Source organism: Tinamus guttatus, unplaced genomic scaffold (genome assembly GCF_059628265.1).
Source record: "Tinamus guttatus ecotype Peru unplaced genomic scaffold, ASM5962826v1 Tinamus_guttatus_pri_ptg000056l, whole genome shotgun sequence".
Classification (NCBI taxonomy): domain Eukaryota; kingdom Metazoa; phylum Chordata; class Aves; order Tinamiformes; family Tinamidae; genus Tinamus; species Tinamus guttatus.
This window is the reverse complement of record NW_028288590.1, coordinates 752567-813514: the sequence shown is the minus strand read 5'-3', so window position 1 is coordinate 813514 and position 60948 is coordinate 752567. Positions and strand designations below refer to the sequence as shown.

The 60948-nt window shown below is 37.1% G+C and overlaps 1 protein-coding gene across 1 annotated transcript; it reads left to right on the top strand.

The window, feature by feature from the left end:
• The first annotated feature begins 5588 nt into the window (after positions 1–5588).
• Positions 5589–39591, top strand: ALKAL1 (ALK and LTK ligand 1). Its single transcript, XM_088540174.1, has 5 exons — positions 5589–6012; positions 32140–32193; positions 34744–34824; positions 35909–35985; positions 38918–39591. Exons 1-4 carry the CDS (start codon positions 5673–5675, stop codon positions 35971–35973), a joined length of 540 nt encoding a protein of 179 aa, XP_088396300.1. The 5' UTR covers positions 5589–5672; the 3' UTR covers positions 35974–35985; positions 38918–39591.
• The last annotated feature ends 21357 nt before the right edge of the window (positions 39592–60948 follow it).

Here is a 60948-nt window from a genome sequence, read left to right as displayed (position 1 = left end):
CTCCTTAATTGATGGTTTTAGTTAGAAGATATCTGTTGTCATGAAATCAGAGTGATGCTACTTGTTCTGAAATTTCTGGGATTACCAATGCAATTGCTGATCTACTGCTGATCTACTGATCAGACAGAAAATCAAAGGTACTCCATAAGGGACCACTATGGAAATTTATCCTAGATGTAATATACCATCAGGAATGGTTTTTCATCATTCCCCAGGTTCTGCTCTGAAAGTGAGATTAACCTAGGCTAGTTGACTTCCCTATTTTCTCTCTTAGAGCTCGTTTTTCTAAAAATTTTGAAGCCTCCTCTTTTTCCACTGTGAGTTACTCCTGGCAGCAAACTCCTATCAAAATGTTCTTTCTTTCAAAGATGATTACCTCAGCAGCGGGTGTTGATGAGCTTCAGGCTCTTAGGCCAATCTGCAGTGCAGCAGTGACTCTCCATCTGCGGTGAACCTGCCACTGAACCTTTCCCTCCAAAAATCCCTATGTGCTTGTTCCCTTGATTCAAGGCTGTCTTTGTGAGAGAAAATCAAAGACTTTTTCTGAATCGGGTCCTCTGATTTGAATATAAGGTCCTCTGCTTGATATTGCTCTAGCTGCCAAGCTCTGAAAATGTTAATAAATTGCTAGTGTCGTTGAACAGAAATGCATTATCACTTAGAGGATGGTTCTCATGCTGGTCAGATAGCACTCTTAAAGAAGCATTTGTCTCCTCCAAAGCTATTCTGCTCACCAGCAGGCTTTCTGGTGTCAGTAAGCTCCTGAAGTTTGCTATCATGAAGGGGCCATGGTGAAGATGTTTCCTGTGACAGGCAAAAGATTGGTTCTTGATCTACCATACCTGTTGATTAATTCTTTAACAGCCATAAGGTTAGCAGTAACAAGCTGTCATGTCCTTTGTAACAGGCCTTATCTTCTGCGGTACCTCTGACACAAGTGAGAAACCAAGACTGGGTTCAAAAGAAAAGAACTTGAATTTGCAGGAATATTTGGTACCTCTTTTTGATTTGTTGATGGACTAAGATAAAAGCAGATCACCGCTGCCTGATTCTTTCATGGTCAGGTATGCCTTTCCTAAAAGTAATTCTGGTCAAACCAACACCTTACAATAGGCCAAGCATCTTTTAGAAGTTTCCTAAAACAAACTGTCAATCTTGAGAGTTATGACAATCCCTGTAATTGTTTTCAAGCCATCAATGTCAACAATAGCAAAGGACTGCAAGCAACTCAAAAAGATCTTCTGGTCAGCTTGTGTTTTGCTCAGCCAAGAGTTTCAGGAAAAATAAAAGGAGGAAGAAAGTTTTATTTTGTGGTACCGCCATGGAATCTGTTCCTCCCAGCTTTCTCCCCTCTTTACTCCCTGCTGAACAATTTGCAGGTTAGTTTTAGCTTTTTCCTTGAAAATCTCAGAAGGTGCTTAATGTCTGAGTCCTTCCAAAGCAAAGTGGAGTCAAAGGTTCTTCAAAAATAAATTTTGTTATGTCTTAGTTACAAGGGCTAAAACCCAAACAGGGATGAATTCTGGATAGAATTTCTTAGTGATAAACTCAGTAAATGCCCTTTTAGCTTTGTAATTAAAGCTCTTTAGATATGTTAACAATAAAAAAAAACTCACTTGTATTTTAATTGGAAAGACTATGACTTCCACCTCTCTGTTATGGAATAAACATTTATAATTGGACCTTATATTTTTTCACTTCTTTAGCTGAATAGCATTGCATTGTCAAATAGTTCATTAACATGTCCTATAGCCCAAAAGCTGCTTGTAGAAATGTCATAGAAATAGTCATAGAAATAAAGGACTGCAAAAGATACTCAAGAGATCATCTGACTCAGTCGCTTGCACTGAGGTATGACCAAATTTATTTATGTCAACCTTGACATGCATATCTATGGCTGCTTAAAAACTTTTAAGAAATTCCATGCAACCCAAAAAGCAGATGGAATCTTCTATTAGTTACCAGAAATTGCTCCAGATATCTATAAATTACATCTATAAAATATTTTAAGTATTTTTGCACTTCCTCACTGCTTCTTCAGCAACACCTAGCTCATCAAAGTCAAAAGGAAAATTCCCATAGACTTAAAAAGAACCATTTTTTGAGGCTGTTTTTCTTCTTGATTTTTTTCAGTGACCATGGAAGTCTTTGGCTGACAGATTTATTCTAAAACAGTGAGACACCTACATTTTAAATCTTTGCTTTAGCCTGCCTTTTATTTATGTGAGCATGTTTCCATGCTTTGGAAATGTAGATAATTTTTATATTTCAGTGTAAATCCTAAGATAAAATGGCACTATTAAACCAACTTGCAAATGAACATTTAATGAATTTCAGTTATAGTAACTAAGCTTGACGGGAAAAATTAAAGATTAGTTTTGTTACTGATGACATAGATACAGTTGATTCTGCTTTGGGCAATGGAAAGCACCAGATCATCTCTCAAGTCCCTGTTAGGTCCATGATTCTTTGATTTAACCAGCTTGTTTTTAGTTTCACTCAAACATAGACTTGTGGCTAAGATAGATCAGAAAAAAAGAAAGAACATGCCACAGGAAAAATAAAAAGACGCACTAGTTTAAATAGATGGGCTACGGGTGGCAAATAACCATGCTTACATAGGTTGACTATGAACATGGTTTTAGTTCCTAAATAAGATACTGAGTTCAGTCTTAAGATTAGGGTTTCCTCTTTGATGTAAATCTCATGCTGGGATTCTTTCTTCACATAATGACAGGGAGGGACATTATAGTCAGTGACAAAAGGGACAAATGCAATTGCGACCTGAGAATGCTGAAATTGCCTGGGATTAGTAAAATGGTCATTTTATGTTTACTCTCTAGTTGTCGTTCTTTGAAATACTCTCTGAGAATGCAAATATCTAAACAACTTAAAAGAGACAAGGCTGTGCACAATAATAGAAAATATATATCTATTTAATAGATCTTAAGAATCTTGGGCATAAAAATTCTGAAAAAGCTACTTAAAAGTTGTGATTTAGATGTGCTGGTTTAATTGGTTCTATTCATTATTTTAAAGACTTGATCCAACTCCCACAGCACTGAATGGGAATCACTGCAGTAACTTGAATGCTGGATAGATCTACCTCTTAAACTACTCTGTAGGTACGCCCCCCTCTCTTGTTTCCTTGACTTCTTGTTTATTCTTTAGAAAATGGAGAAAGGAAAGTCTAGGTGCAAAAGGTGACAAGTGAGACAGCTATTATGTCAATTTGATTGAATTTAAAACAGCAATTAAAAACTCTTTATTGCCCTCTGGGTGGACATAATGTCAAACCAAGAAAAGAAGGATGCAGTTCTCAAAAAGTGAAGCAAGCAGAGACAAAGGAGAAGGGCAAAACTGGGTGGCCCAAAATGGTAAAGACACTTACTTGAGTGATACAGAGCTTTAAAGCTCCACATCCTCATAATGTAAGTTAAAGAATGTGCTTGTATGAGCCAAAACCCACTGTTTCTGCCTTAAGAGTGCCATGTAGGCTTCCTTTCTGTGTAACCTGCTTCCAAGGCTAAAAGAAAATGTACATCTTATCCATGGCAAGTTATGAAGATGGGCAGAAGTACTCAAATCAGGGTAGTAACATTTTAGTCATTTCTAGAGAACAATTCAGATCCCTTCTGTGGTGGCAATTTAAGGATGAAATAAATGGAAGGTGGCACAAGACCAGGAGGATGTGGGGAAGGAGCTGCCTTTCCCTCAGCAGAGGTGATAGCACCAGCGAGGTACAGCCCTGTGTGGGATGTGCTCAGAGACAGATTTGGACAACAGAGGTCTGAAGGACAGAGAAAAAGTTCGTAGGGAAATATCATATTAATTTGAACTATGCTGAATAATTTAAACCTCCTCTAACACTGAAATCTGAATATTCACGTTTTCAAGGATATTTCAAATCCTTTCTCCACCACTCTATAAGTGATCATCTCACAGAGTTGTACTTGCAAAATCTGCACAATGTGAAGAATCTGAAGTACGAATTCTGGCATAATGTCTGGGATATATATTATCTATCTACAATTTGTATTGTTCTTCTGTCTGCTCCGAGACTACTTGTGCATCTCTGAAAGTACTGAACTCATCCCTTTTTATGCTTACCTTTTTATGGCTCAGGAAGGCTAATTAACCTGTAGGATTAATGTTTTCATGAGATCACTATCTCTTCTGTTAGCTTTTATTGTAAAAATAAAGAAAAGCAAAACTGTTTTGAAGAAATGTAAACTTTTTTTTGAAAGACCTTTAGTTTATGAATTCACACACCAAAGAGTCTATCACTCTCCCAGTCATTAACACAGATCAGGTTCGGACCCACGGCACACTACAATTTGTTCAGTTTATATAGGCCTCAGACTTTTCTTCTTTATAAAAAATGAAATTAAAGAAAAAAAAGAAAGAAAAAGAGGTAGAGAGAGAAAAAAAAATACTTTTCTTGCTGTTCGGTTACTGTATTCCCAAGGGAATCCCACTAAGTTAAAGCTCATTTTAATCTCTTGAGCTGGCAGCTCTATCAGTAAGCGTTCCCCAATCTGCGGGGAAGTCTAATTTCACAAATAGATCAGCGCCACTTCAAACGCGGCTTTCCGTTGCCATCCACCGGGGGACAGGCGGGGAGGAGGAAGTTTGTCAGAAAAGCCCATCTCTGAGCCCAAGAGTGATTACCAGAGGTGTCTCCATCGACTTGCCACCCACCTAAAGTCGATAGCGCTCAGGCGAGGAGGCCGATGCGGGCTATATAAGCGAAGCGCATGGCCGTGGAGGGCGCGTCCCCCCGCTCCGGCCGCAGCACCGACCGCCCCGCTCCGCGCCCGCGGAGCCGCCGCGGGGACCCCGCGCCGCGGCGGAGGGAGCCGCGCTGCAGCCCGCCTGCCCCGGGCAGCCCCGGCCGCTGCCGCACGGTAAGGGGGAAGCAAAGAGGGAAGCAGGGAGCGAGGGAGAGCCTGAAGCCGTCGGACAGAGCCCGCTCCCCAGACGCTCCCATTAACTCCCTTGCCAGAGAGGAGCTGCAAGAGGCGAAAAGAGGCAGCTCGTCAATAACCGATTTTTCCCTCCCGCCCCTTAATCCTAACTGTTTGCTATAATTAGAAGAGCTTTGAGCTTTACTGAGGGGAATTAGGCACTGCCTTCGAAGCCTCAGCCTCTCGTCGTTGTTTCTGCCCTTTAAACTCGGTCCCCGACGTAACTCGCCGATACCTCCCTCTCGCAGCATCTCACGCCGCAAGCCACCGGCCCCCCCTGCACGTGTGCGGCCGGCCGCGGAGCGAGGAGGGGGGCGCAGAGGAGGCGCGGAGCGGCCCCGCGTCTCGGCTCCGCGGCCGCCCCTCGGCGCAGCCCCGCGCAGAGCCCAGCAAATCCCCCGCAAAGCCCGTGATATGCCCGGCCGCGCTAAGCCCCTTCCTCTAATCTGTGTCTATAAACGCGCCCTCCCGCAGACGGGGGCGGGGAGGCGCGCTGGGTCCACCCGGCCGTCGGGGGCCCGCGGAGCCGCGGCCTCACCCCGGCACCCGCGTCGCTGCGCCCGCCGCGCCCGGCGCTCGCCCGCGGGAGCGGAGGGCGGGCGCGCACCGCCTCCGCGCCCGCGGGGGAGCCCCCGGCGGCGGCATGCGGCGCGCGGGAAGCAGCTAACGCCGCTTTGCTCTCTGCCTCCTCGCAGAGCCGCGGAGATGCGAGGCGCCAGGAGCCGCCGGGCGCTGCCCGCCATCGTCCTGCTGCTGCTCGCCGCGGGGCCCCCTCCTCCGCCGGGCGTCCGGGGCGCGGAGCTGCCGCCGGCGGCGGCGGGCAGCGAGCGGGGGCAGCTCCTCGACCTCCTCCTGCAAGCGCTGGGCGACGATGACAGCGGCCGCCCGCTGCCGCCGCCCCGCCCGCCGCGGCGGGAGCGCCTCATCTCGCGGCGGGTCAGCGGCGGCGGCGGCGCCCCCCCGGCCGACCCCCGCGCCGCGCCCCGGGACCCCGCGGCCGCCGCCCCGCCGCCGCCCAGGCTCTTCGCCGCCGCCCGGCACGGAGGTAAGGGAGCCGTCCGTGGGCGCGCGGGCGCGGACCCGACGGCATCCCCGGGAAGGGGGCACGGCGTGAGGCGTCCCCGAGGCCACGGGCTGCGCCGCCGCCGCGGCAGCCCCGGAGCCACGGTGCCCCGACGGGAGCGAGTTGCGCGCAGACAGTCGCGGGGGGCCTCCCGGCCCGTCCTTCCCGCCCCGGCCTTGGCGCTGCCCCCGCGGGAGCTCAGCCCCGGGGGAGATCGAGGGGAGACGGGAGCATCGGGTCACTCGGGCTTCCCTGCCCCTCACTTGGAAGTTGGTTGTGGCAAAAACTGACGAGTCCCTCTGAGCGCAGTTCTTAACTTTGCAGCACAGCCAGTTCTCAGGATGCTCCATTTCTCTTCCCAAACTTAAAACTGTTGTGTCTGTTCTCCTGTCTTAAACAAAGAGAAAAACGCCTGTTCCACATGTCAGGACTTTCTGCTTTAAACTTTCTCTGCTGCTTGACCAGTTCTTGTGCTTTGCAGGTTTCCTGGGGAGGGCACAGGCTCTAGTTTCTATAGTCAGCCTGTGGGATTTGTTGTATCACCTGGGGAAAAGCTGGGACAGAGAGCAAAGGTCAGGCCTGGCAATGACAGGGACAGTCTGAGGTCAGGGCAGCTGTCTGGTGATGATCACAGACCAGTGAGAGACCGGTCACCTCTGGGGCAGCTTGTTTTGATACAGAGCCACGTAGAACATTTTCTGCCACACAGTAAAGGAGTTCACTTAGGTTAGGCTGGTTATGCTTCTCCAGGATGAAAATCGAACAGTGAGTGTCTCTTAGCTGTAGCCCACTAGCCTTCTCTTTCACTGCCTGTCAGAGACCCTGCAGGAGAAGTCAAGATCAGGGAAACCAATGAAGTTTGGTTTCTCAGTGATTTTTCCATAGAGGAATTGTCCAGAGAGCTCCATTGAGGATTCTCTGATGTCCAGCAATAGACAAAGCTGCGTTGCAGGCCTTTCCCAGACTGTACTGGTAGAATTGCCCTTCTTTGTCCCGTGTCCGATTTTTAAGGAAAATTAAATTTGCCATTTCTGAAAAGCTTGAAGTTGTGTGACAAGTTTAGAAGTTAGTAGGAAAGAACTGATTGGTAGGACAGGCAGCATGATACAGTCTGAGGAAAGGGGACTGAATGAACTCAACTCAAGCCAAAAGTAATTAAATGTTTGGCCTTGGATGCTTCTGCTGACTGTGGTTGTCCCCAAGTAGTGAGTTCTCCATCAGTGAGTATCCCACTGAACTGTCATGTTTTCCTGCTTCTTCAGTAAGTCTCAGCTGGCAGTTAAGGAAAAGGCAGATTTTTGCATGCTGAATAAAAAAAAGCTACTGCAGGATATCAATAGTGATTACTTACAGTGACTTGAAGTCTTTATGTGCTGTGAATGAGCTCCCAATGTATGCTTTTCAAGAAAAATTGCAAAAAGGTCTTTTCAAGGAAGAACGCAAAATGTCTTCTTTTCAAGAGGACAAAGGAAAGTATAAACTTTTTTAAGGAAAAAGTCTATTATCAACAGTACCAAGGATGCTTGTTTGTAGCTGTAAATGATTGTATTTTACTATGAAATATAAGCATTATGAAATGTTTATGTTTTATGTAACTCTCAGGGGATTTTTTCTTGAATTTGTCAGTCATATATAACAGGACTTTGCTTTCTATTGTTATTTGAATAAATACAGTGCTTGCTAATGGGGTGAAACTGCTAAACATTCTTAAATAGGGGAGTTCTCCACTTGTCACTGGAGCAGATTTTATGTCATATGGGCAGTCACAAATTTAGCTTCCTCTCTGACCTACAAAGGACAGAGCTACAGTTTAAGAAGTAGCCTAGTTTTCACATTCATTTTATTTTTTGATATCAGATAATGAGACTGTGTGTTAGTACCTCTTGTGATGATTTTGTTTTGGAACAGTTAGTAGGCATTTATTACAAGTCCTCAACCTTTTTCTTGTAAGTCCTGTCACCAACATATTAACAACCTTTTACTCCAGCTGGCAGCATCTGAGTGTCAGCCGAAGAGAATGACTAATCCTTACACTGGTAAGAAAGGTGTTTCATTCAGCCAACTACTGAGCCAAGTCTTTAAAAGCAGAGTTACATATTTGGGTTGGTTTTATTGCAGAGAATCAAGCCCAATGCTTTGCTTTAAAGCAGAACTCAGCAGTCTTATTTCTTCTCCTGTTTGAAACACAAGACATCCAGAGCACTGACACATGCACGACAGGGAATGGAAATAGCACCATTTTTATTATTTATTTATTTATTCTTTTTTTTTTTTTTCCTTCTGTCAGGCTACTACTACATACAACTAATGATCTAAATAGCAACTTGCTGTAAGAGAAAGGTTGAAATTTGCTTCCTCTCCTCTTCTGCTTTTGTTGCCCACCTTCACTCTTAGGACTGCTCTGGTCTAACCACGCAGAGCTACTTCCACTCACCCTCCTCCTTACTTTTATTTCTGAATTCCTCATTTTTCTGAGCGAGTTTGGTGTTTGGTTAGTGAAGTGTGCTGGCCTAACATAGGATTAGGTGAATTCTAGGAGCAGCACAAAGCAAGTGCCTGGAGCACATGGCTGGGAATGAGGAGTTGAGTGGAATGGTGCCTCCTCCATATTGAACGGTGACCTGTTCATTTACCTAAAAGCACAGCATTATAGAGCGTCTTCAGTGAATTGGGCAGAGATGTGTGATAGATGTCAGATATCCTCCATGTACCCCTTATGTATAGATATGTAAGTAAGATGTAAAGTTATATAAAGCCAAAGTGGTGGATCTGTGACCACTTTCTGAATACAGGGGCACTGAAGAGTAGGTCCCAGCCTGAAGTGGGAATAACCGTGGTACTCCCCTCTCAGTAGATTGTTAAGGAGAAAGGGGACAGGACAGCATAGACAGCCACTGCCGACAGTGCTGAAATAGAAGGGGTGCTTATCCCTTCCCTGCCCCGTTGGGAGAGTGGAGCTGCTGCAGTTGTAATAGTTTACAGCTGCCTGTATGCTACTCCAAAGGTCCTTCCTCCCTTAGGCATCAGGGATATATTGCATGTTGTGTGCTTCTTATCAGAGATATATAGTGTATCAGGAGATTCGTACCATGTATGTCTCAGGACCACCTATGAAATCAAGATATGGGGTTCACCATCACTTCAGCTTTCTTAATTCTCTCCCTTTTATCCCTACATGCTCAGAAGTCTTCTCTCACACAGATCTTTCTGTGTTTTTCTCCATGACTTTATTAATGAGTGAACACTTCTTCTGAAGACTACTCTCAGAAGAAATAATATCTTTCAACTAACCAAAAGGCAATCTTCATCTTTTTCTAGAATTTCTGTTCAGATGTTACTAAAAATACAAGTTGCTCCCTTGAGTTATTTCTAGTGGGATTACATTTTCTGTCACAACATCCTTTGCTTTGCCTGATTTCCATAAAGTCTCTATACTTGAGTTTTTTTTTTCCATTGAGTGTCTCATAAAGTATTTAAGCCTAGTATTGAGAACTGCTCATCAGTCCTCCTTTTCATAACTACTCCCTGATGTGTGACTGTGGCTTCTTCAATCATTAAGAAATGCCATTAAGAAATGTCCAGACAAAGTCAGTTTTTCATGAAGTGTCCAAACATGTATTTTTACAAAGGTAGGATTCCATATCAGGTTATTTTGGAATATCATGTTGGGGAACAAGAATAGCTTGCTATTCTGAGATTTTCTTTGTTACCTTTAACCAAACACATTCTGCCAAACCACAATAGCTCCCACATAATTAGATTTAAGGAACTCTTGGCAAGTGCATAGTCTGTATTAACCATGCTTTTCTTACATATGCTTTCACCACAGTAGTGAAGAAGTGAGTTATCTAAATTTACACAAAGAAGGGGGCTGAAATTTGTCTTTGTACTGGGAAACAAGCAAGACATTTTAAAACATTTTGATTAATTATTTTTTCATGGATAAAGTAATGAAGATAAATATTGCTCTCTGTCAACCAGTATGTTCTAATTAGCCTCCTGAGCACATTTACTTCAGATTTAAAATAACATATCTGAGAGGAGAATTTGGTCCTCAACGTATTAAATTTTAAGCTTAAACATAAAAGTTGGATTTTATGCCAAAGTTTCATGCACATCTGCAGAAGAAAACTGTAGGTTGTCCCATGACACAGTGCTAATGTAACCATTATTCATAATGAGTTGCCTTTGAAAGACTTGTCTGAGGGTTATTTTAGTTTGTAACTGAAGCAAAAACATGCAAGCTTATGTAAGGCATATGAAAAATAGTTCTTTTTCCTCACTTAAACACTCTTTTGTAAGTACAGTAGTAGTTACTGTTGCAAATCTCTAATTCTCTGAGACCTGTTGTGCTTAATATTAAACTACTCTAGTGACTGTAATTACAGAGCTGGAATTAAAAAAATGAGACCATTGAGGAATGTAAACCTTGTCTCTAGGAAATTAAAATGTATGTTAAGGCATAACACACACAGTACTTTATAATACTTGTCCAATTATTATTCTTCATAATAAAATAGCCTGCATTGCTGGGTATTCAGAAGGTATAAAAGAAAATGAGTTAATCAAAATGACATTCTGAAAAATCACGTGTTTACCAAAATGGATGTTACCTCAGAAATTCTCAAAGTAATGGATGGAGTCATTTTAAAAGACAATTATCTCTGTTACAATAAAAATCAAAGTAATTTTTTTGATTACAGTAATTAATGTTGATTCCATATCTGAAGCTTTTGAACAAATTATTTTTACTGTGAAGTAAAGATGGACAAAGATGAAGTAAAGAAGATGGACAAGCCTTTCCAGAAGAAAACCAGGCAGACTTATTCTGCAGCCTGTCCCTTAACATACTAGATATTCCAAACATCTTAACAGACTCACATTTTAAAATTTATTTTTAGTGAGAAGTACATGATAGGCAGGTAAGATTGTAACTGTGCATATATATCTATATATAAGATCTAGTATTTAAAAGAAAACAAATAATGGAATCAACAAACTGCAACTAAACTATAAATTATTGTCTTCTAGTGAATTATTTTACATTATTACTTGAAGCAAAACATCCATAGGGAATTTGCAGTCATCAATCAATCATCAGTATTTGTCGTTTCAGTCAGTTCTCATATTTGTTGCATAATTACTCTCAATGAACTTTTGTGTGTCCTTTGTTTCTGAAACAAGAACTTTCTTTAAGAACTGGCTATGTCAAATATTTTGTGGCTTAGTTGCCTGTTCTGATTTTTTATTTGTTTTGTGGAGAAATCTTTTTGGCTGGAATAGTAAAATATTCTGGAGGAAATGACAGGTGAGAAAAATGTTTTAGAGTGGAAGTGTTTGGTTGCCATTTGAGTCTTTTTCCTCACCTTTCATTTATGTCATTTGCTTTTTTTTTTTTTTTTTCCAAGGTTACAATGTACCAGCTTTAAGAATAATGTGCATTATTGGAAGCAGTATAAATACCACAGTGCAGTGTGCAGCCCAGGTTTGTGGTTGCTGAGTTGGGGTTAGAAGGCATATGGCTATTTCTCCATACCATGATGGGCAAATCTGAACAATCCCAATGAGTTCAGTGGAATAATTATTATCTCCATTGATATTGAGATTAGTGACAGTTCTAGATGAAAAATACAAAGAAAGCAGGATAGATTTGTATTCTGTAGTGTTTCCTTTGGGTGAAGAGAAGGAACTGCTTTTCATGAATTCTCTTGTGGTCAAAACAGTTTTGCTCTCAGAAAGTCATCCTCCAATTTTCCTTAATAAATTCTCCTGTACAAGTTGATTTTTTTAATGATCCTTTATGTATTTTATTCTCTAATAAACAATAAATAGCTTCATTTCTGACAATGCGCATATATATTTATAATGTTTATAGTTTTTGCAGAAGCTCTTCTGCTGTTTTTTTATGGAATGAGCCTTGATTTTACTTTACTGCCTTTTGTCCAAGGCAGCTGGTTTTTTTTCTTTTTTTTTTTTTCTTTTTCAAAAAACAGGCATTTCCTTCTGGAAAGTGTTACCTCTCTATGTAATTGCCCATAGCTGTAACACATGTCCTTGATTTTATTGCATCTAGTATGCCAGGTTTCTTACTTTCTGATTTAAATAAGCCTCAAAAGCTTCAGAGAATATATGTTCCTTCATCCTGCAGAGCAGTTCAAATGCTGCATCTATCACTGTGTTTAACTCGTTCATGAACATGAGTTTACAACCTGTTACTCTGCAGATACCTTTCTTTCCGTGAGTGCTTGGCTCGTGGGTCTATTTTGCTGTATGGCTTGTAACAGTAACACCATGTGTTAGCGAAACTGCAAGAGCATGGAGCAACCTGATATCTAGCATAAACTGGAAGTCTTTGCTATCATGCTGGGTAATGTCAGGTCTATGGATGAACCATGACAGCTGGTGAGTGGGCAAATGGAAAAAGTATGGCATCTACGCTGAGTTTTAAAATATAGTAAAGTCCGGCCAAATGCAATTGTTACACTGATTCTCCAAAGGGTTCTGCCCTTAGCCTCCATTAATTATCATGAAAACTCAGTTGCTCAGCACCTTACATATTAACATAACCCACATATTAACCCACATATTAACACTGACCAAATGTTTTAGGCTGTGAACTAAACTGGCTGCTTGTACTGTAGTAAATAACCAAAAAGACAAATGAGGACGACATGTAACTGCTCTAAAGTGGAGATTTAAGATATCTGATGAGATTTTTGATTGGGATCATACAGAAAAAGCAGCAATGCTGATGCTCAGTAACTTTGTGTTGGGGCACATGATGTTGAGTGCTGCACTGGCACATGAAGCACCAGACCTTATGGAGTTGCAGCATACAGGGAAGTATACATTTCAAATGCTTGCCAAGCTGTACTAGGGTCAAGATATGAGCTCGTCAAATAGAACACACTTTTCTTTAGCTATTATGTACTAAAAAATCAGTGTTTTATTCATTGTTCAGTATGGGGAGATCTGTTTCTTCTTTGAGTACTATTTCAGTTTTAAAATGTATTCTTGTACTTAGCCTGACAAGATACACCAATACTAATGGGTATGGTTCTAGTCTCAGAAAAAGGAGTGTCAGGTCTCCCACTCAATAACAGCAGGACTGTACTTGAAGTACACCAGCATTCCTCCAGTTTTCAGGGAAGTAAATAATAAAACAGAGGTTTCTCTTTAGAGTAGATACATGTGTATAACTGCCTGTAATCCAGGAACTGCTGCAGGCATTTCTCAAGGCTGGCTGTTTGAATTTGTCTAGCTTGGTGCTGTGCCAGTGATCATAACAAATAATTGACTTTTTAAAAATGTATTTCTTCTTTACTATAGACATGAAGATTTGATTATCAAGCAAAAAAGAATGGCAGGTCCCTATGTTTTATAGCTATGTTATTGCTTATCAACGTAGATTGGACTTTCCAAAGTGCTTAGAACAGTATGAAAATAATTGACTACTAATAGTCGCAATGTGAAGCTATGAACAAAACCTCAAAATGAACGAGGGACCTCAGGAAGATGCAGGTGCATCAGCTAGGAAAGTAGCCACTGGAAGGCTGCAGAGATCAAAGGGAAGCTGATTCCATTTGTGATACACATTTGCAGTGTTGGTTTGGGGATCCTGAGGCTGCATACTGAATTGTTGATCATTTATTCTTAGACATGTTCTCACCAAGTAAACTGAAAGTAGGAGGGGAGATCTCCCTGTTGCTATTTGTGCTACAACTGTTTTCTAAAGAATTACTCTTTTCATTTTTTTTCTAGTATTTTTCACTAAAAAGGTTAATAAAACTGATATAATACTATTTTTTTGCTGGATAGTATTTTGTAAAACTTGTTTAAATCATAACAAACAGTTACACTCTTATGGCTGTATGACATATCTTCCTTTTCAGTAAAAGCATTCAATTTATGTTATATTGAAAGGCAACATTTCCTGGACTGTTTGTGTGTTGTTTACATTTACTTTTGGTGATGAGGGAGAATATTCAAGCAGATTGTTACAAGACAGTGTTATGGCTTGTGCATGCATGCAATGTAGAATGCACACATGAACTATGTTACACAGAATAATTTGGCATGTTTTCATTGCAGGAAAATCTTCTGTGGCAGGTGCTTTTGTTTTGTTTTGTTTTGATTTGTAAAAAATTCCCTGCCCATAGGACCATGAGTGAAACTTTCTCTGGAGAGGAAAATATGTCAAAATGGAACTTGCAAAAGAATCAGAAATCAGGAGAAGATACCTGAAGGCACCTGGTGGTACCTGATACCAGAAGATACCTGACACACTTTGCTAGCAAAAGTGAAGCTGCTCTCCTCTGCTAGCCTCAGCTAATGGTTAGGTTTTCCTGATTTATTAAGGATGCATACCTCATTTTGTCACTTTTAACTTAGAGGTTACTACTTTAAAGGCAATCCTATAAGCTATTCATTGGTGTTTTGGGTATTTTTAAATGCCAGTCAGTAGGAACACAGTTGTTCTAGTGAGAGAATTGATTGAAAATTGATTTTGTACGGAAGCTGCAAATATTTATCTCTAGGATGTAAACAAGATTTAACACATGAAGGATTTAAGCATTTGATTGCTTAGTATCCTTTCTTGTTTTATCCTATTTTTATTATGTCTACTGGGCAAAAATTATTTTTATGCAATTGCCCCACTTATTTTACTAAAATATTAAAACAAAAACCTTAACGTTAATGGAAAAACACAAGGTGCTCTCCTTTTTTATAAAAGGGTGCTGGAGAGATCTAAGTTGAATTTACTTGGAGTTAGACATTGTGAACTTTATCTTAATATTTTGTTGTTTATAAATACAGTTAAAATGGTTAATTTAAGCAAACAAAACAATACTTATGGGGAAGACACAACTTTGAATACTATGAATATTTCAATAATGTTTTGTAATTTTTTAAAGTCTTTTAGTTCTCTTACTGTCAGTTAAACTAAATAGGTTTCATTTTAGTATGTTTTCTGTTACTATGTGATCTGGAACTTAAGTCTTCAGGGTAGAGATAAACATACTTAAAAGTGAACAACTAAAGCAATTATTAACACCTTCCAAATCTGATACAAATTTAGCACTGCTATGGCATAACTGTAAGATTTTTCTACTTACATTATGTTTTCTTTTTAATGTGTCTTTGTGAAATCAAGATGAAAAGCAAAGGACTAATTACAATTTTTCCAAACTTTACTGAAAGCAGTAAAACACTTATTTTTTTTTTTAATTCTCTCTCATTACTCTTGATGTTTAGGATATCAAATATGTGTCTGAGTAGAGGGAAACTTTGAAATGAAGTGTTGAGAAATACATCCTCATCAATATATGTGGCAGCACTAGATTACTAAAACCTTGAAATCCCATTGGATTTAAATGATGAAGAGATAGCCGTGAGGTTATTGCTATAACTGTGATACAGCAATTACTTTTCCCTTGTCTGTTAATCGCATAACATGCCTCATGTAGAAGAGGCTTCCCATTTGTCATTGAATCTTTAATAATTTATTCTGTTTCATATACAAGACTGTTTACATCCACCTACACTCCTAAATTATTTACACTCAAACGAATATTATCATAATCTTCTAACTGCACCATCAAATAAACTTCTTTTCTTGTATGGAGTGGTTGAAAAAGATTTTGGGAAAGTACTTTAAGAACCATTTTTATTTTTGCTGCCATCTAGGACTAGTAAAGGTGTAGCAGTTTTCTCTTGGCAAAGGCACAATTGCAATAGCTTGGTGCAGCCAGTCCTATGACTATCCTAGAGCTCATCACTCACAAAACTCCACACAGGCTGCTGTTGATATCAGTTTCTGGTGCCTTCCAATTTAGCCTTGTATGATCTGCAGCTGTTTCACAGCCCCCACCTACGGATTACTTGGCATTTGGGAACTGTAATCATCTTCATGAGCTTCCAACAGCTTGTCCCATAGTCAAGCAAGTTAAATCTTTACAAATCCAGTGTATCTTACGATCTTAATCCTGCCAGTTGCAGAAAGGTATCAGTCATTATGGAGTTCTGGTAAATCTCTTACTTTACACTTGGGATGAAAGTATAAATTTTTTTAGATATCATGAGAAAGTCTCGCTTTCAAATTTAGCATTAAGATCTTTTTGAGGTGAAACAATCAGAACTGTTTCACAGCTATATCCTTTTTAGTCAAGTCCACAGGAAAACTGGGAGAGCCTCTCTTTCTATATGTGATTCAACTGCACAGGGCAGTAAAGAATCACTTATCTCAACTGTGATCAGGGTTTTCAAAATCTTTAAAAACAGATCTAAAGCATATATTTTTACTGAAATCTACAGACTCAGTCAGGCTTAGCAACACTTTCAGAGATGCCTCAATTCAGTTTCCTTACTTTGTTAAAATATCTGTTCCTGTCCTGTCTGAGTAAGAAGTGAAGAAAGGAGTAAGTCTGACAATAAAGTACTGATTACTTGGTATTTCCAAATACATTGTTGTTGTCCCATGTAAAACAATGTCATACCCCTGCTTATGCAGGGGGGTTGGACTAGATGATCTCCAGAGGTCCCTTCAAACCTTAACCATTCTGTGATTCTGTGACAAGATAATACTTATCTCTGTGTGGAGTACATTACATTGAGAGTAATGGGGCTTGTGCTTTTCCATTTCTTCTTCTCTGCAGTTACATGCCCCATCACACAGAACCAGTATATTATAATAATAGGAATAGTATTAAAACCCAAAGAAACACAGAGCTCAGTCCCAGTGTATGTAGAATGTTTTCTGTTTTTGATTCAGGCCAGCCCTTTTTGCCCAGCAAATTCCATTCTACATTCACTGAGAGCAACTTTAACCAGCAGTATAAATTAAAGTACTTGAGTTTTAAACAAGAATCTATGTATTATTAAGCTATTTTGATAGTTGGGATTCTGTTCTGATTCAGAAAGAAATAGAAACATTGCCTAAAATAAGCACAGAAGGTTTAAAGAACAGTTCAACATTACCATTTGCACAGCAAGCAACATCAAGCCTATTCATATTTCAAAAGGATCAGAGTCACTGGTAGGCTCCCTTCCATTTCTTTTCACTCCAGTAGAGTTTGCCTATGTTTATCACTGCTGAGTTTGGCTTGTACAAAGTTAAGCATGTTTCAGCACCTTTCATTCAGCTGGTTTAACTAGTTCATATATTCCTTTTGATGTATTGCAGCTGTTCTTGTGTTTAATTTATGCAAATATTCTAGAGTCTACATTTTTTAGCAGCTAAACCAGAATGCATCGTTGCAGAAATACAAGAAGAATATTTGCACTACATATTTAGCAACAGGTAGTCTGATACTTCTGATACCAACAGTTGTTCTGCCTTCAATCAAGAGATTTACAATAGCTTTCTAGGCATAACTGAAGATCTGTGGATTCAGTTGCATTATTTGCCTTGATAGCTGAGTGATTTCAAATAACTGATAAATGAATGGAAGATGTTACTTGTTATCGAAAACATATGACTAGGAAAAAATAGGTTCAGTAAATTAATAACTTAAATAGTCTAGCTATTCTTATCCTTATGTCTCTCATTATTCTCAGTAGCTTATCTTTTTATAGTGTAATTATAATTAGCATTATAATACATCTTTCCGTTTTGAAAGAGTAAGTACAGATTCACACCTGTATTCAAAATGAAATAGATTTCATAATGCCATATATTTTTTAATTTAAGATGCTCAAGGAATATCTTAACCTACTTATTAAAATCTCTTGGAAGAAAGCATAGCTCTTTCAGGTAAACTCAAACATTGTATGTGTAATCGTTTTGTACCTTGTCTTTTGCTTTTCAAACCAGTGGTATATTTCAGGTTTTCTCAAGGTCACATTTCTCGTCCTCCTGAAAGAGGAAAAAAAAAAAGAAAAGAAAGGTACTTTCGAATTATGCACATTGTGTGTATCTGCATCTGTGTATTGTTATTCAGCGGGCTTGGATTGCAATGTTGGTTGCTAAATTCTCTTAAAAATACTTGGTAAATATAAACCTGTTAGTATATGTTAATCTAGATCTGTTTTCCATTCCATTACATGTTTTCTTGGGTGATCACTAACAACAATTGCAAAAGAAAAATATGCACTACAGTAGGCTTATTTCTGGGTCCTATAGCATTTAATGATAAAAAAGGGGATTTACAGAGAGGAAAAAAAGGAAATCCATGCTTTTTAATGTTCTTTTGTCAAACAAATGTAAAGGTCTCCACAGGCAAGGATTAGCTAATACAAATGTGCTTTCTGAGCAGCTATTGAAGAATTATTAATAAACATAATTATAGCTGAGTTCAGGATATTCGGCCTTGTAAATATGACCTGTTATAATTTCATTATGGTTGGCTGAAGCCCTAGGAAAAGCTGATGTTTCATCTTCTTTTTACAAGTCCTAATGAATTATTGGAAAGTGGCTGATTAGAAAGCACTGAATCAGAAAGGGCTGCTGCACTGTTAGTCTTTGGTGATGTTGTTTACTTCCCAGGCTGAATCCTTTCCTTGGCCAGCAGTCTTAGTAATGAACCTGTGAGACTACTTAGCTGGGCCTCTATAGACCATGTGTCCATGTTGAGAAGTCACTGTTCATAGTGTCAAAGAGGATTCTGTCCAAAGAGAGGGCACGATGATATTGTGTTGTAGGTGAAATGGATACAGCAATGAAAGAGGAGTGCTCAAATAGATGTTTACATTCTCCTAACAGAATATAGTAGTGGTCCTTTGTGGAGCTGTACTTAATGCCTGTTTGTGATACTCCTGCCACTGTAGGCTTGCAAAAGAGCTTGAACCTGCACCAAGTATCAGCATATTCTTCAGCTTTGTCTTCAGGGAGCTCCAGAGTTTAGGTAAAGGATGAAGAAAGTGCAGATATAAGGGATTAGAGTGTTGATAGTGGATGCAGCTCATCTTGAAGCTGAACTCAGGTTCATTCCTTGACAGTGTAAATACATTCAAAGAGGTGAATGAACTTCTGAGTAATTGGTGTTGTCTTTACTGTGGCTTTAGTGTTGTTCCTCCGCTTCCCACAGCATGTTTATGGGATAGTCCCTCGTGAGGATTCACATTTCCCAGCAAATTAGCTCCATACTGGAACATTGCCTCAAGTAAACTCAAATAAGAAGGAATAGACCATATCCTGATTTTTTCACTGCTTAGATTAGCGTCTTTTCTTTGGGGATGATCTTGCAACATGCTTAATAGTTTACATATGGCTTCTACAGATAGGAGTGACCTATATTTTAAAAAGTTATGAGTTTCAGAGATGTCTTGTTGATGTACTTTGGATGGATCTTAGCCTTATGCAAGCTAAGAATAGGTAGAGCATGTTAAACCAAGTTATAACCAGTTATAACCAGGTCTCCTCTTTTGTAGAGATTCAAAGGGTGCAAAAGAGAAAGAAATAACAGGAAAGATGATTTTGCCAGACAGGTAAAGACTTATTCATGCTGGGAGAATCTGCAGCTGGGCAACTCTATGTTTGTTAAGCCCCTGTGCCACTAGAATAGAAAAAAAGTTTGGCTCGGGGAAGAGAATCTAGCTCAAAGAACTTAAAATAAATATCAGATGTCGGAGCTGTGACTTAATTGTTTAGCTAAGTAGATCATGTGAATTACACACAGATTGAGGATCTGTTTTTGCTTCTATTGAAATCAAGGAGAACAGAATGAGGCCATACTCTTCGTCTAGTGCCTTTCAGCTATCAAAACTCTGTTCTTGTGAATATGACAGTTCCTGAAATCACTTCTTGTACTCATCAGGAATCCTAGAGAGGTGCTAGTAATACTTTATGTTTTGTTACGGTCAACATAAACTAAGACTCTAAAAAATTGTATTTCCTTGGTTACTCTCTTTTTTCTCGTTTGTTCATTTGTTTGTTTTTTGTTTGTTTTGTTTTGAAATTTGCTATTAGATTTCAAACTGTGACACCTAAGACTATAAGCATCAAAATCAGAAATCCAGTTTTGTATGTCAGTTTTTGAAAGCAGCCAATTTTAGAGATACATTGAGAGTTATGCTTATTTTGCTCCTTTTGACATGTATTCTCAGATGAAATCTCTGTTGGCCTCAAAATTATGCTCCAACTCAAAAGTATTAGCTTAAAAAAATCCTCCCTGTGTGGCTACTCTGATAGCCCGATAACTTTATCAGTAACATTTTTTTGTCTTCTCTAACAAATGTGCCAGAGGTATTTGCTAACTCTATGAATAAAAACAGATAAAATACTTTTTTTTTTCTTTTATGTTTGCTCACATTATTCCATTTTTCCTTAGGCAGATTAAAATTCTCTTTTAGATTAAATATATATGTATATTTAATCATGAAGGCTCTGCAGAAGTGAATAAATAATGTTAAGAAAGATAGCCTCAGGTGAAAACTTAAAAGAATTGTTTAGATATAATCAAAATTAAAATTACCTAGAGCTGACTATTAGTCTTGTTTTCTGGGAGATGTGTGGGATGTTGGGAGAAGGCTTCACGTGTACAGCTGAAAATACATTTCCATTACCTGGCCGAGAGCCTGCACATAGTTCTGCTGACAGAAAGAAATACTGGTAGACAGGTGACAGGAAGAGAAGCATTTAAAAAGATCTACAGCCAGTTTACAGACTGACATGTATTTCTATAAATTCTGGCTGGATAATGAATGACTGTTGGTATAACATGTCACTGATGTCATTGTAAATGAATGGAATATAAAGAAATCACTTAGTAACAACACATTTTTGGATGGAAGATACTGTGGGAAATACTCTGAATAATTAGGGCAATTTTTAGGTGCTGGCCTCTGCATTCAGACCACAAAGGCCATCAGAGGATGGGAGGGAAAAAAAGCAAGGGGGATATCAGAGCTGTTTCACTGTTCTGCTGAATGCCTATAACAGGCAGAAGTGTTCCAGAGGCTGCCCCACTGCAGCAAGCACTTCTATTCCCTGACTCCAGGGATTCAATGATCATCCTAATATTAGTAATACCACTGCTGCAATCTTTCAACCAGACACAATGTGTGATTTATTTTCTTCACTAGTGTGCCTGAACACTCAGCAATTATTTTCCATTCAAAAATGATGAGTTACGCAAAGAAAAATCAAGGGGTCAGAAGGGCAAAGGAGGAGCATAATATATAATGTTAAAAAGCTGAATAGTGGACAGCAGACAAAACTATCCTCTGCCTCCCTTCTCCCTAGCACTTTGGACCTGATTAAAAGCTTCATCTATAGCTTGAATAAGCTAGCGTCCTTCATCCTTGGGTTATTTCTTTCCCACAGTTCAGTGCCCAGGCTCAGAGGAGCTAACTCTAGGGATAATCTGTTGCTCTTAAGGGGTTGCTGAACTGGAGGCTGAGAACCTTTTTCAGGCTGTAAATAGTCCCTGCTTTGCTGAGGTGGGAAAGCCTCCCTGGAATTATTGTTCATTCCGTTGGTTGTCTTCATAGTGACGATTACTGCTAACTATTCCTGTCACTCCCTCATCCGATTCACAATTTGGCAGAGTCCAGCCAAGATGAGGAGGCCAAAGGAAACTCAGAGCAGGGCAAAGAGCAAAAGCTGAGGAACAGCAGGGAACGGGAAATGGGGGAGGACCTGCCACTGCTCTCCCAACAGCTAGGAGGATCCTGTTGTTGAACGTGAATAGTCTTTACCACATGACAGTCTCTTAGTGCCCATGAGATCCCTCTTATTCTTCGCTTGGGGACACTTCACTGAGCAGGGATCTTTGCACTCGTATGTAGGTTCTGCTTTCCCACCATGGCTGACTAGTGCTGGTGTTTCATCCTGATTTCTATCACTGCAGCAAGCAGCCAGCTGAGTCCTTGTGCCCACTTACTGATGTCTCCAACAGCCTGAACAAATAAGAGCACCTGAAAGTGAGACATACGAGTTTTCCCAGGTGTTTGCTGTTCTCTGCTTTCATATCTCATATACTTACAGAGGTACAGGCTGAAGATAGGGGATTGCTGCTATTTAACCAAGATGATGAACCATGACTGTAGTCTTAAAACTCATCTCTGCTCGCTCACATCCCCTCAAGATTGTGGAAGGAGTGTTTGTTGCAGAAGTCTTGTTTGCCCTTACATAGTACAATTTACTAGGAGGATCGGCTAACTCTGATTTTTAATTTTTTCTTCCAGGAGACACAAACTGCATACTCAGATTTTAAAAATACTTTATTATTGAATTTGAACAATCTGTTTTTTTCTTTTTCTTTTTCTTTCTAATTCTTTTTTCACTTATGTTGTGAGAAAGATGAAAAGCATCCCTCCTACATCTCATGTTTTTCTAGAGGGTAGCATTTCCTTACATCCAAATGGAGTTTGCTAGTTCTGTGTCCTTGTGGCTTTCATATTTTCTGTCTACTCTAATTCTAAATTTTTTCTGTAATCTAAATTGCTCAAGCCACTTGCTTTTGAGCCTGTCAGCCTTTTCCATCTTTCAGATTATGGAGGACTTGTTTAAAAATAATTTTTCCCCACAACTTTGGAAAAAGCGATCTAGGTACGATTGAGTATTTGAGTGATAAGGTGATAAGTAGTTGTCTTTTGAGCTTTCTGTCCTGCCTAGGTGCAGGTGTCAAGGGTAGATACTGAATGCCAAATGCCACCCTGGCTGTTCCTCCTTTTTTTTTTTTTTTTTTTCTTTTTTGTTTTCTCTTGCTCCTGGATGTGTGTTCCAGCCTCTATCCTTCCACTGCCACAGGTGCTTTCATTATTGTATGGTACAGTAATGTATATCATGGAGACCAAGAATCTGAGACGTCACCGGCACGTGTGCTGTCTCAAAGGTGGTCTCACAAGTTTCTCTGTAGACAGTGAAAAGTTTGATTATAAAAGGAAAAACTTTTGTATCCCTCCAAAGCAGCAGCAGAATAATAGCATGATAAAGAGCAAATTGAGGCAAAGTTAGCCTGGTTTTGCTTTGCTCTTGCTGTTTAGATTTTGTGAAAGATTCTGTTGAAGGATTGATTTCATCTGAAATGTAAAAAAAAAATAGAAATAAAACTTCACTTCCGAGAGCTTCATGTCATCTTTCCCTTCCCTTTCTTTGCAGGAAAAGAAGAGGTGGCTTTCACACAGATTGGATTTGGGAGGGTCTATATTAGCACAGGAGCAACTACGTTGCTACAAGTTGCTTTCATTGTGTTCTATGAAATCCAGAGAGAAAATAAGCAGATTATGAGATGACATCCTAAATTTCTGCGACAGGTGAAAGAAGAGGAAACTTCAGCAGTAAAGAACATTTAGAGTTTTTGTTTTCTTAGGTAGGGTGGAATGTGAAACTCTGTTTCTCATACAAATGAGGTGCTTTCTGAGGAAGCATCACAACTGTGCTTCCAACTCTCTGGAAAGAGAAACTTAAATTAAATGTTTTTTTCCAGCTAATTTATGACAAACACATAAGGCTAATTAATGACTTTCCATGAAAATAGCAGTGTTTTAAGACATGGAACATCTGAAAAGAAACTAAAAAAGTGGGTATTCCTTTCATTAAATACTATCAAACAAAAACAAACAAACAAAAAAAGCAGAGGAGTAACTTGTAGGATAGTAGTTATAGCTTTTTCCTGTGTTTGAAATGTGACAAGGAGCTTGAGACATTTCATTTCTAACTTGACGTGCTCCTTCGTACAGTTGTAATAGAAATTCAGAAACAGCATTTAATAAATTCACATAAATAAGGAATGAAGAGGTTAGTAATACCACACTGTAACAAATGAATGCATTTCCTACTCTGGATATAAGAGCGTATCCTCATGCTGTATCTTTACAACCTTACATAGTCTTTATATAATATATAGCATTTAATCAAAAGGACTTCAAGGGCGTGAGAGCAGTGAGGATCCCAGGACAAATTCCTCTCTTAGGTGCCTGTAGGCTGTGAACTAATGGGAATAATAGTACACAGGATGTATATGAGAAAGTTATTCCTTGAATTAAACCTAGTATCTGACACTTAGAATCATATGACTGGAACCTACTGGGTTTATTAACTCCAGCCATCTGCTATTTCAGGCAACATGCCCTAGAAGTTTGTTCATAAACTCTTCTAAGAACTGGAATGTTCCTAGCTAATGTTCCTAGTTAACTTGTCTTGCCTGTTTATCACTTAGCAGAGATAAATAAATAAGCCTTTCTTCCTGAAGAAAGTTCCAAGTCACGTTAGCCTTGCTTTTTTTGTGCCACTATTTATATTATATTCTAGCACGTACAGTCTTCCATACTATTTTTAAGAGTGTTGCTAAGACTTACTGCCCACTTCCTAAATAAAAGGTATACATCCAACTAAATGAAACCAATTCTCTAAAGTTAGTCATCTAGTATTTTATCTTGGTACCCATCCCAAGGACTCTGTAGTAATAATACCGTAAGTCACCTGACAAATATTCGTATCCAAAAAACCTTCCTTAATATTCTAACAATTCCATTAATGGGGTGTTGATGAGTGAGGGGGACCATGCAGCTGTGAGTGAGAGTGGAATGTGATCCCAGTCATTATAAAAATGTAACTCTTCAAAATGTTTCAAGATTATTTTTAGAAATCTTAAAAACAAAGGGGGATGAACCAGAAATGGGGTATTTCAAGCTTATGCCAGATTGCAGCGCTTAAATGTCAATCTCTGAAGCAAATGTTTCCAGGACATATAAACAGACAAAACCAAGGCAGACTGAGTTTGGAAAGCAGCATGCCTTTGCTGTTTATGTATATTTTTAATGTATTCTTTTTCTCATTTTGCTATGGTCTGTAGAATGTGTCCTTATTTGTTTTTATGGATCTCACCTTACACGACTTTTTGTATTTGGTAAAATAATTAGTATTTGCGATATTGTTATTCTGGTAGAATCAAATAGAGTACTGTTATCCCCCTGGCAAATTCCACCTGACTATTAATCACACTGGGTTTAAGGGAGAGACTGATGTAGATAAGACTTACCACGGCAAGTGAGAGTTGAGTGATGTAGCCCAGGAAAGGCTCTGGAATGAGAATGAATGGTTGGCACTACACACCATGGGATGAGAGGAGAAAAGTGGAAATGGAAACTAAAGGCAAGTCTGAGTTTTACAAAGTTAGTGCTTCTTTTTATGCCCATCTCTAGCACATTTTGGAACTACACTGTTTTTTCTAAGTATAGTGCCACTGGTGACTAAAAACTTAATCAGCCATACTGAAAGCAGGCACTGTGAGGTTGTGCTATAAGCCATGTCAGAATGCTCTTTATTGTTCAAGTTCCTAATGCCCATTTGTTACAGAACAAATTCTATAGAAATAAATTTCTAATTTTTTATTCGTAACACCAGATATTATATTCATAGCTAAAGTAGTTATGAGATTTTTTTGAAGAATAATGATTTCTCCCTTTTTTGTTTTTTAATGGGATATTATTTGCTATGCTCACATCAGAAAAATATTATTGGAATGAATGTCAGGGAAAGTAAGCAATAAGTCACTAATTTAAGTATCCTTAGAAACACTGTTTCAAATTTGGACAAGTAAAAAAAGCATTTGATATGGACTACCAGGAATAGCATATTAGGACTTGACTAATGAAGTACAATCAAGCATCATATTTTGCATTCCATATATTCTCTATAAATGAAGTCAAAATACTTAATAAATTTTTTATGGACAGCAACTAAATCCAAAGAGTATAAAGGAATATTTATATGTGCTCTTAGGGAAATAAAAGATAAATTGACCAAATCATTTATTGTAAATTCTTAATCACACTCTATTTGTAACCCTTATGCTCTAGACTACACTTCGTATTGCAAGAAGTGAAAGAACAACACTTGCTAGGTGGAGTAAATCAGAAGCCTAGCAAGCACAACTCTCAGAGCAGAAAGATATGCATAAGTCAACTCGGCATGTTCTACGTTCAGCAGATGGCAGTGGTATGCAGTTGTAGATTAATTTAGGATTTTGTCTTGAGCAGACACTATGATCTCCATGAAACCAAGCAGTATTGTTTTGAGGTTTGTTTGTGTTCTTTGAAAAAAATATTAAGACTACAGATAATTTTTTTCACATGTTGGAGCAGACAGTGATAGAAAATGCTGAGAATCTTTGTTAATTTATTGAAAACTTCATTACACACCACTTCCAAGCATGCAGTGAACTTTGGATTTCAGACAACACTATTACACAGAGAAAGGAATGTATCTGTTTGGAGCACTGAATCACTTTCTATCTATGTCTCATGGAACTTAATACTCATCAAAGTCTCAAACTAAATTTATTCAGTAAGTGGAAATGGTGTGTGCTACTTAACCCAAGTAGTAATACCACGACTTCTCAGAATACCTTGCACAGAAATAGATAATTTGTCTTTTCTAAAGGAATCAATTGCAAGTCTTCTGGGGAAAAAGGGTGTGTTTGTGTAAACAAATTACTGAATCAATTAAGGTTATTACAAAGCATGAAATTATGGAAAACTGGAAGCAAAACAAAAGTAGAAATGTGGTGTGTGTGGTAGAAACCACAGATGAGAAGACTAACAAGAATTAAATTACATCATTTAAGCAGACATTTTCTTACATAGGAGCTATTTCTAGCAAAAATAATAGAAAATGTTTAAAGAGTTATGATTTTTAATGATGGAAGGAGTTGTTCTCTCTTGCACAAAGCAATGGTTTTCTTGCCTCCCTATGGGAAACAGCAATAGAAAATGCATTAAATATGTCAGACTATGAACTGAGTTGTAACACAAGTGAAAATTTGTCCTGAGGATATGGAGCATGCTTGGATAGATCCCATAATCAATTGCTGGACCCTTGGTAGAGAACACCAATGTCACACATTTTAAATAAACATCTGTGTACTGTGTTTCTCTGCTGTATTAGACATCACATGAGGATCCAGAGAAACATTTAAATGTACAGGGCTACTGTTTATTTGAAAAAAAAAAAAAGGAAGAAATAATAACATTCTGATTGCACATTCTGATTGCAATGGGATAGCAGCAGCTACAAGTGTTAAACATGAAACATTGTCGAAGCTGCAGATTTACAGACAAGACCTTAGTCCAGCTGTGGATCCAAGAGTAATAATTTTGAGCAGTATGGTCCCAGCCAAAGCATGAAAGCAAGAAAATAATATGTTTAAATTCATTAGAGTACTGAAGACAGAAGTATAAGTCATTCATTAATTCAGCTCTACTTAATATCAGCTGCTGTTGAAGGCTGCTGTAGCAACCATTCTCCAGAGTGCCAGAAACCATCAGGGTAGCAAAGTCCTTTGCCAGGGAATGGGATTGACCCCCTACAACAGCCAATCACAGTGGTGACCACATACTATCCTCTCTATCTAGCAGAATTGTCTGGATTTGGTCTGTACATCCATGCTTCTTTATGCATAGGGTCTTTTGCCATACGTTTCTTCAGAGTAACCTAGATCCTGGCACTACCAGTAAACAAATCAGTTATCATACTAGGAGCTTGCTACGTACACTTAATCTCCTAGAAATAAACCTCAAACCTATCCTTCCCCAGCCAGCAAATATCTGCAAAGAAGTCAAGAGTGTTGGGAAGGAATTAATAATTTCTTTAAAAAAGTACAATCATGCCAGTGATGCTTTTATCTTAGCACTGTGAGCCCATTCCATTCTCTTGTCTTTGAATACATCACTTTACTGGATATTTTTCTCTTGTTTCTGTCAATTTTTATCTCTACTGGTTAAGGTCTTTTGATACTATACTAGTTTCTTTGTGAATTTGCATATGAAAGAATTTATTATCACATTTATTACCACACATTTTATTTTTACATAAACAAAATCCATCTTGGCATTGTTTACTGTATGCAGACTTATTAACTAATCTTTTAATCTTTCAGGAGTGTCACAGTAGGCAAAGGTTGCTGTCTTTAGGCACTGTAGGGAGGTTCTAGTAAAGAAATGACTGATTCAAATAAAGCTCTATTTCTGCTTTAACAAGTACTCCTGACAGTTTTACTGACAGTGTTCCAATATTTATAGAAGCATGGTATTTATATCACTGCAAGATTTATTCCTATACAACAAACAAATATAGACTTAAACAAGTATAGCTTAAGTGGAAGCTTTGAAGAGTCTTGTCCTTCAAACTGTCACTTCTAATTAAGACTGTATTAACACATACTGTGTTATAAGCAGTTCTGTGATATGAAATGATCCCCTGACAAAAAAATCACATGTTATTTTCATGCCAAAATGACATTTTTAGAAGCATGAGCATCTCACTTTAAATGAGAGTCAGCAGCAACTCAGTTCTGTCAGTTTTCCCTTGCCCTCTTACTAACAATAAAACATTTATGTTTTCTAAATGCTGCAGTTCAAAGTAATTTTAAGCAAAATATGTACAAACCTAAGATTCAGATTATATGTTTAGCAGTTGTGCAAAGTCTTGATAAATCTAAGTGAGACTCAGAAAAACAGTTTGTAAAATTGGTAATACAAGACCTTGCTTTGCGATAAAATTATTTTGCCTTGACAGTATTATAACTAAGAGACCAGAAGACTAGGAAAGAACAAAACAAAAAACAAAACAAAACAAAACAAAACAAAAAAAGAAAGCATTAAGGATAATTCTAAAGCATTGCTTTATATGAAAACAGATAATTATGTTAAGCCAAAATGACTGTTTCCAGATATGAAGTGCTTTTCAATGACTGAAAAGTGGAGAGCTGGAGCAGCTGTGCCTCCCTGTCTCTGAGCTCAGACCATCTTCCTATGGTATAAACTTAACCATTCTATTTAGTGAACAGAGCTGGAAAACCCTCAAAATTTGTCATGACTTTTTCCATTAAAATGTTCTGTTTTTTTAGGCAGCAGACCAGCAGTGGATCTGTCCTAGCCCCGTTAATAGTTTTACATGACCATTGCTACTTGTGGAAGGGGTGTAGAATCATTTTGCCCAGAAGAATAATTAACCTAAGCCACATATAGAGGTCCTAATGCAAACAAGAAAGAAATCCTTGAATTAAGAAGATTATTTATGGTTATAAGATGGGATTATACTGAGGATGAATGTGATGTATTAAGTTCCTTTTAACTCCTTTGTAATCTCTTTCATGAGTAGTGCAGGTTTTCTAAGTCTAGACACAGGAACGCCACCAGCTGAATATTTATCATGATGAAAAACAGTTAACATATCCCATGTGATTGTCTGTGATGTTTATGCAGTGTATATTACCAGCCTATCTAACATGGTCTTGTGGCAATAATCAACACTCTGTTCACTCAGTACTTTGTGTGAATTTTCCTATTTGTCATTTGCCATTTAATATTGTTTTGATTTTAATAATGCTTTGCCAATGCACTTTATTTATATTATACATTGGTGCTTTTTCTTTTTGAAATTTATATCCATCAAAGGAGTCTGACTTGTGTTATGAGGATCAGAATGTGCATTGGGAGAGTATACTAGGTTGTCTATGTTAATTGATAGAATCAGCTTGAAATATGACAGAAGCAATGAAAGTTGGTTAGAAACTAGAATAGCCTATTATAGAGGCTCCTTCTTGATGACTTTTTACTGACTTATCAAAGCTTCCTTTATGGACTTGAGATCATGCTCCTGGCAGCAGTGAGATCTGTTTGGGAGGAAGTTATAAATATTGCATTCAAAAGGATGTTTATCAGTTTGATTAAATCCTCGGAGAACTCAGCCTCACATCTGTGTGCAGAGAGGAGGACTTTGCCTACTGTTCAAAGCAGACAATTCTGAAAACCTGACTTTGAAGAAAAAATAGAAAATGCTATGGTGGCCATGATTTCCCAGCTTGCCTGGTCTCATTAATAGTATCATGGCCCAGCCATGGTGCTGGAAGACAGAGGAAAGTTACTGCGCTTGTGTAGGAAAATTAATAGTTCAGGTCGAGTTGTCCCTGCTGTTAGAGTAGTGGACAGAAGTGTTCCAGTAACCTGTGCCCGCCCGTGCTTTCTATACAAATTAGCTTAGGCTGCCTTTGTAGAGGGCTAGCAGATCACTGACATATTTTACGAAGAGAAAGTACTGCATTATAACAAAATGGACACTTCAGGGAAGCTGAAATGTGGGCACATGTTGAAAAGATGATTGCTGCCTCGAGGGATGGCAGCCACAGCAGGGGAGAAACCAGCACGCAATCAGGGTCATTCAGCCACTTTACAACTCATGACTGACCTAGTTTTCCCTATTGGAACACGCATAGCTGGGCTGGTGTGAACTCTCGGACCGATGTAGGTTATTCATGAGAAGTAGACCCTGCAGCATAATTTTTGAGGCTTAAGGACAAAACTGTAGAGCTGTAGATTATGTTTGAAATTCCTAGTGTCTCTCCTGAGCAAGTATCAAAGTGGGCATCAGATCCTTTGTTCTCTTTTAGCTTCTGTGCATTTAAGGACAGAATTTTGGCCTATTGCCCTCTTTGATAATATTAATTGTATTGCAGACTATTCCTGTGCAATTTTATGTGGTAAAGAGCAGTTACCATTTCACAGTGAATTCTGCAGACTTCGGGTGGAACCAGACCCAAATCTTCTTTTTCAGAGCAAAATACAGATTATTCTTAGTGGAGTTTCACCAGATTTTGGTTATTCCTATTTACTGATTCACTCAAGGCATCCCATTCATGACTCACTCAGCCATTTCACTACTGGGACTTTTCATACACTTCACTCCACATAATTTAAAATCACCTGAAATTTCAGGTCAATAAAATGCTAAGTTTAATCGTGAAGGGGAGTTTAATGGAAAATTGCTCTTGAAATGAGTAAACAAATCAGATTTATGCCAGTTAAGGCTGAGATTTTCAGTGAATCTTAAGTAAAATAGGTCCTCCAATCCTGCTGAGTTTCAATAAGATTTGGGCATTTTAGCTTACAATCACAGCCTAAAAATACACTCACATGTCCTCTCAGAAACTGCCTAAAGCCAGTGATATTTATTTTGGCAGACTACCAAATTGCTCTCTTCTGAGCTAGATGTTAATTCAAACTAGACCTCAATTCATTGCTAATAATAAAATAAAATACAGGTGAAGTGAATGTCTACTGTTGTGGGAATTGAATACAAAGCAGTAGGATAATGTAATCATTAAAATAACATAAGTAGTAAAGAAATGCACTTAGTGATGAAATACGTTCATCTGGGTCAATAATGCTGTTTATCACGTTCCTTGTATTAGTGGTAAGAAAGAACATAAGATATAGCTGGTATATAATTAGGGAGACAGTGGTTACTGTCTACAGTTATGACCACAACTACCCAAGAATTTTCTAAGAAAACAGCTTTCCAATGGAAAAGCTGTGAAGCTTAGGGGAAATATTCTGGTTCTGAGATTATTTATTTGCATTAGAAGTTTCTGTTGTAAGCCAGAGGCAGCATCCTATGACAAAAAAAAAGCTAGTGAAATTTCTGTTCTGTCTGATTCTTTTGGCTGTTCTATGTACTCTCTTTTGTGTTTTGTGGAAAAGAGGAAAGGAAAGGAAAGGAAAGGAAAGGAAAGGAAAGGAAAGGAAAGGAAAGGAAAGGAAAGGAAAGGAAAGGAAAGGAAAGGAAAGGAAAGGAAAGGAAAGGAAAGGAAAGGAAAGGAAAGGAAAGGAAAGGAAAGGAAAGGAAAGGAAAGGACACCATGAGAAGGGAACATTTTTAAATTTGAAAAAGAAAAGTATTGCTTTTTGGCTAATAGTGACAATGAAGATATATGTGGCTTGTATATTTGGGCTGTGGGAGAACTGTGGCAAACCTTCCTTTTCAGATACCATACTCATGGTATGGTATTTGTAAGATAAGGTATGATATTTGCTTTATATTTATATAGGTATTTTGTATAATTTGCTTAGGTATTCAAATACTTGTCATATATGATAACATGTCGATAATATTTGAGGTCTTTCTAAAAATGTAGCTCAGTTCAGCTCTAAGATGTACTGCGTATGATTGACAGAAAATCTGATAGCCTGTTGCAGGATGGCTGTTTGGCATCGATCTGCAAATTACCTGAAACGGTCTGTAATGCTGTTTATACAAAGCATAGAGTATGAAAGTATATGTATTAATGTGGGAAATTACTGTGTCTTTACAGGTAATTCTGAGCATATTATGCCTTCAGGGCTTTTATTGTGATCTTTGTACTACATACATTTTTTTTTTCTTCTCAGAGATTTTTCCAAGAGATTCCAGTCTAAAAGACAAGTTCATAAAGCATTTTACAGGTAAGGCAAGTTACTTGCTCTTAATTTACCTACATATGCATATTCTAAAGAAGAAAATAATCACATCATTAGAATTTCTGAGGTTCTGCAATGAATTTAGCATTTTGGAAGTTACATCTATTGCTTAGAGCTAAAAATTTTTAAAGAACACTAATCACATGGATAGTTGATTCTCTCATTGACTAACTTATCCTAAAAATACCTCTTAAAAATATGGTAAAATGGTTTCATGATTTCAAATAAACCGTTTTCTTTAGATCTCCATATTTCTGCGTTGTAGATTTGCAAGTACACTGAATGCATAGGTATTTGTATCCATTGTATATCTAATTGCAAACAGTTTGCCGTATGGTGTTAAAAATATGGTAAAATGAACACTTATCTGCTATTTCTATCCAGTAATATTTCAGCAAGAGAACTCATATATCCTTTATCTTTAAACATATATGTATCTTGTTCATAGTTTTTGTCAGTCAGTACTATTATACTTAGGTCCACTAATTTTAAAATTTCTCACTGACCTGTAGATAACACCCAGAAACACATCTATGTGCCTAAGTTTCCACTGTAATAGGGAAACACTTTTTGTCTTTTATGTCTATATTGTGGTTTATCCTTGTGACACAGGACTGTTAAAAAGGCAAAAAAATAAAAATGGAGAGGCTAAGTCGGTTCAAATCAATCAGAAAAAAACAATGAGAAAAAAATCACTATCAAAAGCATGAAAGTCGATGGTAATTACAGTCAAATACTTCTTCATACTTTAAAACAGAAAGGGAGTTGCACAACGTCCTTTTTGGGGGACTTTATTTTGTAACTATTGGATAAAATATTGTACCTTCTGGTTATAAGCAAAAAAGCTGCCAACAGCATCTTGGCACTCAGATTTTGAGTCTTTATTCCTCCTGCTGCAAATGTTCTGGAATTCGGGAAAAAAATGAAGATCTCAGATGAATATGACACTGCAAATTTGTTTGAGTATTTAAATGATATTGGGATCTGTGAAACATCTGTGAAACTAAAAACTAGAGAAATAAATGGTTGTTGGAGCATGAAAAAGAGAAAGGGACATAAGTATGATGGTTCTTAATAAGAAAAAAAAAGCATTTGTTGTCTCCTTTGCAAGGGGTATGTGTCCTGAAAGCTTTAACATATGAACAGTCTGGAAGGAATAAGGAAAGGAGCTTCAATCCAATATTCTTGAAGTTTCTCTCTGTCTCAGCCCAGAATTGTTACCCATATCATTTTTTTTTTCCTTTTCCTTTTTTCTTTCCTCCAGTTATGTTCTTAAGGTCTTTGGTGGTGAGATTTTCTCCTCATTTTTTCCTATTCTACAGTTTTATTAGATCCTGCAATCTGTAGGCTTTTCCTTACAATGTAGTCTAACTTTATTTTTCTTGATTCCATTCAAATCGTAATCCCTATCAACTGTAGTTACATAAACTACTTATATATATTTCTTACTAGTTCAGCAGTGCATGCGGATGCAGCCTAATATGCTATTGGTCACCTGTATATGATGTGCATATGGGCACATGCTCACCCAGGGCATAGTGTTGGCCCTTGTGCAACTTTTGGTCCACCAGGACTCCAAGGTCTTTTCCTGCAAAGCTGTTCTCCAGCAGGTTGTACCCGTTTTTGAGCTTTGTGAGGTTCCTGTTAGCCCATTTTTCGAGCCTGTCAAGGTCTTTCTGAATGACAGTTCTCTCTAGTGAATCAGCCACTCTTCCCAGTTCTCTATCATCTTTGAACTTGCTGAAGATACTTTTGGTACCATCATCCAAATCATTAGTGAAGATATTAAAAAGTATAGGCCCAGAGTTGACCTCTGGGGACACCGCTTGTGACTAACTGGAATTCAACTGGATTTCATGCCACTGATCACAACCCATTTTTCTAACTGGTATTTTATCAGCATTTTTTATGAGGATGTTATGGGAAACAGTGGCAAAAGCCTTGCTAAAGTCAAGGTAAACAACAACCACTGCTCCCTCAAGGTTCCTGGATAATATTCAGCTGTATTTTTTTCCTTAACATCCACACTGTATGTTAAAAACCTCATAAATCATGTGCATGCCGAATGTGAGTCTAAGATACTTCATCTTTCTAGTGCTTAGAAACATTTATTTGCTTAAAACTTTGCTTTCATAAACTTCAGAAATGATATGCACATTCCTTCTGCTTTATTCCTTCTATGTGAGAATACTGACAGCTGTGAACTGTTGTAGCCATGCCATTCTATTTTTTAACATTTTTAAATTATGCTGTCAATTTTAAATTACAGGAATTTCAAAGCAAAAGCAGCCTGTCACTTCCAACGACCCTATTTCTATTATCCAGATCATGACCATAGTAGCAAAGCAATTTCTGTTATCAGTCACATATGTTGATATGCTCATGTTGCATACTTTTTTAAGTTGCACTAAAGATTAAGTGTAATTTTAGCAAAAAAAAATTGAAGTTAATTCTCTGTGTTGAAGTCAGTCTTTAAAGCTGCAAAATCAGTTTCACTTATGGTTTGTGAATTAACTCCTGGTTATTGTCAAACAGGACCAGTCACATTTTCATCAGAGTGCAGCAAGCACTTTCATCGACTGTATCACAACACAAGGGATTGTTCAACACCAGCTTGTAAGTAGTGACTAAAATCCATTTTAATTCTATATATTTTTGAGGTAGCTTTTCCTGCTACTTGTTTGACGGACTGTGTTTTTTTGTGTTTGTGTGTTTTGCAACTTTTCCTCTTTACTTTGGTCCTGTTCTACAGATTATAACATACGGCTTTGTAAGTGGGCATAATGAGTAGGGTAAATAAATATCTATTGCATACTGCCTAACAAAAACACCATGCAGATTGCATGCCTTGAGTGCATGGGTACATGGTACATGGATATTATTTGGCCTCCCTTTTATCGTCTGGGTGTTTCACACTATATATGAAGAAACACAGTCATAGTATTTCTTTTCTACTTAAACAGCTTGCATTAAAATTAATAACAAGATTGTAATCAGATGGTATGAAGAACTATTTTTTATATTTAACTGTCAAAACAAATAAGAAAAAGAAAATGTGATTAAAACCAAAGCAATGTTTTTCAGAAAGATCCAGAAAGAAGGGCTAAATCCTCAGAACTCTCTCCATCTTATTAAACACTCAAATTTTCAAACAGCTATTAATGCTGATCATAGTTAGGATCTTTTCCTCTCTCTTTAGAGGAATTTTAAGTTTTCTTTCAGCTGCTAGAAGATGTCCATAAGTAGGTTACTTTATCTTCTGTGCAAATAAACAGTCCCTAAAACAGAACCCAGATTATCATTCAGTCTCTTTGTAGTTTGGCACAGTTTCTATTAGGTTTAAATACAAATGCTTAACAAGTATTACAAGACAAAAATTGTACCTTAAAAAACCTCATAGTCTCCTAGGTAGAAAGGCTTCCCAATTAATGAGTTCCTTCATATAAGGTTGGACATTCTTCTGGAGGAAGAATTCCTCAGTGTGGAAGAAGCTAACTGTATTCACTGACATTTCCACAAGAGCCCTTAATGCATTGACGTACAATATAGTTTTGCAACTTGCACAAATAATTTCATGAAATTTCATCATTGTGTAGAGTGCCTGGAGTTCAAGTTCAAGCTCTACACTTAAATGTATGCAGTTTTCCAGGATATCTGTCAACTGATACTCATTACTGCTGTGGATAATTTTGTTTTATAGACTATAAAAGGTGTGCAAGATTGCTAACAAGATTAGCAATGAGCCCTTTGTGTACACAATCCTAGGATGTTTGCTATGTAAGTATAATCTTCTCCACCACTATTTTCTTTTTTGTTGCATGGTCTGTTGATTTCCTGTACACCTTGTCAGCAGGAGTGTGTACAGAACTGTGGTATTATTAGAGTATGTCGATATGCAGCTCTGGCAGTGCTGGTCTCTTCTAAGGACTGACTAGTTTCTCATAGAAATACACAGAGGCACATATTCCTCTGGGCATGACCCCACTGTAATGTCCAGCAGTCATCATGGTTTGGGACAACATTTTTGAGAAGTACCTGGGGATGATGGGGAAAAATGCATGACGACCTCATAAGCACATTAATTTCAGCTTTTTGTTTGTTTGTTTTGGTAAGAGAGCTTTGTTACTCCATGGAAGAAGAAGGAAATCTTTTTCTCAGGTCTTGTCAATGGGTACCCTGTATTATGTATTTATGTCTTCATAGGTACCCTGTTTTTTTTTTTTCAACTTCAGTGTTACTTTTACTTCCCAAAGCTTTTCCTAAGAAATAGTCTAAAGATAACAGCACTTCATGGTGATGACAGCAGTCTGAACATAAAAACAGAACAAAATTAAAGACTTTAAATAGCAGGCTGTCCAAGGCACCAGTCCTTTGCTTTTTATGGGTAGATATTAAATGTGTTACTTAAACGGCAGTACCATTGTTAAGGGATTGTTTTTGAGAGTGAGTTTTTTTTTTCCTCCAGTACCTTGAATACCAACAATATGTACACACTTTTCAGCCTAATTTGAAAAACTGCACTAGTTACTATTGGGCAATAGATTATAAAAATTGGGGAAAATAAATCTATTTAAATATCTTCAAAGATGTCATTGGAAAGCAGAATGATTTCCTCTCCCCATCTCCTCCAAGCCTTCAACTCGGGAGAGTTATATATGTCACTTCTTCCAATATCAAGACTTCAATTCATACTAATCAAAATAAGAAGAGTAGGATGTGAGTCAGCGTTAGTTGATTTGATTCTCAAGTGGAGGTGGAATCCATTTTGGTGACTGTAAGAAAAAACTTAATATGTCAGTATTTCAGCGCTCTGAAGAAATGCTGTAATTTCTTTCTCCTTTTCCTAACTGTTTTCAGCTTGCTTCGTCTCTTATCTTCCTCGGTTTCTTATCTTCCAAGTCTTCCAGATGATTTTGAAAATATCTGGAGCGCTAGGGATTTCATTGCTTTGCCATTTGGCTTCTTGCAAATTGCTTTGCCATTGATTCTTTTTGTGGGCAGGAAGCCTTTTATTCTCTCTTTTAATTCATTTTCTTTGAGTGCCCAAAATTCTTGCTTTTTTATTTGTTAGTTTTCTCTTTCAAATCTTAATTTTCTTTGAAAGATCCACCAATGTGTCATTTTATGTACTTCCTATCATCTATTTAGTCTCCCCCAACCTTCTGCCACAATAATGCTTTTCATCCTCTAGGTTCATGGCTCAGGTATGGCTGAGGAAAGATGTCTGAGTGTTCCAATAGTTTTTCTTCTGTTCTTTAAGAGGATGAGTCAAAGATCTATCTCTGTATCCAAAGCACAAAAACATCCATCACAGTCTATTTCCAGCTTTATAATATGAAAAGATCAGAAGTTGTTCTTGATTTGCAAATTCAGTTGTTCTAATTTGCCTGTCAAAAATACATTCGCTCAGCTAATGGGTGGGGAAGGGAAGGTTTAAATGGTAAGGAAGATATCATATCATGTGCATTTTATTCATTGAAAACTCTATTGAAGCTGACTTTCTAACTACTCTCTTAAAAATAGGCAAAGCATTATAAGAAAAATTAGAACTATGATCTGAGTGTATCCAGGTTGCCTGTGTGGGGTCTCTTGCTCTGTTCTTCTACCAGGTAGATATTGAGTGGGTACTTTCCACTATCAGTAAGGCAGGCTCAAATTTTCATGTTTCCTTTTACCTAGTTACTTCTTAAAATGGAAATATTTATCTGAGAAGGATGAAGAGTAACAGGAGCCTCTCTCCTCCACACTTTACTAGACAGGGTGGTGCAGGAGTAGTTTGTGTCCTTCACTCAATATTGATGCATTTCTAGAGTGATTATGTATTTGGTTCTTCTCCACCTTTTGCCTCAGTGGGTCTATTCCTGTGCACACCTGCAGCTTATAGAGGGCATGTTTAGAGTCCCGCTTTCCACAAGAGAAGTCTGCCCTTGCTTTAGCATCTGCGGGAATCGTGGAAATTCTCTCTTGTATCTGAGAAGGAGGCTTACCTGTTTGAAAAGCCTAGAACCATCTTTTAATATTTCCTCTGCATATATTAAAATAACCCCAACTTTCTCTGTAAATATAACTGCAGCCCTAGTATGCACATTTTTTATTCCATTCCTTGTCAGAGCCTGGGAACAGAAAGGACGTGTGGTGTGTTCATCTCACAAATTAAGTTTTATCATGGAAAAGGTAATCCTTCTAAAGACAGCGGTAGCAAAAGATTCTTTTAGAGATGAACAAGCACCCGTTGGGTTCAGTTTCAGGACCCTGGAGAAGGCCGCGGGTGAAGGCCACTCTGGGGGGCTGCAGTGCAGGAAGCTCTTAAATTCACTTGTGAACCTGTTATTTGCCATTACAGCCATCACAAGTTTTGTCTAATTAACCTTTTGGGAGTGTATTGCACAGAATATACCTGCAAGTGGCAATAAGGCATTTGATGAAATCCTAAGGCTAGGAATGGACATGACTGGATGTATGGGCAAGTTTCTTGGACCGCATGCAGCCTGGGCTATGATATGTTAAACCTCTTAGCTTCAACACTGAGGATTTGTCAATGCAAAACTCATTACTGCTCACAGGAGATCAGGACCCACTGGCATTCTGGAGTTAATCTTAAGATTATGCAATCCACTGGAAACTGTGATTTATAAACAGAATTATACTGAGCAGTCTGCTTCTGTGTTTTAAAACTAGTTATAAAATGGCATATCTCTTTCTCTTGCAGACTTTCTACTAAGGAGAGAAATCTGATTTGCCAAGAAAGTGCCTTGAAATCTTCTAAGACAGAGAAGACATCCTGTAACTTTTTGATTTACAACATTTTGTTAATAGATGCATTTTATTTTCATATATATGTTGGACATTCCATATTTGATTGAAACATTATTTTATTTTAATTTGTAAATTTGTTGCCTATAGTTCAGACAAGCCAATTATTTAAATACATTGTATATAAGGAATACTAATAATATACTAATTAAGTGTTACAATCATATGCAGGGAATTGTTAAAATTTTGCTGTTTCTCTTGTTCCATTGTATTTACATCATTTTGCTCAGGCTCTTACTTTCATTATTTGCACTAACTTGAAATGCAGAAGTCTATGTAACTGAAATCTGAATAAGTTGTAAGGGGGGAAGTTTTACTTGCCATGGAAGATATTTTATATTATGAAGCTTTGTTAATATATACATATATATTATTGCGCATCAAAAAATTGCTCAGAAATGCACCTTGCTTTCAGGAACATTTGTATGACTATTCATCAGTTACATTTGTACTGGCACTTATGGAAAGAGTTGCAAATAATGTAAATATAAAGACTGGAAAACTGCAATGCAGTTTTGATGGAATAAAGAACATAAAAATAAATTATTTTTCAGGGAGGGTTATTTATAAGCTTATTAAAGAGTTATATATTTCATATTTTACATTTAATTTATCTAGTGGTTTTGAAATAATTCCCCGCTGAGGACTGCCAACTCATGATTGCATTTCTTTGTAAGGTTTTATTTTCAAAATGTAAAGTTTCTTCAGATATTCTTCAGCCGATTAGGATGCAAAGGGAATACATATGGAAGTGCACTTACCATGCATAACAGGACACTCTGTTAGAGTGAAGAAAACATAGTAACATAGCCCATTACAGGAGAAAACAGTTTGAAGCATAATGTCATAAAACCAAGGATGGTAATGATCTGGCTGAAATTTGGCCAAAAACACATCAAGCTTAAATATTTGGGAAGAAATCAAAGCACTGTTGCTGGATATTTCTTATGTAAAATCAAAAACCAAATTCTCAGCTCTTCTATTGCAAGGTTATATGATTGCTTTACAAAAAAACTTGACATAAAGTGAGTTTTTTTTTTTTTTTCTGAAACAGTCTAGAATAAGGACATCACTGACAACTGTGCCTAAATCACGATTTGCTTGATTAACTGATTATTCACACTAATCTCTTCAGATTAGAAATTGCCTCTAGCTTTTCCCTCTAAGTGAGGTGCATGGCCTTTTCTGTTCACCACTTTTCTGTTTATGGAACAGCAGAGAAATTCAGACACACCTTTCCTTGTTAACAGCTTATATCTGCTTTATCAGCTCACAGATTCAAAGGTATTCATTTCCTTCTGTATTTTTCAGTGTCTTTCCCTATCAAAGATGTGGTATGTCCTATGATACTTCTGTCCAGTCCATGGCTTCTCCAAGCACCATCACATTCTCTCTGGGCAACACTGTATTACAGCAGCTGTTTTTAAGCAGCTTCTTTGTCACAGCTGTTGAATTACTGAGCTCAGTAATCCTGGCTAGGATGTCCTGTGCTATTTGTATTTATTCATCATGTAGTTGTTTCTCAAGCCTTTTGCCATCATGTTCTTCTGAACAAATATATGCTTGGCTCACAAGCCCTGCAGCCAGAGAAGAAAGGATAAGACCAGGCAGGCCCAGAATAGAGTGAGGTCAGGCAGGCTCTGAGAAAACCCTGTCTTGCCCTCAAGTTTTGTATTTCCATTCTGTTTTGTTTGTTTGCTTGCTTATCCTCAGTTTAAATAAAAGTCCGTGTTCTCAAAGAACTGAAAACAGTGAAAGGAGAATCAGAAAAAGTGGTTTATGTGGCAATGAGTTTCTGTACTCTGGTGGTGGCAAGAGATACTGTACATCTATTCACACTGAATTTCATTTTCTGATTTTTGGCCTATCATTCAGTATCATTTCTACTGGTAACTTTTGACAGCTCAATCTTCATCTTTGTCATCCAGAGTGACTTCTTTCCAGCAACAAAAAATACTTATGATTGATCAATTACTGATCTTGCTTCATATAGCAAAACCATGCTTGTCAGCTAAGAGAATGCTAAAAGAGAGAAGAGGACGGAGTCAGAAGAAACTGCAGTCTTTCCATTCTTCTCCCTTCTGCAGCCTACTTGTCCCAGTAAATATGCTCTGCTTTACAGTATTTTCTCTGCTCCATCTGGAAGCAAGAAGCAATTTTAACTCATGCATCTGCTGTGTGGAGATTTTACTGCTTAGGTCTAAATTTGGGTGCGGCACCTACTCTCCAGAATTCCCACGCAAAATGATCAGGGATAGGGTCATAAGTATTCATTTCTTTTAAGGGTGCTTTTTGTTGCATCAGGCAAACTGATGTTTCCTCAGGAAAGTAAGTTCCCCAAACCAATAGTCTGTCATTCAACTAGTCACAATTGCCATTGCCCTTCATGCTACATGCATGCAATCACTGAAAGCTTCAACCTGGTACAATTTGGATGTGGAATACTATTATTGAGCTCTGGAACATTAATGGGTATAAAAAGACAAGACTCTGCCCGTGCCTAAAACTCAGCAGAAAAAGGAACTCAGCAGAGCACACACCAGCTGTATTTGCACTGCTGCTAGAGCTTCTCTGTGCCATCTGCCTCATAGCTATGGCATTCCCTCTAATTCAGGTGATCTGGCCCTCAGTATTTCTTATTGTAGTTCTAATTTACTAGGGTCACTGTAGAGCTGTAGAGCCCTCAACTCTCTCCAGTAATGGTGCTACTATCTGCAGAGAGGCAGCACAAAGATAAAAGTGACAAGGGATGGTGATGATTTAACATGAATATGACTTTTGGAGTTGGAGAAATCAGCTCTCGTGCTGTGGGAAGATCAAAGCTGCTACCAAAAAAATGGCATGACACTGAGGCACAGCGTGGGTGGTGGAGGTGGGGGTACAAAGCCCAGGGGGAGAACCTGCTTAAGAGACGTAGACACTGAGCAGCTGGGTACCTGACAGCCACAGCATTACAGCAATATTGTGCTAAGGAATTTCACAGGAAGAGGCAGGAACAGGGTAGTTGATATAGAAACACTATTGGAGGCAAAAGTAGAGCCAGAGAGGGTGTTCCCCTGACTGTGGTGGGAAATACCTAGAAGATAACATTTGTACCCTGTAGGGATCAGTATGCAATTCAGTTCTGCTCTTCAGCATTTTCTCCTACTATCTTCGCCTTTGGGGGAGATGAAAACACCCATAAAGCTGTGGGTGTTCTGCCATCTTTTTTTTTTTTTTTTTAATCCTTGTAGCATGTTGTCATTAAAAGACTTAAAAAGAAGATGGAGAATTGGTTTGTCACTGAGATGTTGGATTTTCATCCTGTCAATGGTAATGACTCAATAAAGTGTAGAATAGGTAATTTTTCTGATGAATATGTAATTTAAATTATTTTAGTTTATTTAAATTCTTAAGTGAGTGCTTTTAAGACCAAAGCTTGTCATGTATTTTTCTTTTGTTTTTTTATAAGAAGATGTATTTATTTACGTCAGTGAGCAGTTCAACTTGGCCCTTATGGATCTAAGAGTATATGAACTAATCAGAACATTATACTGTGATAAGGATAGTGTTGAAATATTCTTAATGAGTAATTCTGTCATATTGTTTTAACATAACCTCTTATGTCTTACCTTCGTATCACATAATGTAAGGAGAATAATCAGTCAGGCAGATTAATCAGACAGAGAGTACCTATTTATTATGATTTATTGGGCACACTATGTGATCCTTTATTCAACTGTCTCATCTTTTTTAATTTAAATTATCTACTGTTAATTGCTCAGGAAAGAGGTTTTAATGTCAGATTTCATTCCTGAATAAATATTTGGAGTAAAGACACAACAAAATCAAGGATTTTGTAAATCCAATATTGCAAAGATCCTTTTCTTTTTCATTTCTCATCACTTTCCCAGATATCAGAGCCTATCTTACAAGAAAAATATACTAACTTTGGTGACTTATTTTCCTACAGAAACATTTATAGTAATATTTGCTTTAATGCAGTTTGAAATATCTACTACATTTGTATTATACTTAAGGAAAATTGTGCTTAAGGGTGACGAAGCATTTAGATAGGACCTTAACATGCCTGTGGGCACTTAAAGGATCTCTGCCTTGTGTAAATAGAAAACTTGGCACAGCTTAAGCTTTTTCTGCCCCTTAATATCTTGAATCTTTAAAATGTCTCAGCAGATGAGCAGAAGCTACGAAGTATATCAGTTTAGATTTGATTTCAGTGAGTTTGTGCACCGATAAATTTAAATATTAAAAGTTTCCAGTTCTTAATAACTGGCCCTAAAGATTCATAAATGAGCTGATATATATGTCCAGTGGAACTTTATACTACGGTTGTGCCTAAGAATAAAAATTGCACTGGCTTTTCTGGAAATTCAACCTCTCCCAGAACTTTTATGTTCTTGATATATACAGAGAGACACAGATATCCGCCCCTCTCTTTTGATATCTGGGTATACCGGGACTACTTTACAGTCAAGAATGTTTCTAATCACAATAAAACAAAATATGTCCCTGTTCCTATATCTTATTGTTTTCATCTAAGCTGTTATTTAGCAGGAAAAATCAACAACATGCTTTAATGATGTTTTAAAATGAGACACTTTTCATGGATTTTTTTTTATATGACTTAACTGTTTTTCTGTTTAGTACAGCTGAACTAGTTGTTTTCAAATACTAAGACAAAATACCTTCAGAAGTGTAGAGGAGAGATTTTACAGAGAGAGATTTCACTTCAAAGTAAAATTCCCACTGTGTAAACAGTTATATGAGATGACTGTCCTGAGGGCAATGTATACTTAGGAAAAATGTCAAATAAAATTCTCTTCATCCTTCCTCCCATCTGCTACATATATAAACTTTTACCAAACAGTCAGCAAGCTTATATATATGAAGCTTAAATATAGCTTACTCTGTTAATCTATTAAATCTATAACTTACATTTGTCATACTGATGTAATTATTGTTTCTACTTTGTAAGTTAATTGTAAGGTTTTATTGGATATTGTTTTTTTACCCATCAACCACTATTGCTTTGTCTTTAAAATCTCTTTATGGTTTTACTGGGCAAAATAAACTTATAATATTGTACTGTCATCAAAGAAGTTCAGGCAGGATTTTTTTTTTTTTTTTTTGTCTCAGGTTAGTAGATGATGCAAGCTAATGTGCTCTATGATCTTGCTGATTAATGTTTTCATAGCTCCAACATTCTGTGAACTTGAGATATATATCACCTTGAATATGAGTGGTAATTTGTCAAGCTTCCAAACAAATTAACTCATAAAGAAAGGCAGAGAGCGCGGGTATTTCTTATATCTAAATAGCTGATATAGAAGTTCATGTGGAAGTAAGCATATGCAGTGACATCTGAGGTTACTTAGCATTGCAAATTTGGCCAGGGATGTTTGGACATCAATTACACAGGTGTGTAACAAGAAGAACTTTTAAAATATATTATAAAGTATGCATCATTTATTTTATTTATTTATTGATAATAAAGAATCATTTGTTTTCAAACATGCAAGAGACTCCAGTTTTAAACTGCATTAAGAGAGGTATGTCCCATTTAAAGGCTCTCTTCAGATAAAACAGTCTACATTAAGAGGATCAAGTCTTCTCTTGTGATTCCTAGTCCTCATGCTTTTTGTGTCCTTGTCTGTGAAATAGAAAGATGCTTAAATTTGCCAGTATATGCAAATACGTCCTAATTATTTTTTTATCAGGTTCTAGGAGTGTGAGATAGAAATTGGAGCTCAGTACAGTAGACAGCTCAGGGAAACTCTAATGTGCCCTCTGATGTTTTCATCAAGAGTGACTGCTAATGGAAACTTCATAGAAAGGTATAACAACAATTCATAAATAGTCTATTTGAAAGAAAGTTTCTTAATTGTGTGAATTACATCTAATTTATTGGAATTTTGGAATTTTATATCTCTGTTTACAAAAATGAGAACAAAATTGCCTTTTCTATTTGAAGTAACTGAGATGCAAAAACAATCTTTTCTACTAAAATGGATTTATGCACTGTACAGTGCTTTGGACAGCACTCATAATTAATCTACATTTGCATTCATATTCAGCATTTGATAGTATTGAAGATATTTAGATATTGTGCTGAAATTGTCTGTTTTCTTAGAAAGATGCAGCTAAATCAGGCCTGTGACAGTGACGAAGCTCTTTAGTAATCAGGCACTTTAACAGTTTTAATACTTCAGAACTTCTGTTTTGCTTTCTTAGCTACAGTTCTATAAAGCAGACTCTTTTTTTTTCTGTTTTACAAAAATTATTTTTTCCTTTGAGCAACTTTTCTTCTGTTATCAATAAAAGCTTACTTTAAGATTGATGTTTTAGAATTTACAATGCGAAATAACAAAATAAATTCATGTATCTTAATTCTACAGCCTTTCAGGTCTTATTTAACCTAATGATAAGTTAATGTTGAACCTGCACATCCAAGCAGGTAGCATCGTCTCTTGAGATTTTCTGGACTAAGAAATTGAAACTTTCATTTTTGAAAATACATTTCACAGTTGTCATCAGATAACACATGATCCTGAGATCCTTATTGCAGTTCCCATATGGTGTAAATCACTAACTTTTGGCATAATACATTGTCTTAAAAGACTACATGTGGGGGTGCTATATAGGGCTTGGCTATGAATAAATTTTAGGATAATATTTAGAAAGTGGACTGAAGGCTGAAAACTTTTGGAACAGCCTTCTAATAGCAGTCATTAAGGGTTTGATGATGGGGCTTAATGTGTTTGTGAGCAAAGAGATTATACAATATCCTTCTACAATTGCTAAATTCTGTGTCTCAAGATGTCTTTTACAATTCTGTGCCGCCAAGGAAGGCAATGAATGGAAGTACTGACACCAGAAATGGAGGTTTTCAAGTTGAGGAGAAATGGGATCTTAAATGTCAGCTATTCTTGAAGAGTTACAGAGCTTTGGAAAGGCCTGATCACATACAGAAATGCGTACAGAGCAGAATGGCATAGTCATTATATTTATAGCAGATTATATTTAGTTGCTATCTGAATAATAGAAAGGAGCTCTTCATTTTATATGAGGCTGAGCTGCTTTTCATTTTGCTTTCTGACAAAATCCCCTTTACTAGATTTTGTCAGTTTTTGGAGTTATATTGTGTTTTCCCAAGCAAAACAATATCAGTAGTACAGCTTGAATTCTTGCAGTTAACCCATGCTCATGGTTCAAGGGTGTCATTAAATTGCGTGCCAGACTGCTCAGGAATCTAATTTATTTTCCTGGTATCCTCAGGCCTAATGCTAGGTTAATAAAGGGGAAAAAAAAAAAAAACTTAATTCTTTGTTAGGTAGAACTTTAGTCAGTATATTTGACCTTGTCTGTGACCACATAGGGAATAATCCATGTAAAAAGGATATGAATTTTCTGTCTTGAAAGTCACTGTAATTGGTTTGCTCAGTAAAGGCTTTGTATGGAAAGATTTTTGTGGTCATTTAGCATTAAGACCTGAAGGTATCACTTGAGTTTTCCCAATAATAATAATTTAAAACTTTTATTTTCAATGCTGATTCTTACCTATGTTGAATAGTAATAAGAAATACTGACTGATTCATATTCTTCAACTTTTAATCCCTATACTGACCTCTGAAAAAGAAAGCTCATATTCTTATAAGCATGAGGAAAAACAGTGTATTGCAGTCATAGCTTCTGGTTTATTACACTATAACTGAGATATCCCTGGATTCAAGAGACCCTGGACATCAACAATATGGCACAGATGAATGATCTTTGAAAGAGAAAATAGTTTTGTTTTCGTCTATGTAAATTATTACTGAAAAGATTAGAGATGAATTCCAGACTGGTTCGTATTTGAAAGGAGGGAAGTGATGGTTAGAACTCCCAAAATTAAATTATAGACCTTTATATTCATGAACAGAAATGAAATGCAGATGCCAAAGGAAAAAATTCTCTGAATAAGTCAGGAAGGAGGAGTGAAAACTATATTCCTGACAGAATGAGTGTTTAAAGAAATGACACAAGCATCTGGAGATGTATAAAACATAAAATCAAAATGGAACCCATCCTAGAAGTCTGGAGGAAGAACCAAGAAATGTCAGGCAAGTTATATTAAGCCCAAAAGAGGAAAACCCAAGACAGTGTGACTAATATGCCAAAAATATATCATGCAATATGCAGATACACAAGCTAGGATGTGCTTATCTCTTTCTCAATTAAAATGGAAACTAGGAAATAACAGGACTGTAAAAGCTTTTTCAGATGTTCAAACAAATTCACACATGAGTTGTCAGAAACTTACTGCCTCAAGTGTAAGTCCTGCATCTTGCAACGTATTTCAATCAATAAAACACTGTCCTTATGTTTTGTTTTAATTTTAACTTGTCCAGCATAAAATAGTGAAATACCTTGTTATTTAATGCCTACAGTGTGTGGTAGGGGAACAGGGAGCAGAAGAGGAAAAGGTGTGTGATGTTTTCAGTAGACTGGTGGACTAGTGAGTGCATATTCCAAGGCATCTTTCCAGTTGGTGCTCTGCCCAGAATAGAAAATCCTAAAACAGTACTACAAAATGTGAAGCTGCCTCAATAAATCTGGCTTACACAAGTGTTTAAGTTTATTAAGACTTGAGCATCTGAAAGCTACTAGGAATTATTGCTACAGCTGGACTATAACATTCTCTCACTGGTCCAGTATTCTTTCCTCCATGGAAATCTCATAACTTATATCTACTTCATCATGTTCATCATGATAACTGCTGGCTTTGTGTCAGAGAAAGCACATGTGCGATAATATTGTTGCCATGTAATTTTTTTTTTTTTTGCCTAATAATAGTTTGCAACATACTTATAAAATAAAGAAAATGAGTTCTAGTCAAAACTTTCAGTTAAAGAATTCATATATACTTTAAATCTATCATGATCCGTAAACAGAATCCCTGTAACTTCTTAACTAGAGAAAATGCAATTGTAACAAAAAGACTTGGGATATAACCTTGAGACTTGGCTCATTCTCTACAGGCTTTAGCAGTCTTTCTCTGATAGAATGCTGTCTATAGAGATAAAGAGAAAGTGATTAATTTGTTTTGACCTTTTGGTCAAATCTTATGAAAGAAGAGGCCTGAAGAATGGGGAGAAAAATGGTTCCTTATGATTAGACTTGCCAAGGCACAACCAAGTCACTGTAACAAAACGTACCCGTGATATTTCACTTACACCATGTTTCAGGGAATCTTTTTGAAAATGTTTTCTGATATCAGCTTGCACAGTGTTTTTGTGATTGTAGTCTTCGCTGAAAAATGTGAGTTCCCTACCTTTTCACCATCTCGCAGATAAATTTATTTTCCTCTAAGAGGAAAATTAGGTTTATGAGCCGAGAGAGCTGCGATATGCTTTAATAAGTCAGTCTGAACAAATGGAAGATTAAAAGTGGAGAAGAATATGCTGCTTATTCACCTCATTGACTCGTGATCCATAAGATCCTCACTGGCAATGACTTTATTAGGAGCGCCACATCTGTTCTTAGTTTGGGTTCATTTTTGGTCTCAAATTCTAGGCACATTTATCTCATATCTAGGCACATTTATTCATTGATCTTAATCATTTTTATCTGCTATGAATATTCCATATATTCCCTATTTTGTCTATGCAACATCTAAGATTATATTTAGACAGATTAAAACTAGTAAACATGTTGATCTTAAAAGAATTGTCTATCATGACTTGCTGGTAATTTGAAATGTTGTTGAATCTCCTTCTCTGGAGATCTTCAAAACCCGCCTGGATCCCGTCCTGTGCCACATACTCTAGGTGACCCTGAGTGTGCAGGAGGGTTGGACTAGATGATCTCTAGAGGTCACTTCCAACCTTAAGCATTCTATGATTCTATGAAAGGAATCTACATAGAAAAGAATGCTTTTATAGATTATTAAATTCTTTTGATATATGATTTGGAAGTACAAAGTTACTTCTGGTAAAAGTCTTGGTAAGTAATTAGGAAAAGGTGGTAGACATATAAACTTAATGACATACTTGATGACAAGACTGGTTTATAAGACAATAGGCCTTTTTAATACTGTTTTAATATTGACAAAGGCAAGGCAACACATCTAGGAATACACTATATGACCATATATACAGAATGAATAATTACATCCTGAGTAGTAGAGACTCAGAGAAGAGTTTTAGGTTCATATTATACATACTAAAAAGCTTTTTACTGAGAGGTAAAAGTGGAGCTGCTTTTGCAATGTGCCAGATTTCAGCATTGATCTCATCCATTTGGTACATCTGTAAGGTGTATACATTTGATGTATAAGTGGAGAAAGTGCACGGAAGGAATATAAATGTTTTGAATTTGGAGAGTAGTATGCTAGAATAAAAGAGTTAAAGGACTCTTAAAGCCTGCTTTTGGAAGGCTACCCACTGATGAATAGATTTCCATGTTTAATTATTTCCCCAAGGGAGAGGCACAAAGGAACTTTGTAAATTTGTATGGAGAGCTTTAATAAAGACCAAAAGCTGAAAGTGGGTTTTAGGCAGATTCAAATTTGGAATGGCCCTAAATCATTAAGAACCTGTTCAAAGAGTTAATCTAGCAAGAGATATGACAGATTCCATGGAAGTATTAGGAAATAATTGGAAGTTTTCTAAAAAATATACTAGGTAAATACTAGGTACATTTTTAGGCTTAATAAGCATATTAAGTATATTAAAATATATTGGCCTGCAGTATGTAAAAAGTTGGATAATCTATGGATTTCAGATGCAAAAAGGATATTTCTACATGAAGGCACTTTCTTATACTGAGGTAAAGAATAAAAACTATTTTGGTTGACAATTCTACTTTCCTGCTTCCCAAACTGTAAAAATTAAGAATATTTCTTGATAACATTTTTTATTTCTAGGCACAGAGTAGATGAGAACAAGCCAAATATCTCTATTGTGTTACTGGCTTGATAGGTAATGACACATCATGCAGTTTTGGCTTTTCCTCCTACTGGCTGTGTATGTGACAGGAGATCAAACTGATTGAACAGCTGTTCTGTGTAACTTACCTTTTTCTAAAGTTAACAGAACACATTGCAAGTTTTTTTTTTTAATTTAAAAATATTTAAAACTGTTCTATGCTTTCCTGACATTATGCTATATGTGATGTGTGTTTTGCAACTGACTTTGAGCAGCTATTTGAGGCCTATTCAGTTGCTAAAGAGAGAAGAATGAAAAGCACAACATCTCTCAAGATTTATGCAAGAAAACTTCAAAAACATACAGGAATTCTTGCTCTACTGAATTGTTTGAGGATGAAAACCAGGCTATGGCAAAAAAATGCCAACATAATAGTTTTGTATAAGATAAGAAATGATTTTTACTGTTTTAAAGGGTTTTGTGATTTTTCCCCTGCCTTCCCTACCTACTCTTACAATGCCTGAAAAGAAAAAAAAAAAAAAAAGAAATGCTCTTTGGCCTAACTGGTCACTATAGGAAAGAAGCAGTGACAATATTCAGTTATTGCAAATGAAGAGCAAGGTGGCATTATATGAACTGAATTTATAAATTACACCATCACAAGGGAAAATATTTCTGGTGTCTAGTACACAAATAGAGAAATAAGGGAGTCCTGCTAGCACTGTTTACTTTGGCTATCATTAAATAGGCTATGTATCTTCCTCCATGCTGAAACCATTCTATATGGAGATCTGCTAATGTCTAGAACAGTTCCCACAGTCTTGGCTTGTGATGAAAGTGACCTTCTCTCTGTGTCCTGCATGGCCTGTTTCCCATTTGGCCAAATTTGAGTTCCTGCATGCCAGCAATCTGCTCCATATATCCTTTGTATATCTAAATCATGACAAGGATCAGCTGATAGAAAAAATGAAGGGAGACATAAAGAAAGGCCATGTTCCTAAGAGGCTTGTGACTGCAGGGGGCAGATTTGCCTTAATTCAAGTCAGTGGTACGTGTCTTCAAAGAATATGAAGTAATGGTTATGTAAAGAAGAAGAAGAAGATGCTATTAGCATGACGTGTATACCATCTGAAATTCAGCAGCACTTATCCACCAAGTGTCACTGGGCCAAGTCTGTTCCACAGTAACAACATATATCTTTACTTTTTGATCTTAACAATGATTATATAGATCATTACTTAAGAAAATGCTCTATTCTGTAGCACAGATGTGATCTGAAACCCGATTACTCCAGATCTATAAGTTACTCTGGTGCTCTGATTCACTAAGGTAGACAGCTATGTCTTATGTAGGGTATTCGGACAATGCAGAAAACTGCAAGAAGCAGCACCTAATTTGAAATAGCTTGTACAATAGGGTGGATTTCAGCATATCCTGAAACAATCTTATGTGTAATATGTGGGTAGGCACGTACACCATTTGTTGTATGAATAGCATTTGCTGCACATATTGCATGCTACTGTCAACCAGAAGTATTTGAGCACACTGCCCAGCAATGCTTTCATGTAATGGTCACCAGCAGTCTTTTGCTTCCAAGAGCTCACATGACATAAATTGCTAACTTACTAAAAAATGACCAATCAAATGACCATAAGGTGCTAGAAAGTATGTGTAGTACATATATTGCAGTTGTGTGTTTGCTTAATCATTTCCCCTTATTTTTAAGAGAAAGATCTTGTTCTATCATATCTAGGCAAAACAAAATGTATTTTCTGCTATTATATCCAAATAAAATCATCAGGCATCTCTTGCTGGTCAAAGTAGTCTTGATTTATTTCAACAGCTCAAAGTACTTGCCTGTTGCATCTTAGTAGAGGTGGAAAAATGAGAATTAGAAAACTTTTTTTCCTTAAACTGATTAGCCACAGATTTTGAAATTATTTCCCTTTAGGAACTATGCCAGAGGAATTATCTATTTCTTGGAGACAGGAAATCGCACAGAGGGGAGTACCACTGGCAGCAAGCCTTCTCCCTGAAGAGACCATATGGCACCTTGGCGTGGCACAGATCTCAGAAAAGGAAATGGTCAGGCTTGTGTATTTTTGCACATAAACACTAGCATAGCTAAGGTACTCAGTATATCAATATCAAGGGATCAACTAATCTCTTACTAAATAAGAACTATTTGACTGCATCATCAGAAAGAAGTTTAGTTTAATTGCTGATTTTTGTAGAACACCTTTTTTCATGTTGATTTAAGATTTCAGTGCTGAAAGAATGTTTAAAAGTTTGTTTTTAAGTGTAAATTAGAGGTTAAATTGTCTTAAATCTAATTCCATAGCATGAAGAATAAATGTAAATATAAGAAAATACAACATGAAACCATAAATTTAAATTTTGCATAGCAGAAAGCAGTATTGGCTTTGATGCACAATATACTGCATATAAAATTGGCTGTCTTCTCGGATTCAGGCACTGAAAAAAAGGTTTTGAAACAATATTGTTGTAATTATTTTGGCTAAGATATAAATCTACCTAAGTACTGTAGGTTTAACCAACTTTTCAGAGGATTAATTATACTACAATAAACATCTGCCCGTGGAAGAATTTTCCAAGTGGAAAATAGAACATTAATACTTTAAAATATAATAAAAACATGTTTTTTATTTTTCTTTCAAAGGAAAAGGTACTCCTTTTAAAACTTTCAAGAGACATAAAATATAATCCAAAACAAACACAGTTGATCTGAGAACACAAACACACAGAGGAGGCAACAGCATATCATTCATTTTCCAATTCTGGGTGTATATCATGGTGTATCATGGGTGTATTTTGGTGGGTAAACCTATCAGTGCTTTGCTTCATTTGACTATGTTTAACATAGCACCAGCAGTTAATATATAAAGCTCTAAATAACAGCCCCTACATAGATCTCTTGTAAGAAGTTGATGTGTGATTTCGCTTATCCGTATTTCTAAAATGTTTTGCAAGCAGTAACCACAAAGGACAACAGAAGAATACAATGCCAACTTCACTATGTGCTAGGTTGGCCAGCAAAATAAGCCAGGCTGGCCACCAAAATAACCTAGGCTGGCCAGCAAAAGCAAACTAAGGAATTGGGAAAAACAATTGAAATGACACCCTTACTAAATGAAATGAGTATTGTTCTTCTTTCTTTTCTGTTTGCTTGTATGTACATGGAGATCATAAGCCAAATTTTTGCTGAAGGACACATATGGTTCCCTGAATGCGAATAAGAAGAATCCTGCATATATTGTTTTTCTGAAGGGTGCAAGTACAAATATATGGATATATTTTGCTAAGGCCATGTTTTCTCCAGGCTTTGTATTTCAGTCTTTTATTCAGTTTGTCAGTTCTCTGCTTGTTCTTACCTTTTCTGCTTTGGGACATCTGCTTCATTTCACCTGCCTCATGGAGATGTATATATGTTTACAAATGTATCTTTGCAAGATTGCTGATTCTAAGATTCTACTAAAGATTTCTACTCAGTTCTTTTGCCAATACATCTAGCCAAATATGTGTTGAGAGGATTTGTTCACCTGTCACTAGCACTACATTGCCACTCTCTTCAAAAGCTGACTTGGAGCTACAAAATAAGGTGAAGAGTTCTTTAAATACAGTATAAAGTCAAACCCACTTGGTGATGCGACCAATGATGAAATGTTTTTTGACATTTTTATGAGTACCCTACATTTCAAATTAAGGCATGAGGACAGGCATTTAAATGTGAATTTTATAGATATTTCTGTGAAATCATCTCTCAAGTAATGTTACTACATTAGCCTTAGTGCTTTACTATTTAAATATTAATTGAAAAATATTTAGAATAATATATTACATGGAACATCTTTGCCATTCAATAATGGTGACCCAACAGCTATTGCTTTTGAGTTAGGTTCTGCCTTTATAGGCACCAATTAAATCTATCAGAGCTCATCTGTTTGCTGTATCTGGTCTGTACAGTGGAGTTGAATTGGACCAGAGATAGTAATCTGAAGTTTGTTGATAACAGTGGAGTATCATTACTGTATATTATGTATAAAAAAAGGGGCTGTATGTGACTTTAAAATGGAGCAGATGAACTGTTCATCAATTTGACTTTTTAAAAAATTCTTAGTTATTTATGTGATATTCCAACTTTAAAATCTACAGCAGCTGATGAGTGGGTGACATGCATCATCAAAAAATAATCAAGGATAACACAGGGATCAGTAAGCCTAGGAGACTATAACTTGAAAGGATAAATGTTATTAGTATATTATGATTGAAAGACAGATGGTGCAGAGTTGAGTTTTGAGAAACTGTAAAAACACGGTTGGCAAGCAATATCTGTGTTTTGCTTAGTAAGACTTCCAAGATTGCACATGCTTTTGCCTAGCTCAGTTTGATTACATAATAAATCAAGAAGACTGATAAAGTTAAGCTTTTGCACACACTGAACTCATTCCTCAGCAGAAAGGAGATGCCCTTTTCCATGGCTCAAATTCTAGTCTAGCCTCTAACCCCAGCATGGATGACTGACAGGAATAAAAGGGTTTCCTGGACATGCGTTCTTCCCTATCCCAGCCCATGGAGGCATTTCTGGGGGTAAGAGCAAAGAAGTGGAAACTAGTATACTAAGGAGAATAATTTACATACCTGATAATCTATGCAAAAAGTCTAATGCATTTAACTGCATGACTTTTATTAATTCTTGGAATAGAGAAGATATTCAAAGAGATAGGAAGAGTACAGACAAGTTGTGGGACCTGATAACCAAGAAAGTAACCAAACATTGGACTTCAATTAAAAAACAATAAATAAGTACATAAATAAAGCTTGACACAAAATGAGGCTAAGAATTTAAAAAAATGGTTCATTAGTACAGTTTCATCATCAGAAATAATTCTTAAAACAGATTTCTATCACTGAAAAAATTACCCATATGATTAACAAAAGGATTCAGCTCTACTTAGGCTCAATGTGATCACTGCCTAAAGCTAGGCAAAAATTTGGAACTGGGCATTCCCCAGCAGGGAATTACCAGGTTTAAAATTTTCACAGTTGCTCTGTTTATTCTATGCTCTTTCTATTTCAGGGTATCTACTTTGTTTCTCTTGTTTTATGTAGATGTCTGTATTTGTACAAATGTACCTGTACAGAAAATACTACAAAATCAGAGGAAGACTTTCCGGCAAAGATCATATACTAATCCTGTCTGTAGAAGTTGAGAGAAAGCTATAAAGAAGGTAAGAGAATTTGCTATATCTGGCACTTCTCATCCACTTATTTTTGTTTCTTTGCTCTCTTTTCAGAAGGTGACCTTAATAGAAGGCCTCAGTTTCTCATGAAAGTGTTATTGAAACCATCATCTCTACTGTACTCAATGGCAGAATAAATGCTTAAAAATATCTTGATATCTGTATCATTTGAAATGTCTCCTTTTAAGCTCATGATTGCATGGAAACCAGAGAACTGTAGAAGAAAAATGCTATGTGTAATTCAGTAGAAATCTGTTAGGTACTTATGTATAATTTAATAACCTCTGCATTTTTTACACTAGCTCACCTCAGGTTATATTCTTGAGTCTAAAAAGTATTATTTTCAGTTGCACCTTACTATCTTTCTATTACTCACAAAAAATTACCTGCCTAATCTGCCTAATCATTTTAATATTTCAGAGTTGGATAGGCAAAGCCCTGGGATCAAATGTGTGAATAAATTTGGCCAACATATTAAAATTTTTGATATTGTATTTGCATCCACAAATGTTGGTATTATATTTAACCTATTTGACCTGAATAAAAAATCTACACTCCAGAAACTTGACCATTAGTATGGTAGAAATATGGCAACTGAATAGCAGTGATAAAATGCCACTAGAAAGTACCTGATGAGGATATCAGATGAAGTATCTATCTCAGTTGAGATTGTGGTAAACATTCAAACACATACAGTGGCAAAGTTAAACTAAACTGATTACAATCTGGTGTGAAGTCTCCTGCTTAAGCACTGTTTCACACAAATGATCAGGATCAGAAAAATATCCCTGTACTTGGATGTACGAACAAAGAAAGTAACAGCTCTTAGATATTACTCTGGGAGGGAATGGCTGAATACTAGAGTCTTCCAAAGCAAAAAAAAAAAAAATTTGCTGATTTCATTCATATTCTTGATTTTTTTCAATTGATATTTTTATCAAATCTACAATTGTAACTTAAAATAACTGGCCATTTTTAATGAGTTCTTTCATTTTTATTTCATCCTTGTCATTGAGCTGTTTGGAACAATCTATTCAATTTTGTTCAATTTTGAGATATAATATTTTCCATATTATTGTGTTCTAGATCACATTCTATTGTAGGACCACTAAGCAGCTGACTGAGACTTAGGCATCTCATGTCATTCTAGATGGCCTTCCTTATTGTACCTGGTTGTCCATGCAGAAAAAAAATAAGTTCACCCATAGTTCCTCTTTCATATTTGCTAGCTCAGTGGAGTCTATAATGGCACTACCACCTTCTACTCCTAGTAGTACTCCTTGCATTATTGATCAATGTTGGGCTTCTGTGGTATTGCACCTTGTCAAGTCCTAAAGGTATTATGTTGCGTACCCAAAACAAATTATATTTCTTCTTCAGTAAAACAAATTTATTTTTATTTTATAAACATAAATGATATTTCAGATTTAACCAGGTTGCCAGCAGTGTAATGATGAGTTTTATGTTTTAATTACTATTTTGCATATTTCTAGAACCAGAATTTTGGCTGTCAATGTGTATTGCCATAGCTACATACCCTGACTAAAATTAAGGAATCCATATTCAGTACTAACAAACTCAAAATTATTTTGCACATAAACTTTGTCTGCTCTCACCTGACTATTATTCTTTATTTAACTTGACAAAATATTTTTAATCATTTTCTCTTGAGTGAATGAACAAAATACTAGAGGGCTGTATTTTCTTAATTTTTTCTCACTTAGTAGGGTTAGAAAAAAAGGATTTATCTTGGATTACAGGGCAGACTAAAGCAAATACAACAGTTGTTTAATAACCCGTGCTGTTTCCATTACAGAGAGTGTGCAAAGACAGAATGCTTATATGCACATGGCTGTTCATAGGACATAGAAATACAGCTGATGATGGAAAAAGTGAACTCTGCTGAGGAATCTAATTTTTGATTTTTTAAATAAGTATAATTCTACTTAGCATGTAGGTATGCACAAACAATCTAACATGCCTAGGATTTACAATTCTGGTGCATCATCTGCATACCTCATTGTACATGAAGTATAGACGAGTGTCTGGATTCTTTGCAACATCTTCAGAGGTTCTTCAAAATAGTGAAATGATAATATCAATGATAACTAATATATCTGTAGTGTAGTACTAATTGTTTTCTTCTAGTACTCTTGTATAGTTAGTTCTACAGTACTATTTTTTTTTTCACCAGCACATCACTGAGAATGACATGTTCCTGGTTTACATTACTAATGCTATCTGCACATAATACTCTTGGTAATAGTCCCAATCAGAACAGTTAAACATGCAATTCGTGTTGGTCATGTAGCTAGGACAGCACATTGGCTTCATGTGATCTTTTTATTTTTTTTTAAATGAAAACAAAATTGATCCTCCAGTAATACACTGATTGTGTATTCAGAATCCATTTGGAAATGTCAGATTTGCCTTGTCTGGGTAGACTCTGAAAACCAAGTGCACTTCTGCCATATGTAGCCTCCACAAAATATGTAGTAGCTGTGTATAGATTGGGTGGAAATGAAATAGTTTTTGTTTTGTCTATTTGACATTTTCTCTAAATTTTTAACATTAATTACTTGATCAGATTTATTAAAATATACTACTTATGCATAGATTTAGATTTAGTCTAAATACTATCCAAGATTATAATGCACTAATGTGCCTTTTACCTAAGGTTATTCAGTTTTTTCACGAGACTAAGGACTAAATGCCCAAATGAGAAATGCTTTTGTCCTAAGCAATTATGTGGAACCCAAACCTTTCCATACGCCTGGAGAAGGCTAAATTTCTCAAGGGGATAGAGTTTTCAGCAGGGAATTCCCATGGGTGCCTGCATGTCTACCACTTAGCATGTGCAGAGCTGTTTAAATCATGTCAGAGCTAAGAAACTCCACAGGCCTAAATAGCTGTGGGACTCACAAGCAGAGCTACGTCTCAAGAAGGGGAGAAGGCGTGTAACCTTGTGCTGCCCATAGTGCAACTGGTAGCGTTTACCAGCTGTGGTCCAGAAGACTTCTAGTCATTAACACAGCTCTGCTGAGGCAAGATGTTTTTGTTTGGGCACAGGGCCATGCTAAAATGAATCTATAGCTTCCAGACCACAGCTGGCTTGTGTCTGTGAGCTCAGAGAGCTGGCAGAGGAACTCTGAGATGTCTAAGGCAAATGTGTGGGGTAGATTTATGCATGTTTTCCAGACCCTATAGAGGGGAGAAACATTCTTTTAGATGAGTATATAGCATGTTTAACCCCAAATAAAACACAGCAACTGAGAAAAATATAACCTCTTTGGATCAGCTCTTATCGTCCTAAGACCAAGGCTGAAATCTCTTAATTACCTGGGATGACTCCTGTTCCCGTCTGCCAGGTTAGAGGTCAAAGTATTATGTGGAGAGTGTCTCTCAGTTCTTTCTCTTGAAACCGCTCCACTTAGGGTGGGTGAATTGCACACAGAAAAGTCAAACTCTTTCTATTAGGTAACATCAAGAGATGTTGATGTGGTGTGATAGGTATTTCACAGAAAGTGGCACAGCTTCACTTGCAGATAATGACTAGGCCACAACTGGGAATATTCTATAGATCAGTTAGGTATATGGTACATTGATGGGCAATGAGGGCTTCTGTTCTTCTAAATAACAAGAGTTACTGGAAGGGGTTCATAGCACAGTTTCCAAAGGAAGAACGCCATTCAGTATTGGATAGCTACACAGTTAGTTTGAGCTAAAGATATTTAATTAATCTTACCAATAGAGATGCAGAGCCATTAAACACATTAAACACATAGTTTTATCAAAAAAAAACAAAAACAAAAACAAAAATTTATGTCTGCATTAGTAAACTGTTTAAAACTGTCCTCTGATGCTGAGGCCTGTTGTGAAAGAACAGCCCACATCCCTATGAACCTGCAGTCCTCCAGAATACAGTGACCACATTCTAGACTGCCTATTGAGAGAGGACTCTGGCTGATACTAACTGGAGCCAGAATTGGTTGGTAAGTGCTAACTTAAGTCAAAATTACATCAGGAATCATTCTAAAAATGCAACAGCAGACAACCTAGTATCACGGTCCAGGCATATTCACTGATACTCCTTGACTTACTAGTGCACATACAGGTAAGTACATCCTGCCATCTTGCCAGCAGTGGGATCAAACACAGGTATCCTTACATCAGATAGCTCTTTCCTTGAAAGAAAGTGTTTTTGCAAGTCTGCAAAGTATTTTGCAAGCGTAAAATAAAAGAGGATTAAAAACGTAGTGAACAAAAAAGAGGACATATGAGAGTAAAAAGCAAGAATTTGGCTGAGGAATTTATTTTTTGAGAATTTGAGGGGTTTTTTTTAAGAATTGGAGCAAAATTGAGAATTTGTTCCTTACTTATTCCCAGGGGAAAAAAAAAAAAAAAAAAAGCCTAGTCCTCCATTCCAGGGAAGGGCATGAAGATATTTGAGACTGGTTAGTTATGGAATGGTTAGTTACAGAAGGAGTGTTTTGTATGTAAACGACACTACAAACAGGGAAGTCTTAAAGCTGTGAAGATCCAGTGATCTCTTATTTACATTTAATTCTTTTGTTTATCAAGCATATCTGCAATTTCTAGATGTATTACTTCTTGTATCTGTGGCAAGAATTTGTGCTCCGATTGTTGTCCGTGTAACTTTTACCTGCATTACTTGAATGGTCTAGGATTACTTGGCTTAGTCAGTTATTGAATGGTATTTTTGAGCACAATTTTGCAATGGTAAACAGCATAAGTATTGCTTTTAAAAACCTTTACATTCACATCATGCAAGACTTGCTAGCAGCAGTTAACAAGAAACCTATATGTAAGTTGTCACCATTAGAATTCAGAATGCCTAGTTTTATTTTTAGTTTGGAGAAACAAAATACCGTGTATGATTTTAGGAAAAAATATTAAGAAGAAAAAGCATCCAGCAGACCACAGATTTATATATCTAAGTGGTAAACCTGTTTCTTTTCACCATGCCAAATCTAGTTAAACACCCAGGGTGAAATCTTGCCATAGATATTTTGACTTTTATCAGCTTAAATAGAGTTAGCATTTTGCTCCAAGGCTCTCATGCAGATTTTCAGTGTTTTGAGAGCATCACAGGGCTTGGCTAAGCCCTCAATGTGGTCTTTATTAAACAATTTAATAGCAAATACCTACAAGAATGTCTGCTTTAACACATACCAGTATAAAGAGTTTTCTAGCAGCCAACATGACAGGTCCAGTTCTGCAAAGTCTTTAAACAGGCAACCATGGCATTTCTATTGGCTTTTGTATCTTAAAGAGAGCCCTATCAACTCCTTTGTGAAATTGTCCATGAATCTAAAGTGCCTGACACTTCTGACATGTTCACGCTCTTCTACTGGACTTAATAGCCTGCAGCACCACTTAAACCTTGAAAGCTGTCATTCTTCCAATCTGTTTCCCACCATGTCCTTAACACAGGATTGTGGCTAATTCCGTGAGTTTCAAATGCTGCTTTGAAAGGGGACTGTTGAGTACACAACAGATTGGACCTAAATAGAATAGTAAACATCAAAATAGATTGGACCTAAACAGAGTAGTAAACATCAATGTACTTGAAGGAAAAGAAGTATTTCCTTTGGTTTTAGTGTCGGGAAAAAAACCCTAAACCACATGAAAGTGAAGTCAGGTGCCATTTAGTCACAGATCCAAGGTACTGTTGCAAAGTTATATAAAAGTATCTCAGTCAAACAGATGTATCTGTTCAAAGTTGCACATTTGCATCTCAA

Bases quoted from the DNA above. Each gene is read 5' to 3' on its own strand.
- ALKAL1 (XM_088540174.1), top strand. From the start codon at position 5,673: ATGCGAGGCGCCAGGAGCCGCCGGGCGCTGCCCGCCATCGTCCTGCTG. The intron at 32,194-34,743 runs GTAAGGCAAGTT...ATTGTCAAACAG, and splicing joins GTTCATAAAGCATTTTACAG to GACCAGTCACATTTTCATCA. The intron at 34,825-35,908 runs GTAAGTAGTGAC...TTTGTTTTATAG, and splicing joins GGATTGTTCAACACCAGCTT to ACTATAAAAGGTGTGCAAGA.